Below are 50,853 nucleotides of genomic sequence, written 5' to 3' on the forward strand. Positions count from 1 at the left end.
CACTGGTAGTAACTTGTGTATCCTTTCAACTTTATATGTTTGTTTCTTTGTAGCATCTATTTGTGTATTTTAATCCAATCATTAAACATTTTGTGGTTCTTTCTATGTTTATATTTCACATATTACGACTGGATAATACGTATATATATATATGTATTTACACACATATATAAATCCACAGACAACATGTATGACTTGTCACATCTCAAACTTTTTGCTCTGGATATACACCAACAAACGGTTATACACGTAATCGCCAAGAACGACCCTTTATTCATACTCTAGGTACAGTTTGTTAAACAAGTTTAAAGGAAAAACTGTTTTTTATAACTCAACTTTTAACATCTGTCTTTTCCAACTGCTATCTCTCACTTATCTGTTTTACACTTTTGTCTTCATTTTCCTTCTCTTTCGCTTACGTCATATATTTACAACAATTGATTGACAAGTATTGCTTCAATTCTAACCAATACAAACTGAGAAAGACAATAATGAAATAGAAGCATAATATTATTGAATATTTGCGTATAGTAACTAGGGAGACAAGATGTTAAAATAGGAACCGAACTGTGCGAAGAAAAAGCAAAATGCTGAAGTCGAAAGTTTCTCACCTTACATTTCATAGGTACTTCGGCCAGTACAATTTGCAGGTATAACGTTTTGTATAAATATTTGACATGTGTATTCACATAAGATAATTCTATACATTTGAAATGAAAAACAAAAGCTAGACAACATGTAGGGAACATTCATGTTACTCTACAACCTGTGAGAGGCTTAGTAATTAGGGTTAGCAAACATTGGGCTGTTTCAGATAGCGCCGTGCTGGAAAATTTAAAAAAAGTGAGCATTTTCTAAGAAAAAAAAGAAAAAAAGATTATTTTTACGGCAGGTACAGCAGGGGAGAAGTGTTGGAACTGTGTTGATAGAAACGGTCATTTTCTATCTGTTAAACGTGCTACTGTTTATTGACAAAAACAAATTTGTTTTTTCTTTTAAACTCCGTTTCTTAAAACTATAAATTACATCAATAAAGATACAATCAAACCTTCAGGTTTAGTCCTAGTGAAAGCTGGGTTCTTGTCGCAAGGAGAGTACTTAACATTCTATCTATGATAAACAAAGGAATGTTACACGTGTCGAATTTATTTTTATAATTGCCTGAATCTATAATACCAAATATGGGAATTTTAAATAGATTTTTGTTTATGGTGCCATTTGATAGATATGCAATGATGTATTTATTGTTGCGGTAGGTAGATTCAGATATAAACGCCATCTTATAGTAAGATTTAAAAAATATGACGTAATTCTATATATATTGGATTAATTAAAAATATTTTTCTTCAACATTGTAACATGCTACAGTTATTGATACACAGCCTATAGTATGTTGTTGTATTATTAATTAACTTTGCTTTTTGTTCTTGATTTTAGTAAAGTTCGATAATTATAATTATATAACCCACAACAGGAATTTAATATACTGTGATGGTTTACCCGGTGTCGTATCATCATTATTAAAATGTTTACGACATTTCAACTTCTAAGAATACTTATATTTTAATGTTCGTGTCCTGTTTCTTCACTATTTTGCTTTATAAACGAAAACTATGAGTTACTCAACTTTTCTGACTATTTTCATGAACAATCCAATATTTTATTTACTCGTACTACTAGATGGCGATCGGTTTTTTAACTCAAAATCCCAAATCCTATTATTGTATTTGTTAACTAATTTTCATTTCTTCACATACTAATTATTCATGTCTCGTTTTTTTTTGTACAATTTTCTTAGTGGTTTACTAACGACAATCTTTTTTCTTACTCTTGTATGATATTACAGAATGAATCTACACAACAACCAATGAAGGCCGGCTTTGAAAGTAGCCGCAGACAATATTTGAATATGACTGGACAGAGAACTTTATGTACTACCTGTTTTGTATATATCGTGAACAGTGAATGGTCTATCCATCAGTTTGACTCTGTCTCCTGTTTATGGTGGCCTTTTCTTGCGCTGAGTTTGAAATATCGGATGAAGTCAAAGTTCATCATTAATTATTTAGATAACAGTAGAACAGGTATGTACAATGTTGACAACAAACATGATATTCTACACTAACATGTTATGAATGAATAACACTGTGATTCACTTATCAACATGTGACGTAAAGGTATGTTATTGTTGAGTAACTCTTAGCAGAACACTTCAGATACAAACATCAAACATAGAAAACCAAAATCACTTTAACACACTTACTTTACTTATATTTTTATTCTAACTTATAGTTATTCTCACTTGCATTATCTGTATTTAGAGACTTTGGAATATTTGGGACATGTTTGGAAAGCTGACCAATTGAGTTCAGTTCAGCTGCTCAGCACACAGTTATCCTGTCTATTCCTGATCCTCCACTGTATACCTCCTTACCTTTTGTCTCACCAGAACACTACAAATATGAGTTTTCAGTTACCAGAAGTCCCACCAGAAAACTACAAATAAGGGTTATCAGTAAGCAGAAGTGTCACCAGAGTAATAATACTATAACATGAGTTTTCAACAACGAGAGGTCTCACCAGAACACGACAAACATGAGTTTTCAGCAACAAGAAGTCTCAACAGCATACTAAAACAGTGATAAAACGGTCAATGAAATTGAAGACCAAGAGTGTTGAAAGATCAGTGAAACTGAAGTCCAACAATATTGAAACAGTCAGTAAAAGTTAAGACCAACAGTGTGAAAACAGTCACTTAAACTGAAGAACAATAGTGTTGAAAGAGATATTGAAATTGAAGACCAATAGTATTGACACAGACAGTGAAAGTTAAGCCCAATAGTGTTGAAAGTGAAGATCAACGGTGTGAAAACAGTCAGTGGAAGTGAAGAACAATAGCGTTGAAACAGAAGTGAAAGTGATGGTAAACAGTGTGAAAACATTCAGTGAAAGTGAAGGCCAACACTGCTGAAACACACCGTGAAACTGATGACGTACTCTATTGAAACAGTCATTGAAAGTGATGACCAGTTGTGTTAAAAGAGAGTAGAAGTGAAGACACACACTGTTGAAACAGTATTGACACAGACGGTGAAATTCAAAACCAATACTATTTAAAGAGTCACTGAAAGTGAAAACCAGTAGTGTTAAAATGTTTCAAATACTGTTGAAACAGACAGTCAAATTAAAGACCAACGCCTTTCAAACAGACAGTGAAACTGAAAACCAACACCATTGAAACAGTCATTGAAATTGAATACCAATAGTGTTAAAATATAGAATGAAAGTCAAAATCAACATTGTTGAATCAGACTGAAACAGAGTGAAATTGAAGACCATTAGTCTTTAAACACGAAGCGAAACAGAAGAACAGCTGTTGAAACAGACAGTGAAATTAAAGACCAACAGTGTTGAAATAGCAAGTGAAAGTGAAGACCAACAATGTGAAAACAGTCAGTACAATTGAACAGGAATAGTGTGTAAATGGAATTGAACGTGAATACCATCAGTGTGAAACAGACAGTGAAACTGAACACCAACAGTGTTGAAACAGAAGAGAAATTGAAGACCAAGAGTGTGCAGACAGAGAGTAAAACTGAAAACCAGTAGTATTGAAACACACAGTGAAATTCAACACCAACAATGTTGGAACAGTCCGTGAAAGTGAAAACCAATATTGTTGAAAGACAATAAAAGTGAAGACGAGTACAGTGTGAAAACAGTCAGTGAAACTGAACACCAATAGTGTTGAAACACACAGTGAAATTGCAGACCAACAGTGTTGAAACAATTAGTGAAAGTAAGACAAACAGTGTGAAAACAGTCATTCAAACTCAAGACCAACAGTATTTGAACACACAGTAAAACTGAAAGCCAACAACGTTGGAACAGAGAGTGAAAGTGAAGACGAACAGTGTGAAAACAGTTGGTTTAATTCAAGACCAATCGTGATGAAACGGAAGCTAAAGTGAAGACGAAAACTGTGAAAACTGACGAAGAAACTGAACACCAAGTATTAAACAGACATTGAAATTGAAGACCAGTAGTGTCGAAACAGACAGTAAACTTGATGACAAACAGTGTTGATACATCCAATGAAAGTGAAGACCAACAGTGTGAAAACAATCAATAGTAGTCAACACCAATGGTGTTAAAATGGAAGTGAAAGTGCATATCAACACTGTGAAAACAGACAGTGAAACTTAAAACCAATAGTGTTGAAACAGACAGTGAAATTGAAGACCAACAGTGTTGGAACAGTCAGTGAAACTGAACACCAGTAGTGTTGAAACAGACAGTGAAATTGTTAACCAACAGTGTTGGAACAGTCAGTAAAAGTGAAAATTAATAGTGTCAAAATTGAGAGTGAAAGTGAAGACAAATGCTGTTGAAACAGAGAGTGAAATTTAAGATAATTAGTGTTAAAACAGTCAGCAAAATTGAATACCAACAGTGTTAAAACAGAGTGGAAATGAAGACCAGTAGTGTTGTAACAGACAATGAAGGGTGTGACCAACAGTGTGAAAACAGTGAAAGTAAAGGCCAATAGTGTTTAAACAGAAGTGAAAGTGAAGATGAAGTGTTAAAACAGTCAACGAAAGAGAAGATCAACAGTGTTAAAAGTCACTGAAATTGGAGACTAATAGAGTGAAAACAGTCAGTTAAAATGAAGGCCAAAACTCAGGAAACATTCAATGAATGTGAAGATCAAGACCAAGGAAGAAGACAGTAAAATTGAAACCTACACTGTTGAAATATTAAGCGAAAGTGATGACCCACATTGTTGAAACTGACAGTGAAATTAAAGATGTGCACTGTTGAATTAGTCTGTGAAAGTGAAGATTAACATTGTTGAAACAGACAGTGAAATTGAAGACCTACACTGTTGAAATAATAAGTGAATGTGAAGACCAACCCTGCTGCAGGAGACCATGAAATTGAAGACTGACACTAATGGAACAGTCATTGAAACTGAAGACCAGTTGTGTTAAATATATAGTGAAAGTGAAAACCAACACTGTTGAAACAAAGTGAAATTGAACAGCAATACTATTCAAGCAGTTAGTGAAACTGAAGACCAATAGTGTTGATACTGACCGTGAAATTGATGACGTACTCTATTGAGACAGTCCTTGAGAGTGAAGACTTGTTGTGTTAAAAGAGAGTAAAAGTGAAGACATGCAATGTTGAATCAGGCACTCAAATTAAAAACCAACACTGTTCAAAAACAGACAATGAAACTGAAAACCAAAACTTTTGAAACTGACAGTGAAATTGAAGACAGTCACTGTTCAAAGATTCAGTGAAAGTGAAGACCAACACTGTTGAAACGGACCATGAATTTGAAGACCCACACTACAGAAACAGTCATTCATAGTGAAGACCAACACTGTTGAAACATATTGAAATTGAACACCAACACTCTTCAAATCGTAAATAAAACTGAAGACCAATAGTGTTGATACAGTCAGTGAAATTGAAGACCTATACTATTCAGACATTGATTGAAAGTGAAAACCAACACTGTTGACACAGACTGAAAATTAAGACTACACTGTTGAAACAGCGTCAAATTGAAGACCATTAGTTTTCAAACAGGCAGTGAAAGTGAAGACCAACAATGTTGAAATAGTCAGTCAAAGTGAAGACCAACAGTGTGAAAACAGTGAGTGAAACTGAGGACCAGTAGTGTTGAAAGAGAAATGAAAGAGAAGACCCTCAATGTGAACAGACAATGATACTAAAGACCGTTAGTGTTGAAACATTCAGTGTGAAAGTGAAGATCAACAGTGTTGAAATACAGCGTGAAACTCATGACCAATTGAGTTGAAAGAGAAAGTGAATTTGAAGACCAGCAGCGATGAAATAGTAAGTGGAAGTGAAAGCCAACACTGTTGAAACACACAGTGAACTTGAAGATCAACAGTGTTGAAATAATCAGTGAAAGTGTAGACCAACAGTGTGCAAACAATCTGTGGAAGTGAACAGGAATAGTGTGGAAATAGAATTGAACGTCAATGTTATCAGTGTGAAAACAGTGAAACTCAACACCAAAAGTTATAAAACAGGCAGTGTAATTGAACACCAATAGTGTTGGGAGAGTCGGTGAGAGTGAAGACCAATATTGTTTAAACAGACTGTAAAAGTGAAGACGAACAGTGAGAAATCAGTCAGGGAAACTGAACAGGAATAGTGTTTAAGCAGACAGTGAAATTGAAGACAATAGTGTTAAAACACTCAGTTAAAGTAAAGACCAACAGTGTTAAAACAGGCATTGAAATTAAATACCAACAGTATTGAACATAGAGTGAAACTGGAGACCAATAATGTTGAAACAGACATTGAAGTTGAAGACCAACAGTGTTGGAACATTCAGTGAAAGTGAAGACCAATAGTGTCGAAACAAACAGTGTTGATACATCCAATGAAAGTGAAGAGCAACAGTGTGAAAACAGTCATTGGAAGTCACTACCAATGGTCTTGAAATGAAAGTGAAAGTGGAGACCAAGACTGTGAAAACAGACAGTGAAACTGAAGACCAGAAGTGTCAAAACAAAGATTGAAAGTGAAGTTTAACAGTTTTGGAACAGTCAGTGAAAATGGAGACCAATAGTGTTGATACAGACAGTAAACTTGATGACCAACAGAGTTAAAACAGCCAATGAATGTGAAGACGTGCAGAGTGAAAATAGTCAGTGAAACTGAACACCAGTAGTGTTGAAACAGAGAGTGAAATTGAAAACTAATAGTGTGAAAACAGAGAGTGAACCTGAAGGCCAACAGTGTTGAAACAGACAGTGAAATTGAAAATTAACAGTGTTGGAGCAGACAGTGAAAGTGAAGATTAACAGTGTACAAAAAGACAGTAAAACTGAAGACCAGTACTATTGAAACAGAGAGTGAAATTGAATTCCAACAGTGTTGAAACGGCCATTGAAATAAGGACCTCCACTGTTGAATCGGTCAGTGAAAGTGAATATTAACACCATTGAAACAGAGAGTAAAATTGAAGATTGACATTAATCAAACAGTCATTAAACATCAAGACCAGTAGTGTTAAAATATAGAATGAAAGTGAAGACCAACACTGTTGAAATGCAGTGAAATGTAACACCAACACTGTTCAAACAGTCAGTGAAACCGAAGACCAACAGTGTTTAAACAGACAGTGAAACTGATAAACAATAGTGCTGGAAAAGACAGTAAAAGTGAAGAACAACAGTGTCTAGACAGTCAGTGAAACTGAAGATCAACAGTGTAGAAACAGAAGTGAAAGTGAAGACCAACAGGGTACATAGGGACAGTAAAACTGTAAACCAGCACTATTTAAACAGACAGTAAACTTGAAGACAAAAAGTGTTGAAACAGCCACTGAAATTGTAGACCAATAGGGTTACAACAGAGTGTGAAGTTGAATACCAACAGTGTTGAAACAGTCAGTGAAAGTGAAGACAAACAATGTGAAAATAGTCAATGCAAGTTAATATCAACATTGTTGAAATGGAAGTTAAAGTGAAACCAAGATTGTGAAAACAGACAGTGAAACTGAAGACCAATAGTGTTGAAACAGTCAGTGGAAGTGTAGACCAACAGTGTGCAAACAATCTGTAGAAGTGAACAGGAATAGTGTGGAAATAGAATTGAACGTAAATGCCATCAGTGTGAAAACAGTGAAACTGAACACCAAAAGTGATAAAACAGACAGTGTAACTTAAAACAAATAGTGTTGAAACAGACAGTGAAATTGAAGACCAACAGTGTTGGAACAGACAGTGTAACTTAAAACAAGTAGTGTTGAAACAGACAGTGAAATTGAAGACCAACAGTGTTGGAACAGTCTGTGAAAGTGAAGACCAATAGTGTTCAAACAGTCAGTGAAATTGAAGACCAGTAGTGTCAAAACAGAGATTGAAAGTGAAGACCAACACTGTTGAAAGAGAAATTTAAGGCTATTAGTGCTAAAACAGTCAGCGAAATTGAATACCAATAGTGTTGAAAGGGTCAGTAATAGGGAAGACCAACAGTGTGAAAACAGTGAAACTGAATATAAATATTATATATTAGTTTCACCAAAATAATACCAATTCTGAACACGATTAACATATTCTATTCTGAGTTGCTTTTTGTAAATTACCTGTTAAAATTATATCATGTCTGGTTTATCTAAGGATGAAAAATATCAGTTTCTTTCTGCCTTCGTCTGCTGCAGATTTTGTGATATTGAAGTTTAGTTTTACATTTACTGTCCTTAAAATTTGAAATTTAAGAATATATCAACTTCCTGTATCAAACTTTAGGTAATGTATATATAAACACAGACTGATATGAAATTCTGTGTAATAGTGTTTTGCACTTATAAAGAACTTTTTCTCTCTATCTTTTAATACCATTTCTACCTGACGTTCATACCAAGTCAAACATACCCTTGTTTACTACGTAAAGAAGTAAAAATCATTTTTCACAAACCACCTATGTTGTTAACTTGTCGAAAATGTTAATGTTATGTGGCCTCTAGAAGGTCACGTAAGTCATGGTTTCACAAACTGATATCAGAAGACAATATTAGTATGAGCGGATAGTTCTGAGTTATGTTACTAGGAACGTTTTTAAAGGGGTCATATCAGCAAAAAGTCTCTCAAAGACACAAACCACACTTTTCTCTCACAGTTTGCTGGTGATGTTGCAATCTGTAAGAGTGCCTAAAAACCAATAACAACAACATACCACCATTACTAAACAATAAAGAATTTTTACTGCAGTAAATGTAAAATTAAAATAAATGTGTACAGAATACAAGTCATATTATTTACAAAATTAATATTACAGTTATATCTAGACATGACTCTCTTACGGGTAACAATATCAGCAAAATTATTGTGGATTACTTTGACACAAAATTGAACTGAATACCACACATTAATAGCATAAAAACAATAATTTGGACAATAGCAAGTTATCTTAGGAATGTGAATGATAACAAAGAAGAACATTCAACAATAAATACATTAAAAATTTACAGAACATGCCTAAGACCAGTCGTAGAATATGTTTGTATAACATTGATAAAGGTATCAAAAACAAACTATAGCAAATACGACATTGTATTTTAATGAAAGCATATACAGTTCCACGATCAACAAACTCAATATTTCTACACAACTATTCAAACTTGCCAATCTGTTAAAGACTCCCGAATAACTTGCTTCAATATTATGAGAAAAATACTAATGCAAATGAACTGGTGAGCAAACTAGAGAGTTACATAATACATGATAACCTAGCCCTAAGTACCTCTCCCCTCTGAACGTCATAAATAAAAAATTTAAATGTCGGAACACTGCTAGGCTAACTGAGTCATAGATACAAATGTAGCTCTACTTTAAAAGTTTTGTATGTAAAAATAGGATTACGTGTTTGTGTGTATATGATTGCTAAGTGGAACTGTATTGTGAACACAGGCTAATAGTGTGATCATAAAAAAGAGAAGCTATAAAAATATATGAATTAATATTACCCCATGAAAAGGTTATGTGTATTAAAACTGCAGACAGTGGGCAAAATTTAATATACTGTAAGTAATACAACAACAAAGTAACAATGCTAATTAATTACTCAGGATTTAGTAGTCATGCAGATAAAATAACAGTTCCAGAGAGGGAGGAAGAGGTCTATGCTAAACCTGTCCCTCTCTGGTCCAAAACATGGACCGAATCCAGATGAAGATGAAAAATTTGATAGGGGATGTGTAGTTCTATAAAGTGACACCAGAGGATAGATAGTGTGTTATCGACATCTTCCTGAAAGAACTGTTTCGTGTAGCCCTTTGTATGAAATGTCCAAACTCGGCAAATGTATCACTAACTGTAATGTATTAGTGTGTTGTTGTTAAGGAAAAAAAACGTCCTTTTATTGCTTTTATTTCATTATTAATGAAATAATTCACACAATCTTTGTAATCACTAAGATATAATAATTGTAGAAAGCATTTGGTTTAAGTGTGCATGTCAACATGTATCATCATAAGTTGCACATTCAATACAGGAAGTACACTGGTTAAATATGACCTTACTTTATAAAACACATTTTACCTTATTGAGACTCATTACTTTTAAATAATGCAATAAATCTTGAAGGGCAGGATGTTAAAAAAGGTTACCTTTTTTAGGGAAACATAAATACAGGATATATCACATTACACTCACTATTCCTGTCTATCCTTTGTACTACTTCAAGCCTTATTTAGAGGAAAAGTTAATTAAGTAACAATTAATCTGGTGTTTAAACCAGCCTGTTAAACAACCATCCATTTCACATGAAAAAAGTTATTGAATTTGTTGTTATGACTATAGAGGGTTGAGAATCAGCTGAGACAACAACAGCCAATACAAAATCACATTGGAACAGCATCTATCAGAACTATATTGTGAAGTTACTTGGCATATGTACATACTGTGACATCTCTGATGCTACTGAAAATTGAACATTGTTGAAAATGGTATGCAACAGCCTTTTCTGATCTAAAACATTCATACATACAGACTGAGAATTTAGTATTTTCAAGAAAGAGATAACTCTTGTACTTAATGTCATTAAAGGACAAATAAATGCATCAATCTGAAGTTCCAGAATGAAACATGACACAAACCATACTCTAGTGAATGTAAGAAATGATAAACACATCCAATGAGATTGTTAGGTGCTGAAATGACTGGTATGATTTTTAGCCTTGCCGCAAATAGGTGAAGAAATATAAGACTAATCAGGTATCTCTTCTGCATAACACAGAATATTATACCAAAAATAAATACAAAACACATGATAAATAATACAGGAGTACAACTTGAATGTTTCTAACAAGGGGAGGGCCTCACCTTCAATCTACCAATTTCTAAATGATATGGATAACAAATGTCTTTCACATATATTATAATGTTTAAATTTAAAAAAGTATAATTATGAAAGTTTTAAAGCAGTTCAAATTAAAGATAAATATTCAGCTCCCCAAGTATAGTTTTTCACTATACAGTGAAAAAGGGACTATACAGGGACAGCTAGCACAGATAGCCCGCGTGTAGTTTTCCACAAACTTCAAACCAAACCGAACTGATTATTATTATTATTAAATACTGATTATCTTGTACATCCATTGATTTGGTTACCATTCTATTTTTGTCTTTAAGGAAGGCCAGAGAAAGATTTTTTGTTATAGTAGTGAACAGAACTTTGACCTGGATTTTTATTGTTAAAAAACACTGTGTATAATTCACTTCTCTATAGTCTTCCCAATCATATGATTTGAATCAACTATTTGAATGTTTTCAAGAGAAGTATTTAGGTTTTTCTGACTATGTTAGGTTAACTGAACATGTTATCAGTTTGGCAATTGTTGAAGATTCCTTTTATCTTTCTGTCTTCTAATGTGTGACTTATAATTTATTATTTTAGTAATATTCCATTTAATTATAATGAGCTCCAACAGATAGAACAGCATTCTCTGTCTTGTTTGTTTATAGTCTGACTGCCTCCAATGTATTGAAATTAATGTTCATGTGAGATGATTTTATAAATGTTTTTTTTCTTTTTATTGAGTCTTTAGGTGATTTTGTGTTGTACTAATTCATGATTTTCAATGTAGAGGACATGCAAACTACATAAAGACAGTGTTCAGAAATCATAATACAAACACATTTACACTGTTTGACCATTTTTAACTTTTGTAGAGTATCAAGCAGTGTTTTATTGGTCAACGACAGATTAGCAGCAAATGTACACAGTGCAGAGTAGCTTGTTCATATTGTACTTTACATTACAATTGTTACAAAGGAGTAAATGGAAGATTTTTCCAGTTTTGTAAGTTATAAAGTATAGTTAAGTATTAATAAGTAAAATTATGTTGCTTTTGCTTTTAATGGAAATGACCTATAGAAAAAGAAAAATGAGACTTTCTGATGCATAAAATTATAATTGTATAAAAGATCGGCTTTATTTCTGTGATTTTAATTTGCTTTGTCTCATGGATTGTTGCTTTAATGAACCCTTTAGAATTAATGAAGCAGATGAAAGATGAAAGATATTCTTTAAAACAAAACATCCTTAATCACCAATGGATTCAAGTCAGTCTAATCAGGTTTGTACATAGTTTATGTGCACATGTATGAAATAGAAATATAAGTCATAATGTATTTTAAGATGCATTATACTATTTACTTCAGAAAAAGAAGAAATTGTGTTGGTAAGCATAATTTTTATAAAGTAATACTTACTTTTGTACTTTCCTTATGATTTCATTTCTCGAATGAAATCCAGTGTTCATCCAGTTTTATTGGATGAGGAATAAAAATTGGTGGAATGTAGAATTCTGATAAAACAGAATTATTGACACCCTCAGATGGATGAAGTGATTAGAAGGAAAACCTTATTGTCAGCTTGGTACTTGTAACTCATACACCAAATTTTATAAAGACCATTAAATCAAAATTTTAACTATTCACTAGTTTGTTTAGGACTAAAGCCTTCATTGAATCTACAGACACAAGGGGAGCAGAGAAAATTCCTGTTTTATTCATTAATGAAGTGAGTAATATGATGGACAAACAGGCAGTGCTTACTTAAAGATAAACATCTTTACCTAACAATCTGTTGCTATTTAGTTCTGAGTGTGTTTGCTTTAAACAGTTGCACATAAAACAGAAACAAATTATGGCCGGAAGTTAGTTTGAAGGATGGAAAAACAAAGTGATAATTTCCTTTTCTTTCCAACAAAAGTGCTTGGGAACAGTTGGTCCCCTTCAATCTCATGTGAGAATAATTAGCTACAGTGACAAAAATTGTCATTGGAAATGATGATGGGAAATTTGTGAAAGCAGTTTGTGAAGAAGGTCAGAGAAGGCAAGATGGGGGTCTTCTTTTTCAGGAGTTGTTGGTAATAAACAGACGTTGTGAACAACACATAGAAGTAGTTAAGTATACTATAAATTACAACCTTTGCAAACATAAATCTCAACCAAGTGCTCAAGCACATTGTTGATGGGAAAGGAGATTGTTGCTCTTCTTCACTCTATGGTTATTTTTAAGAGATTGAATAATGATTACCCTAAAAATACAGTGAAATCAAGTAGTGTTTGCAAGCACCAGTTTCGTTCACATTTGTAAGAACAGCTGATGATGACATTTTCTGGGTACAACTGTATATAGTGTTGGCACATTGTGATTAGTTTCAGATATTATTACTTAGCTCAAATATGACAAGTCTGTGTTGTCAGAGATATAATCCCTACCTTCAAGATGATGAATCTGTAGTAGAAGTTGGAAAGCAGAGCTTGATGATTTAATACTTGTCTCCACTGTTCTATAACTACACATTTCTTTAACATGTATCACTCCAGTCTTAAAAACCTGTTCTTTATGGCATTGTCCCTGTATCTTAAATGCTCCAGTCACGCCTTTCTGCTGCTTGTGACACGGTAATTTTATATGAAACTGTACAGTCTTAATCACTTACTATTTGTGATATGGTCCTTGTATCTTAGATTTTCCAGTCCTTCTTTCATGCTACTTTTTGTGGCATGATTCATGTCGTTAAGATACTGAAGTGCTGCTTTTCTACTTTTTTGTAGCATATCTCTTATTTCCGACATTCTCCAGACATTCTTTCCTGACTTTAGTGACATGAACCCTATATCTAAAATTTTGCACTCCTGTTTTCCTATCTTTTGGGGGCCATAATCCCTACCTCTTAGATTCTACAGCCCAGGTCTGCTGATATATCGACAGTAAGTTTAAGGGTTTATAATGCTATAAATCAGTTTTCGATACCTGTGGTGGGCAGAGCACAAATAATGTATTGTGTAATTTTGTGATTAATATCAAACATAGAAATCTTCAGTCCTGCTTTTGGTAGCATTACTCCTGTCTCAAAGATTCTCTGACCATCCATTCTTGCTTTTATATGGTATGGTCCCTGTCTCTGAAATACTAGTTTTATTTGTATTTTGACATGACTGCTCTCTCTAAGATGGCACAGAATAATTTTATGTCAACAACATTTCCTTTGTCTATTACATTATCATCATATGAAAATCAGTCTATAATGAGAAGCACAGTTGTATTTTCATATTTAATTTCATGTGTCAATAAGATATTACAATGGTTAACTTAAATTCATGATTGTTCACCGTCTTCTTTTTTTCAGAACATTGTTGTGTTAAAAATTACTGCAACTCTATTTTTCAGGTGAATTAAATAATGGTAATAATACATGCTCTCTAGGAGTAAAGTGAGATAATGATAATAGATAATTCAATGGATAACTAAGTTTGTCTGTTTAGAATTTCACTCTTGGTTTATAGACAAGTTGTTATTTAAGCAAAGTCACATTAAACTATCTGCTGTGTTTAATGCAGGTAATCAAACCCAGATTTTAGTGTTATATATTCATAGACTTCAGCTATCTCAATGGAAGACTTCTGGATGTGATAACTAAACATTAGTCTCACAAAGTGTTAAAAAAGTAAGGATGAAATAATTTCAATGTTTATGATCCATTTTATAAGTTATAGCCTGATATTAACAATGTTGAGCTGCAGGCTGTAGAGGTTGAGGTGATGCCACTGAACACACTCTATGCCTTATAAAACCTAAGGCTGATTGGAGTTGTATGTCTTTCCTCTGGTTAGTAGTTCAAAATTTATCACTGCTTTACCTGAATCCCTTGACCTGGTGTTTACTACGTGCATATAAGGTATCATTAAGGTTGAAAAATCATGATACAATTTTATAAGCAAATAATGTATTTTAAAATAGTAATAAAAAACCAATTTTAAAGGTATTATTGTCAAATAGACAAAATAAATACAATGACAAATAATTAGGAACAAACTCATGAAAAATGTTCTTGGTTGTGATATTGTTTTTACTTTATTGCACAATTTTATAAAAATTTGAAAGCAATGCTATGTAATTAAAATAATTAAAACAGGTAAGAGGCACGTATAGACTACTCACTTACGGGGTAAGGTACTTAAGAGTTCTGAACGAATCTTTTGGTTGTGCAGGGTGTCTCAATGCCTGTGAGGTTTAACCTAAATTGGTTAAACACATTTCATTACAAGTGATGCCCATCAAACAATTCCAACACGAAAGATGTTGAGCCAGTTGTTATCAAAAACAATAAATCAATTTATTTATCTAGTAAAAGATACCGAATCTAACCACACTTTTAAAACCTATATACTAGGGCAAGTATTGAAACTCAAATGTTCGACAGTACTCTTGCTTTAATTGTTTATAAACAAATAAACAGTGCTGTCTTAAATGGGGCTAAGAGGAATGACAAACATTCACCAAATACTCTTCCCTTTGCAATGTATAGTGGTATCTACACAAAACTCCCTTACTTGCCAACAGTGGTATGTCTGCAGACTTACAACACTAGAAACCAGTTTTTGATACTCTTGGAGGGTCAGATCACAGATATCCCACTGTATAGCTTTGTGTTTAAATACAAACAAAACTCCATTATACATATGGTGAAGTTGTCCATACTTCCCTACTCCTAGTTTTCATTTTTACATTGTTTAAAGTTTAAATAGCTTCTAATGCAAGTACACAGCTTATTCTTTATTATATTGACAAGTAATTACAATCTATGTCTTATATAACATCTTTTGCTGCTGACCCTTGTGTAGCTTGTCCTGGAGTCAAAATTACTGATGAAGAAGGAGCCAATAATAAAGATCTTAGTAAAAGTAATGGAACAAAATGGTTTAAAGTCTTCTCTTATTGTTTCCTTAAAAAGGTTTATTTTTGTTCACACAGGTTATTTTAATAACACACTCTTTACATCACTTTCATTATTTGTAATACATTACAATGCTTTGCTTTTATTATGAAAAGTTTTTTCATAAGTTGGATACTATTGTTTAATAATATAATATGCTAACATTTCTTTATTACAAACTTATATTTACTTTTAAAAAATGTGACAGTGTGTTATTGTCTTGGTGATTCAGAATAGTTAACAATTCAGTATCAAAACTTTTTTCTTTACTTTAAGAAATTATTTCTATTATTCTTTTAATAACGACATCAAGTATGAATATTTTTTTCTGGATAACTAATATTGTAAATAAAGTAAAACATATTGAAACAGATATAAATAGAGCTTTTCCCAAGTTTGGTTTTAAGAGACGGACTTCTAAAACTATGCAAACGTTTACTCAGAAATTGTATTAAGTTATATGACTAAATATTACCTTGCAGGAGATGTGGGCATACATATTGAAGACACTTTGAGTCAACTCTTTATGTCTAATGATATAGGAAATGTGGTAATACATACTGAAAACACTTTCAGTCAACTCTTTTTGTCAAGTGATGTAGGAGATGTGGTCATACATATTAAAGACACTTTCAGTCAGCTTCTTGTATCTGGTGATATAGGAAATGTGGTAATACATATTGAAAACACTTTCAGTCAGCTTCTTGTATCTGGTGATATAGGAAATGTGGTAATACATATTGAAAACACTTTCAGTCAGATATTTGGCTTCTTATATTAAATCATGTAGAAGATGCGGTCATACACATTGGAAACACTTTCTTATATCCAGTGATGTAATAGATGTGATCATACATATTGAAAACACTTTTAGGCAGTTCTTTGTATCTAGTGATGTAGAAGATGTAGTCATACACACTAAAAACGCTTTCAGTCACCGTCTTACATATTGTGATGTAGGAGATGTGGTAATACTTATTGAAAGCACTTTCAGTCAGCTCTTCATATCCAATCAGGCAGAAGATGTGGTCATGCATATTGGAAATACTCTGCAGGCATAAGCTAACACTTTATTATAGTATGACATTAAACATTTTATTTGATCACTATTGATAAAAATTATTAACTGATATACACAGGTTGTACAGTTTTATGCGTTAATGAATAACCGTTTAAATGAATGTGACACATTGTGGTATGAGACAGTCTCATACCACATCCTTTTCTCAAGATTGTTATTTGGATTATGCTTGATGTTGCTAGCACCATGACAACCAGTGATATATGTTTACAAGACAATAAGTGGGCACGAGTTTTATTTAAACTACAAAATGATGCAATACTTATTACATGTGACACACGTCTACAAATGGTATCTTGCCTACCTAGTACTATGAGATAATTTATTGATGGAAACACTATGTAATTAACTGACTCATTAAAGAGTTGATACCCCACATTTCATCATCAGACAGTGCATTGTTCATTAAGATTGTATATGTTTGTTACATAACAAAGATTACTTTACAAAATATTTTATATGTAGCGAAATATTCTTGTTACTCTTTCACGTAAAAGTTATTATATCTAAAAATATTACATATATACTTTTAATTTTATTTATATTGTTTGTTAAGAAAAAATATAACCAAGCTTAGTTTACCACGTAGTATCAGATGAAAAAATGATCACTAGTTGTAAAGTAGACTAGAGTACATTCCATAGAATTTTAATGGGATATCAGTCTCATATACGATACAATAATTTTGAATAGTATTAATATAAGAACTGTAAATTCTGCAGTGATGTGTAAAAATGTATTATTTTTATTGCATATAGAATCTAAATTCTGGTCTTTACTGTCTGTAATATATTTACAGGCCTAACTGATGCATAACAGTTAAATATGCTACAAAATCTGATGTGTAGTATTATTGGGTTTGTTTGGTTGCTTTTTCTCTTTTTGCACAAAGCTATTAGAAAATTATCTGCATTAGCTACCCCTGATTTAGAAGTTATAGAGTAGAAGGTGATGTGATTCAGACCATTAACCCACAGGTTGTGAGTTGTGTACCCTAACCACTTAGCTGTATTAAGCCCATGTTATTGTGGTTTTAGTTGATGTAAAAAAAATAAATTTGTATAATTTGTTGTTTTTGGCTTTTCTGAAAACAGTATCACAGTATGTTGAAACTTACAGAGTATTTAGTATTTATATAACTTCCATTTTAACAGCCAAATCAAAATGCAATCACTTATTGGTGATTTGATATGTTTATAATTTAGATGTGTGTGTGTGTTTTTCGTATAGCAAAGCCACAAAGGGCTATCTGCTCAGCCCACCGAGGGGAATCGAACCCCTGATTTTAGCGTTGTAAATTCGGAGGCATACCGCTGTACTAGAGGGGGGGCTTATAATTTAGAATATGTAAATAAAAAATTGAAGCTCACTGGTGTATACCTACTTTTAGTAGTGATTGTAAGTAAATATAATTCTTAATATTTTCAGGTTTTCACAATTTCTGATATTTGCCCACCTGACAGGAAGATTTCTCTTCAAATGTAAGTAACTAACAACTGCAAATTCAAACAGTTGTTTTAAAATGTATTTAAAAAATGGGTCTTGAAGCATACTGAGTAGAAAAGTATATAATGTTGCAAAGCTGTAATAAGCAAAGAGTGTTCAGAAATCTGCCATAATAAACTATACCACCATCAGAAGGAGCTGCACCTCCACCAACATGTGGCTGATCTTGTTGTTTACTAGTGACTATCTATACCTATTCTTTTAGAATATTCATCAGTTACAATTATGGTTGAGATTTTTTTTTCTTAGAGAAATAATATAAATTATTATCTATTTTTTCCACTTGATATTTTCATTGTATTCCTTGCCAAGGTAATATACAAATATTATATATTTTATTTTCCTTTAATGTATATTTCTTATTTACAGCATTATTAATTTTTAAGTTCTTATCATGCAACTCAGAAATCTGATTGATATAATGTGACAAATTATAGCCTAAGATATTTCATTTTGTTGCTTGACTAGTCATTGAACTTATGTGCTATATCTTAGAATAGTTGCATTCTGTCCTGGTTGGCATTTTATATGGAGACAACCTTAGCAGTCAATAGTAAAGGTTTTGAGGTGCTTTTTTGCCCAAATATTGTATTAGGGCTTTGTGCACTTACATCTGTACCATTCAACTGTAACATAGAACAGAGATATTTCTGCATTTTTGTGCCTATTTTTCTGGCTGGTCAGCTGCAGAGAGAGAAATTACTTTGTGATTTAAAGTTATCTTTACTTTTTAAAGGAGATTCTTTCTGGATTGTTGAGGAGAGCAATTTGTCTTTTTGAAACACTCAAGATTTGTCAGTGAAGTTTTGTTTGTCTGTTAATAATGTATCCATTCCTTCTGCTGTAAGATATTTTCCCTCATTCTATACATTCAATTTTATTACTTTCATTTCTTCTTCTTGGATTGGAAATTATATAACACATGAAACTTGTTTGTTTCTTATCATATGAAAACAGTTTGTTTTCACATTAACATTCCAGCCAGTCAAATTTCCAAACTTCTTTTCTGCAGAGGAAGTTTACTTGTGTGTCATTATTTCTCTGAAACAGAATACCACACCAAAAATAAAGCTACAACGATACAACAACACTTATCACCAATACTAGAACTATTTTAATTGATTAGTGGGATTTGACTAACACATCTGTAGTGCATTCATGACTCCAAAATTTTGAGTATGATCATGTTGAAGTTAGATGAAAATCATGAATCTTCAGACTCACAGCTCATCATGCTCACCATTAGGTCATACCTAATCTCTGCCCACTGAATGGACAACAAGTCTTGTTGAGTTCTATAGTTATCCAGCTTCACTCTTGAGGAATTTACCACAGATGCCTGTAACTATAGTAAGTTCAGAAAGGTGTACTATGCCATCATTGTCAACTGTTAAGCCATGGTTTTCAGCTGGTAGTCCTCAGTACTTTTGAAACACAAGATTCTCTAGGCTTTGCTTGACACAAAGGCTGGAGGGCAACCAAGATGTTACCATCACTTGTGCTTATGTTGAACAATGGTTCTATCAGCCACATTTGAGTTGAGACCTTGAACGCTGCTGTAAACACAGTATGGTGTATGTCACTTGAAGAAAGAGTCAGCCTAAATAGAGCAAACTTCTGCAGAGAATTCCTGGTTCTCCATTACATTGAATATCCATGGATATTGTTGCTCACTCCTGGAGGTAAAACAAGGTTATCTATTTATTCTCATGGATATTGTCCACATGAAGTGGGTTGAGGTTCATACATTAGTCAGTATATTGACACAATTTGTTGCTGATCTATTGGTGGAACACTGGATAGTTTGGTTCAGAAAACATGAAGAGATCCAGAAATATATCAGAGAACTAAATTTAATACCCAGTAAAGTGTAAGATGTGATGGACATACACACTTTGCTTTAGCAACCTCAGTCTGTCACATGTATGTTTGCTCAGTTTGTATGATTAACATTCAGTTATCTGGAGTTAGAATGGTGTGTTTATCGTAATGTTAGCTAGACCAAAAGGGCTTTGTGACCCTTGCTTTCTGACCTTTCAAATATAGTTTAACTATAAGAGATATTAATACAATATTAGATGGTAGCTACTTAATTAACACTGTTCATATGGCTAGTGTCAGCAGAGTTAAAGCCTATTACTTCATTAGTTTGTACAACTACATATAATAGGAGTATTTTAAATAATTTCTTGGCTGTCAAGTGGTTTTGGTAAATATTCTCCAAGGTTTTATGACAGTTGCTTACTTTGTCTAGCTGAGTGACAGAAGTTCCCACATGCAGTGAGGAAAATGTGCTTACTCTGAGTCAGTATCATTATATATTGTAATCACAGCAGGAAAATAATCCTAAATTACGGAATTTTAGCAGAAAGTCTTAGTTTAACTGAATTCTATCAGTGACTGTTTATTTTGTGATGTCTGAAATTGACTTTGATGGTGTAAATAACATCAAATCTACTGAGAGCTAACCTAAGAAAGTTACTGAAGTTATTTGTGACGAATCAGGGGTTATCTGTTTTAAGATACAGGTGTAAGTGACCACATGTAATTATGGTATGTGTGTGTGTGTGTGTATATATATACATTTATATGAACTTTGTGTGAAGTCATTTATTGGTGATCTATAACACTAGTGTATCAGTTACACAAACAGTGCAACTATTAAGCAACATACAGATGTGAAGATACAGTGCACCTGTTATTTTCACAAGTACTTGTGAGAGAATGTTTTGATAAAGACAATGAAATATTTGTTAGTTATGATGGTGATGAGTTTATTCGGACTGTAGAAGACAATTTCATTATTTTTGAAGAGTTTGGACAGATGGATTATGCCTAGAATACCACTCCAGCACAGGTGCAAGTACTTTATATTGTTTTATGTTTTAAGTGTGTGTCTTTGATCATGCATTTGATATACACCTATTAATTAATTTCTTGACAATTTGTTTTATGTACCCAAACATTAACATATATATAGATTTTGCCATTATTCATTATCTTTTGTATATTTTTATCAGAATATTCAATGAATCAAAAAACTCGTATTACTTTATTGTATTTGTTGTTTTAAGAATATACTGAAATTGTAAGAAATTTTGAATTTTTGAAAAATAGATATTGCAAAATTAATCATTTGAAATATTGATCAGTTTTATTCTATTTCAGTGTTTTTTTGTGTGTATATACATATGTTTGTGTGTGTGTATTTACAACAATAAACAATTCTCTTCTTACAGGTTTAATGAGATACTCATTAAATGGACTTTATGTAGAGAGTGGTGAAAAGTTAAAACTTAACTTCTTTAAAGCTACCAATCTATCAAAGTAGTAACATTTTCAAACCAAACTCTAGTCAAGATGTTTGGATAACCAGGTCTACATGGATACCTTCAAAGTGCTCTTTTAAAAATTGCATGTTAAAGATTATTTCACACTTTTAGTGTTGGCTTACACTGTTTAACTTGCTTTACAAAATGTGTTTATACAGCCAATTCCAAAAAATGTCAGATATATCTATTAAGAAATAACTTGTTCCTTTTACATAGTTTCATTTATTCTGCTCACTATGTAAATTTTGTTGAACTTAAAGGAAATAAGAGTTTAATTATTTTAGTGAGCTTGTGATAACAAAGCCAGAACCAATTGATTTTAATATTCAACCTGATGGGTTTAAGATATTTAATTTAGTTTTATATACTTCTTTATCTGGTATTTTAAAGTATGACAAAAATTGCTTACAGTTTGTGTAATTCTGAGAATTTTTATGAACTGGGTCACATGTTTTTTAACACATTTGTTACATTATGTTTAACACCTCATCATATTCATTGTTTCTTTTATCAAAATTAAAACAACTTCCTGCTTTATTTTATTGTTGATAAGTTGACTGGAAAACAAACATCTTTCCATTAATAGATTTTTTTTTTTACATTATGTTGGTATTTAAAATGTTTATCAGCCTTTAAATTTACCTGGCAGCTCAATAAACATTATATAACATCATCATTGATGAAATTTTGTAGAATGGATGGCAACTGCCTGAAGACAAAAGGCAGAAGACTTTCAAAATGTTGTCCTCTACACTTGTGTCTCCATAACAGGCAGTTGCCATACATTCTACAAAGTTTCATCATGAACATTCTGCCTAAACAAGCTATCAAAGAACATCATCAATGTCAGTAGAATTGCATATAAAGGTTACATGATGTCTATAGTTACAAAATCTTACGTTTAGTTCATTTGTATGTTGTTGTTTTTTTTCTTTTGTACCATTTTTCCACATTATCACACTGAATGGAACTACTTAGGTTTTTTAGCTGCTTTGAAAGATATTTTCATGGTAACTTAAACTTTTTTATTTTTGTTATTTTAAACTAGAAATGTTTTTGTTTTTATTCTAACATATTTGATGATTCAAAAACTTGGGAATTTTGTATATAATTCTGAACTGTTTCTAAGTATGTGTGTGTGTGAGTGAGAAATTGCAGCTCTCAGACATTAGTTCAAAACAGGCACATTTTTTTACTTCTCTTTTGATTTTAGTCAATATCAGTTTTTCATAAATGATTTAAAAAGAAGTAGTGGCTAAAAGTTATCAAATTTTTTCATAATCTAGGTACAGATTAATGCATAAGTATCACAGCAGCAATAAGTGTACAAAACTAAAATCAAGGAGAAAGATTGATTGATTGATTTAGTGTTTTATGACACAAAGCAGCAAGGCTATCTGCGCCAGACATTCGGTAAAAATGTTAAAAAATAAATAAATAAATAAATGTAGTAATAGACATAAATGGAAATGAAGGTAAAACAAAAAAGTATAAAACCAATGTTGACACCTAGTCTACAATGTGAAGATAGAAGGCAGAGTATAAGAAGTTGTAAGGTATTTACTCTAGCAAAAAGGTAATGATCATAACCCGCCAGGTAGACTAACAGGTAAGTTCAAGAACCACCATCAGTCACCTGAAGTTGGTCTTTCCAGTCCTGGTTCCGGGTTATGTGTCATAGCAACCAGTATCAAAATGTAAAAGAATAGAAGTTTTAAAAGATACATAGCAAAATTGTAACAATGAGTAGCCAAATGTCCAGTAAAAAGATAAAGTCAAGTAAATGGAGTAAAATTTGTAAAAGTAAATGAAGGTAAAAACAAAACAGCAATTAAAACAGAAAATGGCGTAAAAACCAATGTTGACATCCAGTCAACAAAGTTGTAAAGAACTACCTGTAGCAGAATGGTAATGATCATAACCCACCAGGAAGACTAACAGGTAAGTATAAAAACCACCGTCAGTCACCTGAAGTTGGTCTTTCCAGTCCTGGTTCCAGGTTATGAGTCAATATGGCCAGTACTAAAAAGTTAAGTAGTAAAAGTGTGAAATGACATGCAGCAAAAGTATAATAACAACTCGCCAGGGCGACTAACAGTAGTTCAAACGGATAGTTCAAACAGGAGCGTTAGTCACCTGAAGTTGGCCTTTCCAGTCCTGGTTCCGGGTTATGAGTCAATATGGCCAGTACTAAAAAGTAAAGTAGTAAAAGTGTGAAATGATATGCAGCAAAAGTATAATAACAACTCGCCAGGACGACTAACGAGTAGTTCAAACGGATAGTTCAAACAGTAGCGTTAGTCACCTCAAGTTGGCCTTTCCAGTCCTGTTGTTGAGTTATTTAATGTTCTGGCCATTGTCCAATGTCAAATTGAAGGAGAGAGATTAAAACTGTAAAAAAGGAACCACAATTAAAAAGGTGTAATGAATAAATATGCAACACTTAAATGAGAATAAAAAGATGGCCATTAAAAAATTAAAAACATTATCAAGGTGGACAGAGTCACCATCACCAATAACTCTGTCCAATGTTACAGACTGACCCTGGGAAAAAATATGTTTAAAATATTGCCATCATTGAGAATTGTAATGATGGCAAGAAAGTAAAATGTGGCTGATAGTGATTTGAGTGTTACACAAACTACACATTGGTGCATCAGTTCCAGATAAAAGAAAATGATGAGTTAAAAAACTGTGACCAATGTGTAGCCTAGTGAGAACAACTTCCTCCTTCTGAACTTTACGGAAGCTAGATGGCCAAAGTCCAATTTTGGGTTTGATTTGAAAAAGTTTGTTGTCACGTTGCTCACTCCAAGTGGACTGCCAGCTGGCACGGAGCCGAGCCTTGAAGACAACACCATAGTCCATGTACGGAATAGGCATAGGAGTGATGGTGCTGTAGCAGACATATTTAGCTGCCATGTCTGCAAGCTCATTCCCGCGAATACCAACATGGCCTGGTATCCAGAAAAACTGGATTGAAGTAGCTGCTAATGAGAAATGGGCTAGCCGGTTTCGAATATCAGTGAGAATAGGATGTGAGCTAACGTGTAGCGATTCCAAGGCAAGTACAGAACTAAGCGAATCAGTATAAATAGTGCAGTTGAAGTACTGCTCAGCTGCAATATGATCCAGGGCAAGAGATATGGCATACAGTTCAGCAGTGAACACAGAAGCTGTAGAAGGGATTCTGCGTGCAACTACTGACCCATAGCAAACCATAGCAGAGCCCACTGAATTACCTGAATTGGAACCATCTGTATAAATGGGAACTGAATGATTGGTTGAAAGATATTCATTGAATAAAAGATGGTACTTCCAATATGGAGTATCTGCCTTTTTTAGGTGACTGAAAGAAAGGTCACATTTGGGGGCTGTAATAAGTCATGGTGGGATGGGCCAACCTGTGGAATCTGCAATGTTATCCAAGGACAGACCCAATTCATCCAATTGCGCCCGGATGAGAAGGCCAAACGGAGCAATGACAGATCATCTGTTCTGAAAAAGTACTGCCCACCGAGGAAAGAAAACACATTTCCAGGTGGGATGCTTTGGTAAGGAACGAAGTTTTGAAGTATATTGTAAAGATAGTTGCAAACGGCGAAGGTGTAGAGAAGGTTCATGAGATTCAATGTATATACTTTGAACTGGAGAGGTACGGAAAGCCCCAGTGCAGAGTCGAAGTCCTTGGTGATGAATGGGGTCCAGCATCTTTAAGGCCGAGGGTCTGGCAGAGCCATAGACCATTGATCCATAATCGAGTTTCGATCTAATAAGAGCACGATATACCTTTAACATTGAACAGCGATCTGCCTCCCAACTGGTAGAAGAGAGAACACGGAGGATGTTCAGTGTTCTTGTGCATTTGACCCGAAGCTGCTTTAAGTGTGGTATAAAGGTCAGTTTACGATCAAAATAAGCCCCAAGAACTTGATCTCGGGACCACTGGCAGCAAAACTTCACCGATATGAAGTTCAGGATCAGGGTGAATACCCGTTGGCGGCAAAAGTGCATGCATACAGTTTTGGAGAGAGAAATTAAAGCCGTTCGCCAGAGTCTACTTTCCATTGACACAATTGAGTTGCCGGGCGGTTTGTAGTTGCCGCTCAATCGACATGCAGCCCATTTGCAACAGTGAGAGGGAGTTGTTCAGTGATGGCATTTATCTTTATACTGAAGAGTGTAACACTCAATACACAGCCTTGAGGGACTCCAAGTTCCTGTACAAAAGAACGGGAAAGTGTCGAACCCACACGAACTTGGAATCTCCTGTCCATTAAAATTTTTAATAAACATGGGTAGATGGCCACGTAACCCATATGTATGGAGGTCTCGCAAAACGCCATACCTCCATGTTGTGTCGTAAGCCTTTTCTATGTCAAAGAATATTGATACAAGATGTTGGCGGTTGAGAAAGGCTTCTCTGATAGATGTTTCAAGACGAATTAGGTGGTCTGTGATGGAGTGCTGTCGACGGAACCCACACTGGGTGGGCGAGAGGAGGTTGTTTGATTCAAGGAACCAAACAAGACGAGCATTAACCATCCTTTCTAATGTCTTACAGAGACAGCTCGTCAAAGCAATTGGACGGTAGTTTGAAGGAATCTTGGGATCTTTCCCTGGCTTAGAGAAAGGTAAAATAATAGCCTGGTGCCAGGCATCATAAAAAACATTCTCCTGCCAGATCCCATTAAAAATAATTAGAAGAATATCAAGAGAAGCAGGAGAGAGATAGCGCAGCATGTCACAGTGTACATTATCAGGTCCAACAGATGTACTGCCAGGCTGATGAAGGGCCATTTTCAGTCCCACCAGTGTAAATGGACGATTATAGTCAAAGAGACAGTCAGTTCGAAAGGAAAGAGGTGAACGCTCTGCCTGAGTCTTGATGGCCATGAAGGTGGAGGAACAAGCAGAAATGCTAGATACCCAACAAAATCTTTCACCTAGAGTATCGGTGATGCTCCGGACATCAGCTACCACTTAGTCATCAGAGAGTAAGATTGAGAGGGGGACAGAATTGTAGTGCCCACTGACCTTTCAAGTCCTGTCCCATATGACCTTGAAACTGGTGGTAGAAGACATGCTAGTTGTGAACTTAATCCAAAATTCCTTCTGGCTTTGACATCTTACCCACCTAGCATGTCCATGGGCCCGTTGGAAAGTGATGCGGTTCGAAAGTTTGAAATATTTACAGAAAGTATCCCAGGCCCATTTTTGAGCCTTCCTTGCCATGTGGCAGGCAGGATTCCACCATGGACGAGAATATCGTGGAAAACGTGTTGAGGTTTTAGAAATACACTGAGCAGCTGCTTATATAATACAGTCAGTTACCGCTGCCACACAGTCGTCTATTGATGGCTGACTCACGATGGCAGTATCAAGTTCTGTGAGAGCAGTGAAAGTGGACCAGCCTGCCTGATACAGCTTCCACTGGGGCATGTGGGTATGGTGGCATCGACTATGGCCAGTCTCTCTCAAAAGTACAGGAAAATGATCACTGCCTAGTGGATTATTGTCAACCCTCCATGAAAAATGGGAGAATAATGAAGGGGAGCAAACTGAGAGATCAATAGCGGTAAAGGACTGACTAGGTGCATGAAAGTAAGTGGAAGAACAAGTATTGAAAAGAGAAAGATTGTGATCAGATAGCATCCGCTCTACAGATCGGCCCCTCCCATCAATAATAGCACTTCCCCCAGAGGGGATGATGTCCATTAAAATCCCCTAGGATTAGAAATGGAGATGGCAATTGTTCAACGAGAGCATCAAGATCTGATTGATCATATGTCTCTCCAGGGGACAGGTACAGAGAACAAACAGTGATGGTATGACCCAAGGAAACACGGATGGCTACAGCCTCCAAGGGTGTGTTGAGTGACAAAGACAGGGTGGGCACGTGTTGATCAACCAACAGTGCCACCCCTCCATGTACTCGACCATCACACAACCTGTCATTTCTGTACAGAGAAAACTGCCGAATGGAGACAGTATCAGCAGTTTTGTGAAATGTTTCTTGTAAAGAAAGACAAACAGGATGGTAGGAAGCAATCAGCGTTTTGATATCATCCAGATTAGAACGTAAACCTCGACAGTTCCATTGTATCAAGGTGGCCATTTTTAAGAACGGGTAGGTGAAGTGGCTGGAAAACCCTTCAGTTTACGACCACGTCTTTTTTCTTTACTGTCTTTAGTCGGAGGAGGTCTATCAACCTCCATGGATCCTGCTCTGGGTCGGGTGGGCAGGTTTTTTGTTATTGGAAGGGGAATCCAGAGACTGAGGACACAAAAGAATAATTGTTTTGTCTCTTGTGGTGGAAGAAGATGTATCAGAAGAAATGCCTGTATTTGAAACTGAAGGACGTGGATCTTGAGGTTTGTTGGAAGGTATGGGAGGAACAGAGATGGGTGTGGAAGTCGATTCATCAACCTTTTTAACCACGGAGGTCAAAAGGCTTTTCATTTGTTTTGAAAACGATTCTCTTGGAGGCACAGAGAGATCTGTCTGCACTCCCACTGTAGTTGTGGAATGAAGTGCAGCAGCATATGTCCGAGATAGAGTTGTGGACAGCAATTTCCGAGCCTCAGGATAACTAATGTTATGTGTCATTTTCAAACGCTGCACCTCTTTTCCTCCAACCATTTTGGGCAAGAATGAAAGTAAGAGGGTGAGAACCATTGCAGTTTACGCAATGTGGGTTCATGTCACAGTCATAGGCATCGTGGTCCTTGCCTCCACAACCGAGCACATGTCAGGGAACCACGACAAGATGTCTTTGAGTGGCTGAATCTCTGACATTGGAAACATCGAAGAGGGTTTGGTATGTATGGCGAACCCTGCAAATGAGATAACCTGCCTTGATGGTGGCAGGTGCACGTGGTGAAGTAAATGTTAAAACGAGGGTATTTGTTGGCAGTGTAACTCCATCTTTGCAAGTGGAGATCGCCTCACTGCAGAAACTCCTTGAGTGGAGAGACCAGCGAGAATCTCTGACTCTGGAGCGTTCTTCAAATCCCTTTCAACAATAACTCCTCGTGAAGAATTCAAGGTAGCATGGGGTGTAACCTCAATAGGTATATCCCCAATTGCCTTTGAATTCAAGAGGAGTTCACTGTGTTGGGATGTGGATGTTTCAACCAATATGTCACCAGATTGAAGTTTCTTTACTGACTTTGGAGAGCCAGCAAGTCCCTCTAGTCCCTTTTGAATAAAAAAAGGGGACATTTGCCCTAAAGGTTTTTCTGAAAGAGAATGTGATATAAGAAAATGAGGTGCGTGTGTTACTGATGTTGAAGATTGCTGTTCTGAGTATTCAAGATGTGGTCGCTACCCATTGACTGTTTTTTACAATTTTATTTAAATTTTTAGAGGATCCATAGGAAAAGAAAAATTTCGGTACCCACTGACCCCACCCACCATGGAGCCCTACAAGGGGACGCACTACAAAGTCACGCAAGGACAATGCAGCAACGCCAGGGTTTCGTGAGCACTTTTCCCAAACACCAGCATCACGCACAATGTCCACAACACCCGTTGAGAACTTCCAACACTGGTACTTGGTTGACTCTAGCCCAAGTGGACCAGCCAATTGACCCAAGGGGGGCCACCCAAAGGCCGCCCGTCTACAGGAATTCGAGGCCAAAGTGGTGTGTTAGGGTTGGACCCCTCAACCACCAGGATCCTCTCCTCCCCTTCACAGGTCGCCACGCACAGCAAACACGTGGGTGGATGTTTAGATCCCAGAGAAGGTAACCAGATAGAACAGAACCTTCCCTGGGAGGTCCCCTCACCACGTACAGGAATCCACACTGAGGGGCAAGGAGAAAGAAGTGGTAAAACCTCACTAGCATGAATGCATTTAATAATTCTAGACATTGTGTAATACATAAATGATTGAATTATTTTGTTAAAGTTATGTTAGCATCAGTATGCTTAAACTGTTCTACTTTAGCTCATTAGTTTGGGCTGTATGCCAACTTTAAATTGTCATGTAGGTTAATAGTGCTACAAGTATAAAAGATTACAAATAGTCATGTTTTATAAATTAATCCTAAAATTGTCAACTTGGTTTTTACCTGTTATAATAATTAGTGTATAAAAATGACCAAACACAGTGAAACCACTCATTTTCTGTTTTTGAAAACTCTAGCAATAATTGGTGGAATTAACTATAATATTAATGGTATGCTTGTTTAACTTTTTTATGTCTCTTTATTATGAATCTTGTAACCAATGAAGTAATATAAACACAAGCAAGTTAGTGCATAAATAGTAAACTAGAATCTGTTAAAAACCAGTGGGGGTTTCTTTGACAGATTGTTGAGGCAGAGTATTCATGATTAAACTTTGTAGAATGGGCAGCAACTGCCTGTTGTGGAGACACAAGTGTAGAGGACTTCTTTGTTGAATTTTTTAGCTATGTGTTTGAGTTTTTCACTGAAATGTTGTCAGTATGGTAGATAAATGATGGTTGTGGTGGTGACTTTCTGATCTTTTCTTTCTGTCTTGGTCTTCTTCAAGGAGTTTTTGATGAAGGAGGAGGTGTAACCATTCTGTTTAAAACTCTCTATGATCCTTTGCATTATGCTTCGATGGATGTCTTATTGCAAACGTTTTCTTCTCTGTTGTTTAAGCATTGGATTATACCACGTTTTATCGAGGATGGATGACAGGACTGGAATTGTACATATCTGTCCATGTGGGTCGGTTTTCTGTATACAGTTGTGGTTATTTGTCTTGCTTGTTTGCTGATGAGTATGCCAAGAAACGATAAGACTGTTTTGTTCCTCTTTTTCCATAGTGAAGTGGATTCTTTTGTCTATGGAACCGAGATGTTCTAAGAAGGCAAGTAAGTTTACATGACTGTGGGGCCAAAAAATTCAACAAGAAGTCTGGTGGAAATCCTGCAATACCTTAAGGACCATTCTGGTAAAAAACAAACAGCAACCTACCAAAGAGAATTTCAGAAATGTCATCTATGAAATTCCATGTTCCTGCAATGACACATACATTAGAGAAATTGGAAAAACTTGCAACAAGAATAAAAGAACATAAAGATAGTACAAGACTCATGAAAACACAAAATTCAGCCATTACAGAGCATGCCACGTCAATTGGACACAGAATAAACTAGGAGAAAACTAGAATCATCGACACAGACAAATTCTGGAAGACAAGAAAAATCAAAGAATCATATTATATTAACACTATTAAACCTTCATTTAACAGAGATTCCAGATTAGAAGTGAGTAACCTGTGGCCATCATTGGTTGAATCACCAGGAAATCTCTCCTCCAATCAGAAACAGTGATAATCCAACCAATCACAACATGCTCTCCACCTTCCACCAGGACACTATAAAAGACTGTCAGCACCTACACATGCACACCAACTTGAAGACGAAAGGCAGAAGACTTTCGAAACATCATTCTCTACACTTGTGTCTCCACAACAGGTAGTTGCCATCCATTCTACAAAGTTTCATCAATGGGGCTTATATCATTATTGGTAATTTCAAGGTTGGAAGTCCATTAAAGATAAAATGTATATTTTATGTATAACAACTTTCATATCAGCACTCTTTTACAACAACTACTTACTATTACAGTGAAAAGAATTGCATTAATACAGAGTTGATAATTCTTTATAAGTTTATCATTTTCTAAGATTATATTCTTTCTGGTTTTCTTTGCATAATATCACTTTAAACACACACAACAAGTGAAGTGTGTTGAATAAAAAGACAGTGTTGCTACATTTATAAAAAATATTGTTTTCATTGAAGGGAAACGACAAAGAATGGTTTATAAAGTACAAGGTACATTTAATTTACAGATACTGTGTTACTTCTGTTATGTTAGCATCAATCTTTAATATTTTATGAAAGTCATATTTATTTAGTTTATATGACTTTAAGCTAAGCACTGGATCAATAAGGGAATAAAAATGTTTTTATATGTAGGTTGGTTGCTGGAGTGAGCTATCAGATATTCTAAGTTTACATAAAGAAAACAAAATTCTCAAAGATTTAAAAACAAAGGTCAGTGTAAAATGCTTTTATTTTCATCTCTTTCTAAAGAATTTCCAGAAATTATGTTAACGAAACTGTTTAGTCATGTTTTGAGAAACAAAGACCTTGAAGCTACATTACAATAGGGAACAGCAGTGCATGCAGCAAACATGGAAGTCAAAATATGGCATAGTCTCAACAAGAGTTTTAACACATTTAAGAATAAATACTTATACATCTGTGAACATAATCCATAATTCGAAGTAAATAAATTACTATTCCATACTTTATAACTGACAGACAAATGAATGTGAAATAAATTAATGTGTTACTTATATCAGACTTACACAGATTACTGTACTTTTCAGTAGAAAGTCTAATGTCATTATATAATTATATAATATTGACTAAGTCATTATGTTTAATTGTACCTGTATGGGTGGCAGCCAAAGTGAGCAAAACAGAACCTTTTACAGAGTGCCACTTAACAAGGTATTTGATGTGAAACTATTCATTTTACCCTACATTGTCAATTTAAGAATAGTTTATGATAGAAGAGACTAAACACCAGATTCAATATATATATATATATATTGGTACTGAAAAAATTGTTCAGAAATACTGAAGTTTTCTTGATAAATTGCAGAAAAGTTTTACTTTGCTTAGTGTCATATTAGAACTAGCACATGTTGTCGTTATATTTGTGACAAGATTAAAATACTGCTGGTATTCAGTGGTGAAAGTGCATACTAGTTATATGGAGTTATAAGTTTATTTTATTTTAGTGCAAGAGTTTAATGGACACTGTTATATAAATGCATTTGTTAAGCTTAACTCACTACACTTTCGAAACATGATACTTAAAGTCTGTAAGTTTCAACAATAAATTTTTACTAGGTCTGCTTTCAGGGTTTTTCTTTCGCTATTTTTTTAATATAAGAAGTCACGAGCTACTAGCTGAATTGGTTTAATTTTAATAGTTTTTAAAATATGAAACTTTCTTGTAATAAGTATTTATTCCCCGTCATTAGCTCTCCTTGGTGCAGAGTAACTGAGTGATATATTTTTACCATTGCTAACATATACATTTTACTCTATCTCTTTTTTCCCTACTGGGTCAACAGTAAGTTTACAACTCTTCAGTGCTAGATTTCAGGGTTCAATTCCTTATAGTTGATGGTGTGCAGATAACCACTGATTTTGTAGCTTTGCTCTTAAAACTAAAAACTCTCATCTCGTCAGTGTAATACAGAATAAACTAATATCCCAAATAAGTTAAACTCCATAAACTTGGCAGGTGTAAATAATTTTATCATATTAAAAATAATAAGTGATCCTACTAGAAACAACTCGAAAAGCAAAGTTTGTTATATAGACCTGATAAGTTTTGGGAGTAGTTGAAAATACAAGTATTGTGTAATCACGGTAACAATTCTTATATTCATTTAAAACCACTAAAAGAAAATTAATTTAAAAAAAAAGCCAGTTTTCAGTGTTCCTATTCCATTAAAATTAATTAATGTTGCAGTAATGGTTTTCAAAATTAGAAAGAATTTGAAAAGTTATTGTTCTGTCATTATTAAATGTTACGTATTTTAGTTCTAACTCTAAATTTTCAGTTATCTATGCATACAATTTGTTCTTAGCAGTAAAAAGAAATAATTATTGGCCAATAAGAGAAAGTCATTACTTGAATTTATTCATCAAGCTACTGTACAAATTATCTCAGATTTGAGTCTTTTTGCATACAACAGTGCAAGTTTAAATTGATATAATCATAAAATGTCACAATGAATATGTCTTATTGAACATTTCTTGATGTATTGGTTTTTTATCTTGCATGCATGCTAGGCATAATACGCACTTTGTATGGTAAGAGAACATTTATTGTAATATAACGTGCAACTGAAGAATAACAAAAAAAATTTATATTTGGTGCTCATTTTTAAACATGAATATTTAATTGTTAAGATAATATGTACTAAATATTTCAGGCTTTTCCTTCATGCTTTGAACATTCTTCAGAGATACAGAGTGAAGCAGCTTTAAACAGTCCCTATTACCTTTCTCAATGGCACTGGAATATCTGCTCTGAAATGGCCACAGGACAGAAAAGCATTGTACGTTTTCCACATTGTTGTATACCCAAAATTCAGGTATTAAATAATTGTCTTGCATTCAATAATGCATAAATGTTTATTACACTATTGAACATCTTCAACTTTCTTTAGCAAAATCTGCTATGTATATCTTCTAAAAAACACGAGTGTTCTTTGGCGTTTAGTTATATGTTCAACAGGTATTACATCATTAAACGTTTTCCAGTTTGTTTTTTTTTACAAGCTCACCAGTCGAGTAATACTTTGAATTTCTTGTACCCAATAGCCACATTTTAAATTATTCACTGCTTGATTATAAGCCCAGTACTTACATCACCTGTCAGATGTTCAAAATAATCTCAATCTCTGTTTGATGTTTCTTGTCTGGTTATGCATCTGAGAGTTGTGTAGTTTATCATTCCATCTGGTACTAACTTAATATTTCTTGTCTGGTTATAAACCCAGTAATCAGGAAATATTAAAACAACATTCAAATTTAATTATACTTATCATAATACTAATCTTTTAGTATTAGGCCCATTACTTTTTATCAAAGCACTACATAAAGAAGTCAGTGTTAAACAATGTAATAGGCCTACGACTAATGTCTTATGATGATGATGTTGGCTTTACATGAAAGCCACGTTAGGCCATCTGTCGTGTTCACTGCAAGGAATCAAACCCCAAAATTTTAGCATTGTAAATCAATAGATGGATCACTGTCCTACTAGGGAACTGTCTTATAACAAGTATAATAAGTTAGAATCATGTTTCACCAGCATGGAAAAGGTGTTTCAACCTAACACTTGAGGTATTATTCAAATTTCTCTTTTTTGGTCAAATATTTTCAACTAATGAATGCTTATTACAATAAGTCAGATTAGTTAGTAGCATGTATTCCTTTCTCTATTTATATAAAAAGATTTAATTTTTCGCAAGTGTCACATGCTACATGTATTATGAATATACCTATTCGTCTTAGAATTTCCACACACACACACACAAATTAAAATCAGTCAAATGTTTGGACAGATTTTATGACTGCTAAATTTATTAAAATTGGTATTTTTTTTACATTTTTAAAGATTTTATTCATGTAGTAAAAAAATATGAGGTTTGCAAGATTCTGCTATCAAGTTTGTGAACATTTCTTTTAGCCTTTGTGATATGGATGTTGTATTTGCTCTTAAAACTTATGGAAGACCTGTTCAATATAAAATACCCATCCTTCCACTCTATGGAGCAGTTATACTTGCCAATCTAATTTGGTTGATAATTTCCAACACAGTGTACTGGAAAAAATACAGCTTCAAATCTATTACACAGTACAGCTCTTAAATATCAGTTGTTCCTGCTTCATAAATACTAAAACTGGAAATTGTAAACATTTCTACTATACACTAATAAAACATTTTCAATTGTTAAAAATAAGATTTTTTTTAAAGTGCATTCTACTCTGTTATTTGGTTTTTACAATCATTATAATATTACTTAAGATATTACTTTCTAGCTTCAGATTATAGATTCAATGCAGAATATCCAGAATGTAGGCATTGATATTTTAAGATAATTTTCTATGATTTTCAGGGGAGTTTATTCCCTTGTCTTATTTGAAATTTAAATATTCAGTCACAAACAAAAGGCACAACAAATCTTCATATTCACAAAGAACTATATTGATTAGTTAGTGCAACTTGAATTGTGCACATAGTACTGTTAATTGGCATTGGAACTGCAGGTTTTGTGTATTTTAATGTTAAGTTTTTGTTTATGTATTTTCAAACCAAAATATGTTTTACATGTTCTTTCTTAAACACTTTCAGATTGATACTGTTTGTACTTTTTTAGAAATAAAAAATATTGCAGTAATGAGATAATCTGTGCATTTAAAAAAAAAACGTTAATGAACCTTCTAGAGTATGCAGTATTCATCAAACCTGTCATTTTTAATGTATAACACATGAATTTACAATTAAAAGGTATACACATTTTTTGTTATCACGTGAATTACAATCATTCTTACTAAAGACACACACTTCTTACATGTAAAGTTATGAGAATAACTAGCCTACAAAATTGTATGGTTTAGGAAAATATGTTATTACAGTAAATTTTCTCTGATAAATCATACCATACATTAATAATAAATATAAGCAACAGTAATTTTATGAATATCTGGACTTGATTTTTAACAAGTTTTATTCTCTGTAGCATCAGACTCATATACTCAAACTAGTATCATTACATTTTTCTTGGAATGTGCAAAGATTAAGAGAAAAATATATTTAAAGAAATCACAAAGTAAAATATAACCAGCAGATAAATTTGTGTCAGTAAAGCATTAAAATTTCTTAACATTTATAGCAGTCAGTAAAGGATGTCTCTGCATTTGCCCCCCCATTTAAGTGAGAAAATTTATAAGGTATCTAAAGTTTTAACATTAAAATAACTGTTGCACTATCTTATATAAATCTCCTAACCCGTCATGTTCAAGTTTATATGATTGGAAGATTTACTTTTTACATCCTAAGGTTAACTTTAACATGTCAAGCACAGAACTGAATGTAGAACTTTAGCAACACAAGAAAACAGTTTACACCAAATAAAAATAGAAAAGCACATACAAACTAGTAAGATACTTTTCAATACTATAGTACACAAATCTATTGTACTGGAACATTAACATTCCATTCTGTAATAAAATAAGTAGCTTAACTGTGTGAATAATAGACAAATTCATGTAATTTAATGTACAAATAGATCCCTCTATAGACTTCAATAAAATCTGATAACTTTCACACAGTTGAGTATGAATGATAATGTACAAGTTCTAGAAATACAACTTTGGAAATGTATTTTATGAAATTATATTTCCATTAAATTAAATTAGATTATAAGATTAATGTTTCTGACCAGAAACTTAATGGATTGTTCAGTGCATTGAACTCAATTTCTTTAAAATTAAAGGTTAAATAATCCATTAACCTACATGCTAAAAGTTTATTTGATGAGTGAAAACTAGAAACCTTTGCATAATCATTACTCAGCCATATAAAATTATAGCATTGATAATAGTTTAAATTTGCAGAGAAGAAAATTTATAATTTATTTGGTTTGTATTCTTTTATTTTAAAAAATATTAAATGTACCTGGGGAAAAACAATATTAAGAAAATGAATACTTATTTAGGTATTATATCTAAATCTGATTTGGTTTCTTGAGCAGTTATGGTTACTTACTGCTCATTTTCTAGAAAGTTAATTATGTTCATCAAAATATGCTGTTTTTTTTATTTATGGGGTAACTAAAGATTCTAACATTAACAAAGAAAATTGAGTCAAAGAGAGTATTAGAGAATGTGATATTTAAGAAAATACATGTAGTAATAGATTTTTTTTTTAGTATTACTGGATATAAAATATGGTAAAATCAGAGAGAAAATTTAATGTACGTTATCAACCAAAATATTTAAGTTGTATGTTGTTTTTTTAAATTCGTGATATAAGAAGTCACACATCAATCCAGAGATCAATAACTAACTACTGGTACAAAACAGAAGTACAAACAAACTTATTCCTTAACCATTTCGGTGCTGTGTTCTTGTTGCAGCAGAAAGCACCTTGAATTTTGTGTACAAACAATAACATTATAATTCATGTAAAGCTCCACCAACTGAAGAAACACTAAATTATTCAAACTCTGAACAGAAGTTCTAAAAATCTAACAGGTCAAACATCAAAATTACTCAGATGACCAGTTACAGTTTGATTCAAAGCCCTAATTAGTTAAATATTTTCCTTACTGTTATTCTGAACTGTTATTTTTTGCTTTACTTTATACCATTACATTTATACAGCTTCACAGATCGTGTTAAAATTCACTTGCTTGGCCATATGTGGCAAATAGTAGATACAAAGGTTTAGAACTTCAGATGCTTTATAGCACACAAAAAGTACATATACAGAGTCTGTGGGAGGGTCAACTCATCCATACTGATTCATGTATCTTGTAATGAAACAAGACTTATTTAATGCAAAGGAAAATGTGGGTTTAATCAGTCTTGTTATCTGTGTCAGCCCCACAAAATAACAGACATTTCTTAAACTTCACAGACTATGTCAAACAGTTAAGTGGTTATGAAATGGTTTAAGTAGGACGAGTAATGGGGCAGTAAATTTTCTAACCATAACAGGTCAGTGTAACTTAAGAATTATGAAGCAAATTTATCTTTTAACATATTCTGCAAAACAGGCTGTATATTTCAAATTATACGATATCAGTGAGATATAAGTCAATTTTGGAACAAGCAAAAATGCTCATACAGATAAACAATTTACTCTCATGGTATAAATTATTTTACATATTAGTTAGTCAGTAAAAGAAAAAGAGGTTTTCATACTGATTACATGAAGTCTGACTGTATATCTTTTAAAGAATATCCTGAATATCTGAAAAATAACTGAATGCTTGCTTAGTTGCTGAAACGCATCTTGAATGTCCAAGGAAGTTACGATTTGAATTTTTCCAAGTGTAGATTAAGAATCACAAAATGAACTTAAGTAAAAAATAAAATTACTACAAAAGTAAATGATGGCTTTTGAACTGTGCACACATTTACTCAAATATATAATCATTCAATTTCTGATAATCCATACCATTCAACAGTTTCTAAACATTACACTTCTACATGGATAAGGCACTTCAAATCAGCTAACAATTACTTCTAAAAATAGTTTTAAAATTCCTACAAAAATGGCCCACAAAATGGATTCTTCTTCTGTTGAAGTATCTGATGCATAAACAGAACCTTGATTTTTAGAATCTGATGAATAAGAAGAACTTCGTTTTTTAGATCCTCTAGATTCAGCTGCTTTATTATTTTCATCTATTTCCATATATTCTTCAGGATATACCCACTCAGGAGTATCATCCACCATCACCTCAAGTTCAAACATGCTTATTTCATGAGAGGGATGTCCATATACACCAATTCCAATTGGGCGACCAAAACTCCAAGGGATCTCAACTTTATCTAACCCACAGCTAACTGATTGAAGATCATGACTAGCAAGGTCAAATGTGGGTTTCAGTCTCTTTTCTGATACATACAAATCAGCATCACCAAGAAGGGAGTGCAACAAAATCAATACACCACCATCTGGTGTCAAGCTATAGTACGTGTAATTCCCACCTCCTACACTTCCAAGTAACTGTTCATGAAAAACTATCTTAGCTTGTACTTGTATCAGAGCAATGATTGTGGTTAAGAGAATAATGTGGACACCTGATTTCCAGTATCTCATTTTTTGTCTTTATGCATCCCTAGGAAAATAAAAGAAACAAACCAGATTTTTTCAATTAAACTCCTATCCAGTTATTTTAGTGATTACTTATATGAATGTGTACTTTTTAGAGAAAAACTTTGTAACATATAAACATAATCTAAAGCATAAAACATACTATAGAACATAAAAAGTTGTTAGTATGAAAATGGGAATAGAGATTGTCAAAAAAGTACAGAAACAAGTGTAATCAAATGCAATGATTATATTTTCAAGCCTACAATTAAGGACTCTTTAAAAACATAAATGAGCTGGAAATAGTATCTACATTATTTAAGTTTTATTATATCCACTATGGTTGGTTGGTTGATTTGGTGCTTTATGGCACAAAGCAGCTAGGCGATCTGCACCAAACATCCAGTAAAAAGTTAAAGTTAAAGTAAATTTAGTAAAATTCATAAAAGGAAATTAAGGTAAAACAAAACAAAGTTTAAAAAACACATAAATAGCATAAAACCAATGTTTACATCTAGTCTGCAACATTAAAAGAAAAACTACAGTAATACAACTTGTAAAGTACTTTCTGTAGCATAATCGTAATTACTATAACTCACCAGGAAGACTAACAGGTAACTACAAAAACCACCATCAGTCACCTGAAGTTGGCTTTTCTAGTTCTGGTTTCAAGTTATTTGACATTATGTCCATTTTCTAATTTCAAATCAAGCTAGATGTACTGTGATTCTCAAAAGGGAATCACAGTAAAAATAAGGTCTAATGTATAAATTAAAAAACTTAAATGGCATTAAAAAGATTAATGGCCTTTAAAAACTAAAAACATTTCAAAGGTGAACAGTGTCACTATCACCAATAACACTGTCTAAAGTTATGGACAAACCTTGGGACAGAACATGTTTAAAATGGTGCTGTTATTGAGAGTTGTAATGATGGCAAGAAAGTAAAATGTGGCTTATTGTAACCTGAGAGTTACACAAACTACACACTGGTGCATCAGTTCTAGACAAAAGAAAAACGAGTTAAAAAACTGACTAACAACTTCCTCTTTCTGATCCTAATGGAAGCAAGACAGCCAAAGTCCAATATAGGGTTTTACTTGTTTTCACATTGCTCACTCCAAGTCGACTGCCAAGCTGAGCCTTGAAAACAGGACCATAGTTCATGTATGGAACAGGCACAACAATGATAGTGCCAGAGCAAATAGATTAAGCTGCTGTGTCAGCAAGCTCATTCCCACAAATACAGTGGAGCGCCATTAAGCCGCTGACCAGTAAACCGCAAAATCGCTTAAGCCACTGTAGCAAGTCTTGTGAGTGATGTGAGCGAGGATTATCGCAGCTCACCGCTAATTTAAGAACGTGTAAAAACGCGGCTTACGAATTTAATCCTGGCTTTATAACTTCAAGGGGATATTTAAAAAGAATGTGCTTTAATTTGGGAAATAAATAAAATATATTACAATAGAAATCGACTGTTAATCTACCTTATCCGCTCTCTATGTCAGCTTTATGGAGGCCCCCCCATTGTTACCGGATCACACCTTTCCATACATTAAAGTTAATCCGCGGTAAATCCGTGATAAAAGTGATCAATAATTAAAGTATTATTTTTAATTCGATAATCCAATATAATGATCACGCAATGGCCCGGATGAGGCTCCTCGGCGGAGCTGTTAGCAACTTCGGCTTTTCAGTCACAAAGGTTTAAGCCGCGGTTAAGCAGGTTGACCCCCCAAATACCACAGCTTAATGGCGCTCCACTGTACCAACTTGGCTTGGTATCCAGAAAAACTGGATAGAAGTAGATGTTAAAGAGAAATGAGCCAGTTGGTTTTGAATAACAGCAAGGACAGGGTGTGAACTGACATGAAGCATATCCAAGGCCAGTAGAGAACTAAGCAAATCAGTATAAATAGTGCAGTTTGAGTTCTGCTTAGCTTCTATATGATCCAGGGCAAGTGAAATGGCATGCAGTTCAGCAGTGAACACAGAAGCTGTAGAGGGGATTCTATGTGCAACCACTGAACCACAACAAACCAAGGCAGAGCCCACACAGTCACCTGATTTCGAACCATTTATATAAAAAGAAATGGAAGGATCGTTCGAAAGATGTTCAGCAAATAGCAGATAGTATCTCCAATCGGGGTTGTCTGCTTTTCTCAGATGAGTTAAAGATAAGTCACATTTGGGAACTACGAAGCCATGGTGAGATGGGCTGACCAGTGGATACAGCAATGTCATCCAAGGACAGACCCAATTCATGTAACTGTGTCTGGATATGAAGGCCAAAAGAAGCAATGCCAGATCATTTATTCTGAAAATGCATGGCCCACCGAGAAAGGAAAAACACAACCCCAGGTGGGAACCCCAGGAACAAAGTTTCAAAGCATACAGTAAAGACAACTGCAAACAGCAAAAGTGCAAAGAAGGTTCATGAGACTACATATAAGCTCTGAACTGGGAGTTGTTCAGTGATGGCATTAATCTTTATACTGAAAAGTGTGACACTCAAGACTCAGCCCTGAGGGACTCCAAGTTCATGTAGAAAAGAATGGGAAAGTGTCGAACCCAGACGAACTTTGAATCTCCTGTGCATTAAAATTTTTTTTATAAAAATGGGCAAACGGCCATGAAACCCCTATATATATATAGATAGAGAGAGAGAGAGAGAGGTCTCGCAAAATGCCATACATCTATGTTGTATCATAAACCTTCTCAATGTCAAAGAATATTGATACAAGATGTTGTCATTTGAGAAAGGCTTCTCTGATTGACATTTCAAGTCGAATCAGGTGGTCCATGGTGGAGCCCTTTCTTTGAGGCACAAGACCATTAACCATTGGGTCAAAGCAATTGGACAGTAGTTTGAGGAAGGTTGTTTCATTTGAGGAACCAAACAAGACAAGCATTAACCATCCTTTCCGAAGTCTTACAGAGACAATTCATCAAAGCAATTGGACAGTAGTTTGAAGGAATCTTGGGAACCTTCCCAGGCTTAGAGAAAGGTAGGACAATAGCCTGGCCATCAGACAACAAGATCGAGAAGGGGACAGAATTATATTGCCCACTGGCCTTTCAAATCTTGTCCCACATGACTTTGCAACTGGTGGTAGAAGATATGCTGGTTGCAAACTCAATTCAAGAGTCCTTCTGGCTTTGATGTCTCACCCACTGAGCAGCTGCAGGGCATGCTGGAAAGCGATGCAGTGCTAGTGTGTGGGATACCTATGAAAAGCATCCCAGGCTCGTTTTTGAGCCTTCTGTGCCATGTGCCAGGCAGGATTCCACCATGGACAAGAACATAGTGAAAAGCGTGTCAAGGTTTTAGGAATACATTGAGCAGCTGCCTGTATAATAGTCAGTTACTGCTGCCACACAGTTATCTATTGATGGCTTACAGATGATGACAGGATCGAGTTCTGCAAGAGCAGTGAAAGAGGGGCAGTTTGCTTAATTCAAGCTTCCACTAGGGCACGTGGGTCAGGTGGCCTCAATCATGGCCAGTCTCTCTCAAAATTATAGAAAAATTATTAATGCTTCATGGATTATTGTCAACCCTCCATGGAAAGTGGAAGAATAGTGAAGGGGAGTAAATTGAGAGATAAATAGCAGTAAAGGATTAACTAGGTGCATGAAAATAAGTATAAGAATCACTATTAAAAAGAGAAAGGTTGTGATCAGAGAGCATCATACGCTCTGTGAAGCAACAACTCCCATCAATATCCCAGAAGGAATGATATCCATTAAAGTCCCCCAGAATTAAAAAGGGAGATGGCAACTGTTCAATGAAAGCATCAAGGTCTGACTGATCACTGGTCTCTCCAGGCAACAGATAGAGAAAACAAACAGTGATGGTACAACCCAAGGGAACATGGATAGCTACAACCTCCAAGGATGTGTCGAGTGGCAAAGACAGGGTGGGCACATGCTGATCAACCAACAGTGCCACCCCTCCATGCACTCCATCACATAGCCTGTCATTTCTGTACAAAGAAAACTGCTAAAAAAGTGACTATATCTGCAGGTTTCAGAAATATTTCCTATAAGGAAAGACATACAGGATGGTCAAAAGCAGTCAGAGCTTTGATGTCATCCAGATTAGAACGTGAACCTCGACAGTTCCATTGTATCAGGGTGGCCATTTTTATTTACATGTAGGTGAATTGAGTGGAGAACCCTTCTGTTTATGACCATGTTGTTTTTCCTTACTTTCCTTATTCAAGGGAGGTCTATCGACCTCCATGGATCCTGCCCTGGGCCGATTGGGCAGATCTTTATTGTTGGAATAGGATTCCAGTGACTGAGGACATGAACAAATGATTGTTTTGCATCTTTGGGTGGGAGAAGAAGATGTACCTGAGAAAATGTCTCTATCTGGAGTCAAAGGAAGTGGATCTTAGGGTTTGCTGAAATGTATGTTAGGGGCAGAGATGTGTGTTGATATTGATTCATCTATTTTCTTAACCATGGAGGCCAAAAGACTTTTCATTTGGTCCAAGAATGATTCTTTTGGAGACACAGAGAGATCCATCTGCACTCCCACTGTAGTAGTGGATTGAAGTACAACAGCATACGTCCGAATGAAGTGGTGGATAGCAACTTTCGAACCTCAGGGTAAGAAATGTTTTAAATCATTTTCAATGCTGCACCTCTTTCTTCTAACCATTTCAGGCAAGAATGAAAGTAGGATGGGTGAGAGCCATTACAGCTGATGCAATAAGGGTCCATTTCACACTCGTAGACATCGTGGTCCTTGCCACCTCAAGGTGCACACGTCAAGGAACCGCTGACATTGGAAACATCTGAGAGGGTTTGTAATGTATGCTTGTACCTTGCAATTAAGATAACCTGCCTTAATGGTGACAGATGGATGAGGTGATGTAAAGGTCAGAATTAGGACATTGGTCAGCATCATAATTCCATCTTTGCAAGCGGAGATACACCTCAGTGGAGAAACCAGGAAGAATCTGACTCAGGGATGTTTTTCAAGTCCCTCTGAACAATAACTCCTTGTGACAAACTCAAAGTTGCATGAGGCATAACAAAAAAATAATTACATCAAGTTTTCAAATTACCAAAATAAATTAACACTACTTGTAATTATTTATAATATAACTGAATATAATGAGTTAACTTGGCAATGTGCATAAGAAATGCAGAATTATAATACTGCAATATGCATAAAAATTATAAATAATATCTATAAACATGAAAGGAAATGTTATGAAAAATAAATATTAACAAATTACTTTTTTTTTTTTTATTAAAACAAAAACTAGTCTTGGCAATACAGGGAGACATCTGCCCTAAAGGTTTGTGTGAAAGAGAATGTAGTTTTAAAAATGAGGTACACATGTTACAGAGGTTGAAGATTGCTGCTCAGAATCTTCAAGATGTAGTCATTTACCTATGGACTACTTTTTCAGTATTTTATTTGGAGGATCTATAATAATAAAAAAAATATTTCTGTGTCCACTGGCCCCATCAACCATGGAGCCGTATGAGGGGATGCACTACAATGCCAAACAAGGACACTGCAACAATGTCAGGGTTTTGTAAGCACTATACCCAAACACTAGCATCAGACACAATGTCCATAACACCTGTTGAGAACATCCAACACTGGTACTTAGTTGACCCTAGCCCAAGTGGGCCAGCCAATTGACCCTACGGAAACTACCCCAACGCTGCCAGTCTACAGGAATTCAAGGCCGAAGTGGTATGTTAGGGTTAGATCACTCAACTACCAGGATCCTCTCCTCCCCTTGATGGGTCACCATGCATAGCAAACATGTGGATGGATATTTAGATCCCAGAGGAGGTAAACTGAAAGAACAGAACTTTTCCCAGGAGGTCCCCTCAACACAACTATTTGATAAGCAACTTTTGTACTGATAAGAAATGGTGTTAAACAAGAGTGCTACAGATGTGAATCTAGTGATAGTACAGTTATTGTCACTCATGGTGTTGAAGCATATCATGTCCTCAGTTTTATGAAAACAAGTTTCAGAAATGATTGGAATAATGAGAACTACTGGAAATAGATTAGTATGATCAGAACAGCAGAAAAATGTGCATTTTATTCTATGGTTTAGTATCCAGTCTAACAGCCCATTCCTGTTCCATTCTGGAATACAAGTAGTAGGTACTTCATAAACATAATTCACAAAAGACTTGTTCTCAATTGCAAAAAGTGTTATAATATGTATTTAGGTATTTATAAAGTTAATTAACTGTTATGAATTTTAAAAAATTATATTTAAGCTTTAAAATATTGATTGATGGAAATTATTTAGTATTTTTTTTATATTAATGTGATAAACCTCATACACATAGTTGGACAGTTATATTTTAAAGAAATAATTCAAATTAAAGTTGTATTTAAATAAGGTTTAGTGACAGCTTCACAATCATTATACACCTGTTGTGGTATTCCAGGACTGAATGTAGAACATGGGGATTTAAGTTCATAAGATAAGAGGTTCATGAATGTGACTGATGAAAAAAAAAGTCATTTACAACAAAATGAAACAAAAAAACATGACTACTCATAAATGATTACTGTATAAAAAACTGACAGAAAATTTTGTACAACATACATCATTTTTGGATTTCTTAAAACTAAACTGAATCTCTGAAAACATCAAACTGCTTTCTTACACACACTCTTTACAGCTAACCAATCACAAACTGGATTGCAAAAATCTAAGAATCTCTTGTTTGTGTGAAATTTATATATAAAGTAACCTCATACTCATGATGATAATGTGCAAAACACAACCACCTCAAATAGCAAAACAATTGTGAATAAATTAATTTCCCAGTGTCCTCTCCTTCCCCTTTAATTAAAAACAACAACAGAATTATTCATAATTAATAAACAAGGCCACAATAAATTATATTGTTATAATAGAAGTACATTTACAATTAGAGCTAAACAATTTATGAAATCTACTGATTAATTAATGATATACAAGTAATGAATAAAACAGTTAACATAATCCAAAAGGCCATTGTGATCAGTATCATCACATCTGTGCACCATACTATAGCCATTCATACAAAGGTTTTGAATATTTATCTCTGAAAAATGCACTTGCATGTTGACGAAAAAAATATGGGAGCCTGCCAGAATATGAAATCAAAATGATTGGTGGAATTTAGTCACTGATTCAACAGGCTCCTCAATCAAGTACCTTCACCTAGTCAAGTATTTCCATGATAATGGATTAAATAATACATGTTCTTTATTTTTCTTCAAAAGAGTTGACAAGAATTTATAATTCAACAAATTAAGTTTCAATACCCAAAGCTGGATAAGCACAGATAGCCCAATGTGTAGCTTGTATTTTATCACAAACAACTAATATTCTAACTAGTGGGTAACCAGAATAATTGAAAACAGTAATAAATTTCCTGAAGTTAATCAACTTAATCATAACTTTAATAACTGAGTAACTGGAATAATTTGATACAATTATAATTAGTTGGTTATTTTTATTACAATGAAGTTAATTGTTACTTCAATCACTGAATAGTTGGAAAAATCAAAAACACTAATTTTGATTAGTTGATTATTTATATGGTATTAATTATTAAAACTGTAGTTTCAATTAATTGATTATTTTACATGATGCTAATAATGTTCATAAATTATATTAATTTCATTTCTCAGCTATATACATGTTTCCAAATAATGACAAGTCTTGTATTAATCTACTGAATTACATAATCTTACTGATAATATAGTTGTAATCTCTATGAATTATGTCTCCCGCTGAGACAACAGTAAGTCTGGATGGATTTGCAATGCTAAAAACAAGGGTTCAATTTCCCTCAGTAGAGGCACAGCAGAAGTAGCTTTGCTATAGGAAAAAACAACAAAAAACACTATGAATTATAAGACTCAAATGACAAAGCAAAAACTTTGTACAGTTCTTCAGCTATTGCTGCAGCTCTTCAAAGTAGTTGGGTTTCATCAGCAATTTTTATAAACAACAAAATTACATTCTAGTGTAGTTTGAGATGAGCTGATAAACTAATACCACCCGTGAGCTCATGCTTCATGAAACTTCATTTGATTTCTGTACAATTTTATATATATTTATACAAAAGACCACCAAGTTTTTGAATGGGTCTGATACTTCTAAAACTGATGACCTGGAAGTCCTCAAATTCCAGTATTAGTTGAAGGACCAATAACATGGAAGATGTTCGAATGGAATAATTTGAAATAACTATAGTACATTTCACAAAGTAGTATTATCTATTATTAACTAATTAAAATAAACATCATAACAAGTGTCTAATGTAAATTTACACCAATCACCTATAACAATGGCAACAGCCATGGAGACCAAAGCACACAAAAAAAAACTCCAAAAAAATGCATGTTTATGAACAATAATTTCACTCTAGAGTTTGTGTATTTAATCAACCTTTACAAGAACATGTAAAAATAGTTCAATAAGATGAGATTTCCAATTATACGAGTTTAAAAGTTATTTTCCAATGAAAACAAAGAATGGGCTGAAGAATGAATAGTTAATTGGACTGAAGGATAATGTAGTCCAATAAAAGTGAACATTTTTATTATTAGTGGTGTGTGCATTAGAGGTCTGTACTTGAGTTTTCGCTTTTTATTTAATTTACATCAACAAAACAGTAAATTAGTACAACTTGCTAATGATATTGCATTCTGAGGTATTCTTAGCTCTATTAAGGATGTTGTAGTGCCACAGAGACTAATAAGTTAATTAATATTGTTGTGGGAAGGTTGCAATACAGATAAAAGCAGGAGGAGTTAAAACATCATGGATGTAAGCACTAAACTCTAACACTTAACTGATGTTTCATGCCTGCTGGTGCTGCCAAGTTTGACAACAGGATCTGGATTTTGCATCACAGTATTAGTTATTTATGTATATACACGTGCAGAGATGTGTATACTGCAATTGTACACCTGTTACTTAAAAAGACTACACAACTGCCCTATATAAACCATAAAATCTTCAATATTATTCAGATAATTTATTATACGTCTTAAGCCTAACAAAAATTTTCTAATCCCTGCTCAGATTGTTGTTTCTTGTATTATTTAACAAACAAATATCATGTATCAAAATTCAACTAGTCAGAGTTTGACTGCTTGACCATACTACATGTGGCAGATAGTGGCCATGAATGTATAAAAACTTTGGATGCTTTACAGCTCTCAAGACAATTCATGAACGAAACGTAGTTTTACTTCCTTTCTGATTACAAACGTAAGAGTCAAGGTGGTAATCTTAATGTCAAATTGTCTTAACCATTAAACATATTTAAATATAAAATAGTGGACTTCTTTAAAAACCTATTCAACTTTTATTTCTAAAACATGAATGAATATTCAAAACTCTACAGTTTATTTAAATCATGCAATCCATGCCAGTTACATTACTTTATATCATTCAAAGGATTTTAAACTCTGTAAATTCTACGTCAAACTAGTTAATTTGTTGTAAACCACTTCAATAATAAGTAATCAGTTAGAGGAATTGCAATCACAAATTATACAGTAACATCCCTAAACCTCTAGTAGTAACAACTTATCGTGATTGTAACTTAAGTTTAATACTACTAGTAGTAATAACCATAAAGGTCTCCAATCTTAAATAATTTCAAAAGTAGTTTAACTAACTTAAATAAGTGTTCACCTTTTTTCTTCACTTTTAGCCATTCAACATGATTACAGCTTCACAACATCGAGTAAATCAAAACGTCTTACTACTACTATTAACTTTCGAAATTTAATCTAACTCCACACATGTACAATCAACCATATATCTTGTCCCGTCCATATCAACGCCCTCTTACACAAAAATTATAACCATGACATGTCCCTCTTTTCTTCGAGCACTATTTTCATGATTATTCAGAATTATATATATATATATATTCAATTATGTAGGTTATTTTAAAATGAACGAATATAGTCCTAAATTTTAGATAGGCGAGGAACTGAACCACATATCAAAATATACTGATATTAAATCCAATATGGATTCGACATTGAGCATTAAGTAAAGCATACCTATGGACACAATGCTTGAGGACAAACAGCTGTTATAGACGAGCATATAAGTAAAGAGGTTTCATAGTGTCAGTTTTAAAGCAATGCCCCCCGCTAGTACAGCGGATAGTCTACGTATGCACAACGCTGAAATCAGAGGTTTAATTCCCTTCGGTGGGCTCAGCAGATAGGCCGATGTGGATTTGCTATAAAAACATACACACACACTTATAGTAATTTTAAAACGACTTGAACTCAAAAATATATTACTGAATAGCTTTTTGCCTTTCATAAAATCGGCATCATTCATGTTATTACATGCATGAAAGTATCAGTATGATACTTGTACTTGTTCTGATGATAAATGAGCATCGCTATTAGCATAAAATGTGATAAATATCTTATTTTTTAAATTAAATAAAATACACATAACGATTTTAAGAACATAGTTTTCCTCAGCAAATTGAAGGATAAATCAATAAAAATGTGTCATTTTATTCATTTACAAGTATACTGCATATTTACATTAACTACAAAATATCATTAAAGTACTGCTGCGTGATTCTACTCTAATTTATATTGCTGTTATTACAGCAGCTGTAGTTTAAACCTATGATTCTTATTTTAAAAGATAACATTATTCTATCTCTCAGTCTGTAGCACATCGAACATTCATGCAGATTATAATAGCCAAAATGTATTGAGAAGTGGAAAAAATGAACTATAATTATGCTTCGCCAACTTCAAAAAGGCAGTCACACCACAATTATTGTTGTTGTAATATATGGCTTGTATAAATAGTGTTCTGACCATCAGTACATTTGTTGCATCCTACTTGGCCTGATGAGCTCTGGATTAAGTGAAATTCGTCGTCGGCATTGGATACGGCGAACATAGTGTGGTTGGAATGCTGTTATTATGCACTCTTCTAATTCTTGAAAATCTCTAAGGAATTAGATGTAGCATGCTCTGTTAAAATGTATAAAGTCATAACATTAATGTCTGATGGCAAAATATTTTGAGTCAAAATAAAAGAAAGCCAAAAACCCCATGCAAATTTCAATAATTTTTCACGAGAGGGGACGAAGAGGAACCACAACGTTCCTGATCACCCCAGTTGAAGAGAGAATTCTTCAGATTTCTCTCTCTCTAAACTAAACCCCTGTCACGTTAGTTTTTTTTTGTTTTTTTGTCTGATGGTAGGCCCATGAAGAGGGCAGGGATAATTGGGGGCTCGGCATGGGGACGTTATAATGTATGGTCAATTCCACTATTTGTTAATAAAAGAATAGCCAAAGAGTTGGCGGTGAGTGGTGATGACTAGCTGTCTTCCCTCTAGTCTTACACTGCTAAATTAGGGACAGCTAGCGCAGATAGCCCTTGAGTAGCTTAGCGCGAAATTAAAAAACAAAACAAAAAGGATACTAGAGAGAAATGTCCAGGGCTCAGAAGAGAAAGGAGATAAAATAATTATAAAAAAAATAATTCGTTGACTTACAAAAAGAAAAAATAAATATTAATATTATAAAGATTACCACACATTGCCGACAGTTTAACATGCACTATCACAACCGACATCAGTCCAAAAATAAAGGTGCAATGTGTGATAAAATGCATGCAAACCCCGCTTTACGCGATTAAATCGTTCCAATGTTTACTCTCGTAAGACAAAATCGCGTTAAGCGATTAATAGAATC

At 34.1% G+C, this 50,853-nt stretch overlaps 2 protein-coding genes across 7 annotated transcripts; one reads left to right on the forward strand and one right to left on the reverse strand.

Moving 5' to 3' along the window:
- Window positions 1-329: 329 nt before the first annotated feature.
- LOC143252251 (uncharacterized) lies at window positions 330-38,847 on the forward strand. Of its 6 annotated transcripts, none has more exons than XM_076504101.1 (8): window positions 331-650; window positions 1,847-2,084; window positions 12,043-12,127; window positions 18,288-18,340; window positions 21,123-21,222; window positions 30,927-31,152; window positions 33,702-33,863; window positions 38,713-38,847. In XM_076504101.1, the coding sequence occupies exons 1-5, from the start codon at window positions 588-590 to the stop codon at window positions 21,152-21,154; spliced, it is 471 nt and encodes a 156-aa protein (XP_076360216.1). In that variant the 5' UTR covers window positions 331-587; the 3' UTR covers window positions 21,155-21,222; window positions 30,927-31,152; window positions 33,702-33,863; window positions 38,713-38,847. The 6 variants fall into 6 exon arrangements, with proteins under 6 accessions (XP_076360214.1, XP_076360216.1, XP_076360217.1 ...); XM_076504100.1 differs by lacking the exon at window positions 30,927-31,152 and adding an exon at window positions 31,660-31,737 and having other exon boundaries at window positions 335-650; XM_076504102.1 differs by lacking the exon at window positions 30,927-31,152.
- LOC143252250 (UPF0669 protein C6orf120 homolog) lies at window positions 35,734-39,109 on the reverse strand. Its single transcript, XM_076504098.1, has one exon. It carries the CDS (start codon window positions 39,107-39,109, stop codon window positions 38,513-38,515), a length of 597 nt encoding a protein of 198 aa, XP_076360213.1. The 3' UTR covers window positions 35,734-38,512.
- Between the last annotated feature and the right edge of the window lie 11,744 nt (window positions 39,110-50,853).

This window comes from Tachypleus tridentatus, chromosome 6 (assembly GCF_004210375.1).
Source record: "Tachypleus tridentatus isolate NWPU-2018 chromosome 6, ASM421037v1, whole genome shotgun sequence".
Classification (NCBI taxonomy): Eukaryota; Metazoa; Arthropoda; class Merostomata; order Xiphosura; family Limulidae; genus Tachypleus; species Tachypleus tridentatus.

Coding starts and splice junctions, on each gene's coding strand:
- LOC143252251 (XM_076504099.1), top strand. CDS start 588: ATGCTGAAGTCGAAAGTTTCTCACCTTACATTTCATAGGTACTTCGGC. Junction 651..1,846: donor TCGGCCAGTACAATTTGCAG/GTATAACGTTTT, acceptor ATGATATTACAG/AATGAATCTACACAACAACC. Junction 2,085..2,321: donor TTTAGATAACAGTAGAACAG/GTATGTACAATG, acceptor ATCTGTATTTAG/AGACTTTGGAATATTTGGGA.
- LOC143252250 (XM_076504098.1), bottom strand. CDS start 39,109: ATGAGATACTGGAAATCAGGTGTCCACATTATTCTCTTAACCACAATC.